The following is a 72089-nucleotide window of genomic DNA, read 5'->3' as shown; positions in this document are numbered from 1 at the left end:
ATTACTATTGAACATTTTTAGTTTCCTGCCTTCTGAATTCTTCAAGGCCCAAACTATATTTAGTTCATGGTGAGAGAACTAATACATATTTACTTTCATGGCTACTTCTGGGAATTCAGAAAACCCATCTGGTAATTGTTATTTCAAAAGTGACCTTTAACGACGCTGAATTTATTCCACGCATGTGTCAAGGTAAAAGCTAACAATTAAATAACCCAGGTCATTCTTACTTGCAAAGCTGCAACAGGTATTAATACCAACTCTAAATATCACATTCAACTGAAAGGAATTCAGGTTATCCAAACTCAGGATTCCCCAAAGGTGAAACTTTACATCAAAAGAAATTCTTTCCACACCTATACTGAAAAGGTACAACTGGTGTATCAAGTTCATCAATTTGTCATTACACATCAGGAATATTCTAGAAAGAACACAGTGATAACATTATCCACTTGTTCACCAGCCTAACTGGGAAACAAGGAGGTGAAAGTGAAGTGAGAAGGACAAGGTAATAACATTCTTATGGAATAAAACTACTAGACAGAGAGCATGTAATTCTTTTCACATGGAAGTTCCCAACAGCTAAAATTTCCAGTTCCTTTGTTCTAGTTGGACTTATTTAAAACAGAAACCCAGTGTTATTAAAGCAGGAAAATGGAAGTCTTAAAAGTAAAATACCAGGAGGCAGTTTTTAAAAAATGGCAACATAAAATGCCAATAGTATTCAGCATAAAGTATACCATGATGGGAATACCTTTGTATAAAGTTTAAACTAAAAATATACTCTTTATAAGTACACACACACACACACACACACACACACACACCACACATGCTGGGTCACTCAATAAGTAGTTTATCAATCTATAGGAATATTAACAATCTATAAGGAATATTCCATAAATAAAAAAGAGCATGGATTTACCTCTTTTTTCAAGTGCCTTCAGTATTGAAAGTAAATTTATAATGTTAGAAGTATCCCATCGTATCTCTTCAGAAAACAGTGATGCTGGGAACAGTTTATGTCACTAATGCTATAAAATGGAGGACAAGCAGGCTACTTCAAATTCACAATGTATGTTGTGAGAAAAATCATACCAGTTAAGGCAAAGTTAACGAGAATAATTATCAGGATTCCCACAACCTACAAACTTGGCCATTTTGAATAATCATGTTGTCTAATCCAGATAGTTTATTATTTTTTATTTTTATATATTTTTTAAGGTTTATTTATTTTTGAGAGACAGAAAGAGAGAGAGACACAGAGTGTGAATGGAGGAGGGGCAGAGAGAGGGAGACATGGAATCTAAAGCAGGTTCGAGGCTCTGAGCTGTCAGCACAGAGCCTGATGTGGGGCTCAAACTCACGAACCGAACTGTGAGATCATGACCTGAGCCGAAGTTGGACTCTTAATCGACTGAGCCATCCAGGCTTCCCCAATTAATTTATTTTTTAATGAATTTTCCCCCTTACTAGGTCTTTCATATTTTGGCAAGTGTCAGTTTTTTTTTCTCATTATGTAGGTGGTGGTCACAGTTTTATAAGCACTATGTAGCTGTCTCATTTTTCTGTTCACTAATATAAAAAGATCTGTTGACCAGATGTCTCTGCCTGGGTGACAAAGGTGTATGCTAGTCTTCAGAATGAGCCTAGTAAAATTAAGTTTAAGCAACCAAATCCTCCAACAAGACACTCCCCAAGTTATGGTGGCAGAACCCAGTGTAAAATACATTAAACGTTTCACTGTGTTTATAGCAGGGTGGACAAAGGGTGATAGATTAGGGTAGGAAAGAAAAACAATAGTTATAAATAAAAAAGGTAAATAAATATATAGGGGCACCTGGGTGGCTCAGTTGCTTAAGTATCCAACTTCAGCTCAGGCCATGATCTCACAGTTCTTGAGATCAAGCCCTGCATCAGGATCTCTGCTGTCAGCACAGAGCCTGCTTCAGACCCTCTGTCCTCTTCTCTCTGCCCCTCCCCTACTGGTGTGTGTGTTCTCTCTCTGTCTCTCAAAAATAAACATTTAAAAAATAAAATCAAATAAAGGTAAATATATGTACGTGTGTGGATCTCAAAATGATAAATTATAGAAATGTGTGCAGACATAGGAAACACATAATATTATCTTTGTTCTAAACATAGAGTTTCTGCCTGTGAATAAAGTGATACATTGATCCATTCTATATGGTCAGTCTTTGCACCTTAGCAAGACCCCTGCTGCCCTTGAGTATGTGTTCAGGTTTTGAGAGGTACCTGAGCTCACAAGGATGATCTCTTAAAACGAAAGTCAAAACAGAAATTTGCCTCATAAACAAGTGGACTTCATTGCCTTTGGATGTTTGCTAACCGAGGTCGTTAGAATTAAAATGAATATGATTTCCATGGGACAGCTGCAACTCTATCAACCGGACAAGGAGCAAAGAATGGAGGAGTGGTAAAAAGAGAAGGAAGCAATCAAGTATGATTTTTAATTTTGAAAAACCATCACCTGATCAGAGAAGGCAGCTACTACATATATGGAATCCAGTACAAAGTAAAAATGCAGAACTCCTTATTCAAAAGTTAAGAACTCAGGACAGCAGAGCAAAGAACTAAAGCAAGTGTGGGACCCTTCTAAGTGCAAGACCCAGTGCAACCATACATGCATGAAGCCTTAGCAGAAAGCATCCTAGGTGAAGAGGAACGGTGTTTGTAAAGGCTCAGAATCCTAAAGGAGTAAATGCCAAAAAAGAAGAAACCCAGTATTGGGGGAGAACCCCAACCTCATAGAGAATGGCAAAAGAACAACAGATTCCAAAGGAGATGACTAAGCACAAAAGCAGGTTGGCTTGCCATAACTCTGTAGTTGCCAAAAGTACACAACGAAACAGTGGATCAGAGCAAGACAGTTTATAACTCACAGCACAACAGACAAGCAGGAGCATCAGTATGTTAGCACTATGCCCTTGCCCCCATGTCCCACAGAATGATATGAAGTCCTATACTTCAGTTACACTTGCATTGGGCTAACTCAGGACTAAAGGCTCTGCAACTTTTATAGCAAGTAGTAAACAAGCCAGTCCCCATTCACCAAGGAGAGAGTTGTCATATTATAGCCATGGCATTGAGGACGCCTTAAATGTCTACCCAACTAGCTACAAAATGGCTCAAGATTAGAGCACATTAGGCCTTAGGTATTTTAACATAACACTCTAGCTCCCATCAACATCATTACAAATGGCGAGATTTCATTCTTTACGATCGACAAGTACTATTCCACTATATATATGCCACATCTTCTTTATCCATTTGCCAGTCAATGGACATTTGGGCTCTTTCCATAATTTAACTATTGTTGATAATGCTGCTATAAACATCAGGGTACATGTGCCCTTTTGAACTTACATTTTTCTATCCTTTGGGCAAATACCTACTAGTGCAATTGCTGGATCATGTAGTAGTCATATTTTTAACTTTTTGAGGAACCTCCAGACCATTTACCACAGTGGCTGCACCAGTTTGCATTCCCACAGTGTAAAAGGATTCCCCCTTCTCCACATCCTCACCAACATCTATTGTTTCCTGTGTTGTTAATTTTAGCCATTCTGACCAGTGTGAGGTGGTATCTCATCATGGTTTTGATTTGTATTTCCCTGATGATGAGTGATGTTGAGCATCTTTTCGTATGTCTGTTGGCCATCTGTATATCTTCTTTGGGAAAATGTCTATTTTATGTCTTTTTCCCACTTCTTCACTGAATTATTTGTTTTCGGAGTGTCGAGTCTGATAAGTTCTTTATAGATTTTGGACACTAACCCTTCATCTGATATGTCAGTTGCAAGTATCTTCTCCCATTCCATAGGCTGCCTTTTAGTTTTGTTGATTATTTCCTTCACTGTGGAGAAGCTTTTTATCCTGATGAAGCCCCAATAGTTCATGTTTGCTTTTGTTTCCCTTACCTCCAGAGATGTGTCCAGTAAGAAGTTGCTCAAGCCAAGATCAGAGAAGTTGATGCCAGTTTTCTCTTCTCAGACTTTCATAGTTTCCTAACATTTAGGTATTTCATACATTTTGAATTTATTTTTGTGTCTCGTGTAAGAAAGTGGTCCAGGTTCATTCTTCTGCACGTTGCTGTCCAGTTTTACCAGCACCATTTGCTGAAGAGACTATCTTTTTTTTCCACTGGATATCCTTTAATATTCTGTTGAAGATTAGTTGACCATATAGTTGTGGGTCCACTTCTGGGTCCTCTATTCTGTTCCATTGATCTATGTGTCTGTTCTTGTGCCAGTACCATACTGTCTTGACCACTACATCTTTGTAATATAGCTTGAAGTCTAGAATTATGATGCCTCCAGCTTTGTTTTTCTTTTTCAATACTGCTTTGGCTATTCAGGGTCTTTTATGGTTCCATACAAGTTTTAGGATTGTTTGTTCTAGCTCTGTGAAAAATGCAGGTGGTATTTTGATAGGGATTGCGTTAAATGTATAGATTGCTTTGGGTAGTGTAGACATTTTAACAATATTTGTACTTCCAATTCATGAGCATGGAATGTTTTTCCATTTCTTTGTGTCATCCTCAAGTTCTTTCATAAGTGTTCTACAGTTTTCAGAATACAGATCTTTTATCTCTGGTTAGGTTTATTCCTAGGTATCTTATGGTTTTTGGTGCAATTGTAAATAGGATCGATTCCTTGATTTCTCTTTCTGCTGCTTCATTATTGGTGTATGGAAATGCAACAGATTTCTGTACATTGATTTTATATCCTGCAACTTTGCTGAATTTGTGTATCGGTTCGGCAATTTTCTGGTGGAGTCTTTCAGGTTTTCTACATAGAGTATCATGTTGTTGTAAATAGTGAAAGTTTTACTTCTTTCTTGCTGATCTGGATGCCTTTTATTTTGTTTTATTGTCTAGTTGCTGACTCTAGGACTTCCAGTGCTATGTTCAATAACAATAGTGAGAGTGGACATCCCTGTCTTATTCCTGATCATAGAGGAAAAGCTCTCAGTTTCTCCCCATTGAGGATGATATTAGCTATGGGTCTTTTGCTATGGCCTTTATGATACTGAGGAATGTTCCCTCTATTCCTACTCTGTTGAGGATTTTTATCAAGAATGGATGCCGTATTTTGTCAAATCCTTTTTCTGCATCTATTGAGAGGATCATGTGGTTCTTATCCTTTCTTTTATTAATCTGTTGTATCATATTGATTGACTTGCAAATATTAAACCACTTTTGCAGCCCATGAATAAATCCCACTTGATTGTGGTGAATAATTCTTTTAATGTACCATCTGATTTGCTTTTCTAGTATCTTGTTGAGAATTTTTACATCCATTTTCATCAGGAATACTGGCCTGTAATTCTCCTTTTTAGTGGGGTCTTTGTCTGGTTTTGGAATTAAGGTAACGCTGGCCTCAGAATGAGTTTGGAAGTTTCCCTTCCATTTCTATTGTTTGGAACAGTTTGAGAAGAATAGGTATTAATTCTTTAAATGTTTGGTATAACTCCCCTGGGAAGCCATATGGCCCTGGACTTTTGTTTGTTGGGAGATTTTTGATTACTGATTCAATTTCTTTGCTGGTTATAGGTCTATTCAAATTTTCTATTTCTTTCTGTTTCAATTTTGGTAGTTTACATGTTTCTAAGAATTTATCCATTTCTTCCAGATCACCCAATTTGTTGGCATATAATTTTTCATAATATTCTAATTGGGTTTTTTTTTTTCCCCTGTGGTGTTGGTTGTAATTTCTCCTCTCTCATTCACCATTTTTTTTGAGTCATTTCTCTTTTCTTTTTTGATAAGTTTGGCTGGGGTGCAGTAGAACTTGTAAATGATGGTTCAGAAGATAAGATTTGGGACTTTTTTAAGTTGATTATATCTGGATGAGATTTTGGAGCTAGAGTTAATAATGGAATGAGTTAAGACTTTGGGGATATAGGAATGAGATGAATATATTTTGCATGTTAGAAGAACATAAAGTTGGGGGTAGGGGGTGCCAGAGGATGGACTGTTGTGGGTTGAATGTGTCTCCCCAAAACATATGTTCAGTATGAATGTGACCTTATTTGGAAATAAAGTCTTTGCAGATGTAATCAAGTTAAGATGATGTCATACTAATTAGTATCCCTATGAGAGGGATATTCAGACACAGACATGAAGAGAATGCTATGTGGTGGCAGCAGACAACACTGGTGTGGTGAATCTACAAGCCAAGGAACACCAAGGGTCGCTCACAACTGCCAAAGCTGGGAGAATGGCATGGAACAGGTTCTCCCTCAGTGCCTCCAGAGGGAACCAATCCTACTGACACTTTTATTTCAGACTTCTAACCTTAAGAACAGATACAATAAATTTCTGTTGTATTAAGCCATGCTGTATGTATCACTTTGTTACTGTAGCCATAAGAAATACCATTTTCTTTGGTATAATGAGAAAAGACAGTAACAATGCCTCTACTATATTGAGATAGAGAATCTGAAATCAAGCTTCCTAGTTGTGAAATTCTTACAGACCGAACCTGGGTGTTCATTACAATTCAGTTTGCATATTTACTTTGGGATACCCTGGCCTTAATTGGAAGTATCTTTACACCCTATTACTTGAATGTCTGAAGAGAAATTTGAAGCTGTTGCCAACATCTCTTCATAGCAAAATGACAGGAGGGTGAAAACAACTGAGCATCCTTGACTTGTTAGGCGTACTCTCTAAAGCAAAGGAAACTCATCAGATTAGTGACCTTCTCTGAAATAAATAAGTTAAAATGCACCAAGAATCAGAACACTAAATTGTATTTAAAGTACACACTTCAAGCAGCAAGCCTGTTTATCCCACATTTTCTTTTCAGTAAACCACTACTGACAGCCTCAGATAATATGGTTGCACCCTGATGCCATGTTGCTATCACATTTTGCCAACCCTGACGACACTGGATGAAGCTAAGGTTCAGACCTCTGGCCTATGGGCTGAGACATATTCTCTCTTTCTCAGGATTTTAAACTAAGACATAAACTGGGAAACAGTTAGAAATGGCCTCTAGATCCAGATGTTCTCGTAAACACAGAAGCTGGGGCAACCATTCTCAAACAATGTATACTGATGACCAACAAGGCTGCATCTGTAGCAAAGGGCAGAGACAAGAGATGTATCAAAGTAGAGGGTTAATGGAAGGGAAGTTTCTTGGGTTTTGCTGAAACTTCTGCTCTCAGGTCTGATTTTTCTTGATGCTCAGTTGTACATCCTTTGTTTCTGTTACACTATTTTGAATGGAATTTCTATTTCTTCTAATCAGATATCTAATCTCCTTGACATGCTCCCTTAATACAACTCAAAAGTGTTAGGAATGATTTTGTTTTTAAGGAATGATTCCTCAAAAGAAGTGCCATTACAAATAACCTTGTAGTGAGTAGAGAGAACCACTCAGAGCTGGCCAAGAGTAAAGAGACTACAGTATCAGTTAGGAGGCTACCAGGAGACCTACTGCTAAAGGAAAAAGGCTCCATTTAGCTGCTAAGCCTTATGAGAACTACAGTCAACGAGAGATGCCATGAACAACACTGATTCCTTACAGCCTAGAGCTTCTCATTAGGTACATCACAGTATTTGTAACTTTTCCACCTCAGGGTGAGGAAGTCTAGAGGGAGAGTGGGGACATACCATTATCAATTTCTCCAAATCAAAGCCATCATCCAAATAACCATCCAAGTAATGGACTAACCAGTCCATTTTAAGAATAAAAAGAGGCTTTAGGAGTAACTTACAAACTTCATATTAAGTATTCAATTTATAAAATTAAAGATAAAAATAAAATTACCTACCAAAAATACTTTGATTTTTTAGGACAAAAAAGATGAATTACAGGTAGTAAAGATAGAATATTTGGTCTTTTACATTTTTTTCCTAATGCATCAAATTAATGCATCTTTCAAATTAAGTCTGTGAGTTCCATTCTTTAACTCTTGTTCTGAAAACATAAATCCTGCTGAAATGGAATAAAAGTAGGTTAGAAAATCTCCGTTGTTCACTGATGAAAAAAAATAGCAAGGGAATACAAATGAAACTCAACAATCCATTATTCTTAATGCCGCATAACATTTAAAGTTTAATCCCCAAATAGCTTTGAGAGTCACCAGACCTAATTATATTGGAATGATCGCACCTGATCTTAAGTTAAAATGCATTACTAAAACCCTGATAGTTCAAGAAGAAAAAAAAAAAAGAATTGATGTTTACCCCTTACAGTGCAGACAAAACTCATAATAATCACGTAGGTATGTGAAATTAAAACATCCCTGAAGAATTGTCTTTAGTAGTTTAGTTTGGATTTCAGTGATCTTGATATGCATATATATCAGCCACAAGCAAATGTTATGTTCCATCAAATGCTCATTCCAGATTCTTAATCTATTTTAAGAAGTCAATTTTTAAAAATGCAGTCTCATTTTTGTTAAATTAAGCCTTCTAAATGGGAATGGCAACTCTCTATACATATGTCATCTTCTTTATTCTCTGTGAAATCTACAGAATAAAGTTAATTCCATTTCCACAGTGGGTAAACATCAAATGAGACTTTCTGTTGTTCCCTTTTAATAAAGAATTTTAATCTTTCCTGTAGGCCTTTATCATGAAAGAATAGGCCTCTGTTAGGTCTTTTCTGCAGTCAGACAGAGTAAAGAGACAAGCTAGGAAGACGGAGAACTCAGGAAGTCTGTTGCAATGGTATTTCCATTAGGGATACAGCAGCCATCTGCCTACTTCTTTCATTGCTACCCCTGAAGGCTTAGTGACAGCAATCTTGGGAACGAGTTCTTAATTCCCCTCACCCATTTGCAGAATAAATCATGCCAGCAACTTATGCCCAGGATAGTTACTTTTTAAATTTTTTTAAAAATATTTATTTATTTTTTGAAGAGAGAGAGACAGAGTGTGAGCAGGGGAGGGGCAGAGAGAGAGGGAGACACAGAAGCTGAGGCAGGCTCCAGGCTCTGAGCTGTCCACACAGAGCCCGACGCAGGGCTCAAATCCATGAACCATGAGATCATGGCATGAGCTGAAGTCAGCTGCTTAACTGACTGAGCCACCCAGGTGCCCCAGGATAGTCACTTTCACTGAAGAAGCCTATGCCTTACTGAAGGCATACTTAATGTTTAAAATTAGACAACTCCAATTCATACAACAGACTTAAACCTCACCTTCAAAAAGAGTTCTTACTGACATAACCTAAAGATTTAGAAAATTACTATTGCCATCAGGTCCCGAATATCTTAACAAAGAACTGTGAGTCTTAACAGTAATAAGATCTTTATTTGGGGTCCCTAATTCAAGTGCACTTGCCTGGGATTTTCTGGGAGCGAGTCTAGACCAACATGATATGGATACCAAAAGTGGGATCTAAACCACTTAGAAACTGGGTGTATACATGTACAATCTTACTTTGCGGGAACACTGACCAGTGTTCCTATTCAGGGAGAGGGAAAACAAACTTGAAATCTTCTATTTACATAATTTGTAGGTTGCTCCCATTCACAAATCGTTAATAACTAAGGAAAGAATATGAATTGCTTATCTATGAATATAATGTTAGTTCAAACCTCACTTCTGACTGTTTTCCATTTCTGTGTTTTTATATCCACAACTCATTTATTTAATTATGTATTAAGCACCTCACTATGGGCCAGGCAGCATTATAAGCAGTAGTGATGCAGCAGCAAACAACACAAGACAAGTCCCATACTATTATGGAGCTTACTTTCTGCAAAGGGACATTTATAATAAACAAGTTAAAACATAGGTAATATTATTTCAGAAAGTACTCAGTGCTGTGAAGTAAATAAAACACAGGGATGTGCTGGAGAGTAGATTAGCCTGGGAGTCAGAAACAGCTCTCAAAGGAAATGACATTGAACTAAGATTGAACAACAGGAAGGAGGAGCTCATGGATTCAATATTGTAGGCAGAGAAAACAGGAAGTATCATCCTAAGGTGGAATGAATCTGATACATTCATGGAACAGAAAGACGCTCTGAGTGAGTTGATTTAGTGAGAGAGGAGGAGAACAGTTAGGGATGATAACAGAAAAATAACCAGGAACAGACTAAGTAGGGTCTTGTAAGCCATCGTAAAGAGTTGGATTTTACTCTCCTTGTAGGGAGTCAGGAATACAATGAAAAGCCACTGAAAGAATTTAACCAAGGGAATCACATGACCTGATTTACATTTAAAATTTCCTTCCAGCATCTGAGACCAGACTGCTGGTTCACACCAGGCTATCTGTTCCAATGGACTGAAAGCTCAGGGGAACTGGAACTTTTCTGGACTGCAGTGACCTAAGACTTCCTGATTCCGAATGGACCAGATGAGGATACTTTATTCAGTACCTATACACTAGCTACAGCTTGCTCTGCAGACATGAGGAGAGGCCTCAGGTCACTCTTCCTGCCACTTAAAGCCATTTTATTTCATGAAATGAAGTACCAACAATACAAGAAAATCCACCACCTGGACAGGCTGTAGCTGGACTACAATTGAAGTTAGACTGCAACAGTCATCTATAAAATGCTAAAGAAACCCAGTGTGCAGAGAGCAGGAAGATAATAAATCCTGGTTTGTAGCATTCAGTGATTGCACTAAGAAGTAGCAAGTCTATTTGTACTGAATGTAAATGTAAAACATAACGGATTGTTGCCTAGCAAAGGGGAAAAATGCTTTGTCACATACAATATTTCTGATGGTTGTTTGGTTAGAACATGAAGTGATTGATATTTCCTAATGCATATTGTTTAAAAGGCACATTTTATGGGCTGTGGTCCTGTAAATGATCTTTTTTAATGGTCATGAATTCTCAACAAGCTGAAGCAGTAAAGGAAAAACAAATCTCCAAGGTGAAATAAGCTTACAGAGGCCAACCTCAGAAGGGGAAAAGGAAAACAGTAATCATTACGTGTAAGGCACTTCTGATATATTATTTCACTCATACAAAACCCTACCAGTGAAGGGTACTATCCCGTTACTAGATATGGGAAAACTGAAGCTCACATATGTTATAGAGCTTGCCCATCATCATAAAATGAGTAAGCATCAGAGCTGTCTCTGTAGTCACAGCTATACCTGAGTACAGACGCCGAGTTTCTTCCAAGAAACCAAGAAGGTCAAAGCCAACAATAAAGAAATTAGATGTTACATTCCACAGGAGTGAAGCAGATGAATCTCTGGAGAACCTATATACAAAATGAGCCCATGTGCCCTTCCAATCAACCTTCCATTTCCACCACTGTTGACCTTTCCTGCTACCAACGTCTCAGGACAGGACTACAATGTAAAGAGGCAATTTATGCATGATCCCTCGCCCTCTTTTTTGGATCCTTTTCCTACCCAGCAATGACTTCATGTTTTCTTCGCTTTCATGTTTCCTTGGCCCATACAATTACCAGCCTCTGCTCTCATATTCTTCATTCATGTTACAATTGAAACAACTTATACCAAGAAGACAAATCTAAAAGACATTCATTTTATGATAATGAGATTTAAACTATTAAAATTAATCTCCACATTTTTCAGAAATCAGTCCACAGACAGGGGTAACTTATAGAGAACCAGGACATGTCTCAGGTCTTGAAATTAATCTGCACAGATGGTACCTATGGCATGAATTAAAGTAGACTCTGGTGCAGTAATTGCCCCATCAAAGCTTAGCTGCCATGTCTCCCACTTCTCTCCCCTCTGGTCACCCCTTCCGAACATACATTGTCCTTTTCCATTTCTGTATTTTGTCTACTACCATGCATCCCACCCGAAATTCTCTCCTTTCTCTTCTTTACCCAAATCCTATTCATCTTCACAGCTCTTGTTCAGGACCAATATTTTTTTTAAATAATAAATTTTATTAGCATTAAATACATGTTCAGTATTAAAACTTTTAGGGATGCCTGGGTGGCTTAGGCAGTTGAGCATCTGACTTTGGCTCAGGTCATGATCTCACAGTCTGTGAGTTCAAGCCCTGTGTTGGGCTCTGTGCTGACAGCTCAGAGCCTGGAGCCTGCTTCAGATTCTGTGTCTATCTCTCTGTCTCTCTGTCTCTCTCTCTGTCTCTCTCTCTCCCTACCTCACTCATGCTCTCTCTCTCTCAAATATAAATAAACATTAAAAAATTATTTTAAAAACTTTTAAAATACAAACATATATAAAGAAGGAAATTTTTAAATCAATGTTATTCTATTGCCAAAGTAACCATTTTTAATAAGCTTTACCTGTCCTTAAGCCTTTTCTGATCATTCCACTGCTCTCTCAACCTCAATCTCTTTCTCAGCCTGTCTCTCTCTCTCTTCTTTGAACTCCTTCAGTTTACTGATACAGTTGCTTATACATTTATTCAATTACTTCTTTAAAAACTGTTATGAGGTCCACCTATTCTATATCAGACATTATTTAGATTCAGGGTGGTAAACAGGACAGATACGGTTTCTGCCTGGATGAAATTTACAATCTAGTGCCTATAATTATGACTTATCACTTAACATATCCAACTTACTAATTTAACAATCTGCATTTTATAAGTGAATATTATCTCCTAAGTCAACTGAAACTCCTTGGGGTCAGAAAGTACATAATGTCATTATGTTCCATGCTTTTTATTATAATGCTCACACAATACAAAAAGGCAGAAAGCTGGCCTTTTCTTCGTATCAAAATCAGCTTCAATTACATGTGACAAAAGCCCTAACAACGAACACACTGTTGATTTATAAACATTCTGTTATATTCTATTCCATTCCACACTAGATCATATTAATTAAAAATATTTAACAGTAAAATCTTAATTGAGGATTACAGTTTATAGCCTGCCCAGGCAGAAATGAAGTCTGCTCTATATTAACATGGTTTCTGAGCAGGATAAATTAAACAACTATTATCTGATCAGACACAATAAAAATATGGGAAATTCTAGTGAAACAGGTAACATGTGTTTATCGTGCATGACATAATAACTGTCACTTGGACGGTATCTGGCACAGAATGGATGCTCCAAACTATTTGCTAGATGAAATGGTGTTGAGAGTTTTTGGGTAAGAAGAGCAGGGGCATGATATAAGGAGAATTAGACTCTGGGTTAGGTGACCTGGGTTCTAATCCTGATCTTGCCTCTTCCTGATCTTGCCTGTTCCTGATCTTGCCTCCTTTACCTTCATGGGCCTTAATTTCACATACAAAGAGGGGTCAGGTTACCCACGCTCAGTTCTTTTTTTTTTCCATATTCTTTCTTTTCTATTCATTGCCTTATTGCCTGAAACATAAAGAGCAGTAGGAAAAGAAAGGCTATACAGTAGACGTTATTTTCTTGCAGTCAATAGCATTTATTTACTTACTTATTTCTTTTAATTGGAGTATAGCTGACACACAATGTTACATTAGTTTCAGGTGTACATTAGTGACATGACAGCTCTATACATTATGCTATGTTCACAAGTATAGCTACCATCTGTCACAATACAAAGCTATTACAATACTACTGACTATTGATGTATTCATTCCATAACTAGAAGACTTTTCACCTACTTTGCCCTCACTCCTCTTCACCCATTTTGCCCAGCCCCCCCCCCTCCCCTCCTCTGGCAACCATTAGTTTGTTGTCTGTATATATGGGGCTGCTCCTGCTGTTTTTGTTTGTTCATTTGTTTTGGTTGTTAGATTCCACATATAAATGAATCTACACTCAGTTCTTGAATAGTAAATGCAAAGCAAGTACCACAAGTAATATATTTGGTGTGACATATTTTGCTAAACTTCTCCTAACAACTCAACACAGATGAATTCTTTATGTGCCTTTCAAATACAACTCTTAATTGCAATAGTATACATGAATCAACTCATATTGTATAGAATACACCACATTCTATAGCACTATTATGCACAAATTAGAGCAACTTCTGGGGAAATGTTTTATTATATTACAATCTTCTTTGTTAATCTAAAGTTATCAATTTATTTCATAGACTAAAAAATAAATTGTATGCTTCAATCATAGAGAATATTCCTTCCTTATGGTTTTCAGGAGGACCTCCTTTTTCCTATGATGATCCTTTAGTTTTTATTTTCTCTTTATTTCATCTCCCCCATGATCATCCACTCCCAACCTCCTACAACTCTTTATTATAGACTACCAGGGAGATAGAAATTAAAACTAGGCATACCCTTGCCATTTGGCTTGTCTACATGTACTAGTGAACAAATATTAAGGAGACTTTCCTACAGAAAAGCAGATATCAGGCCACAGAAGAAATCATTCACCTTTTATTCTTTTGTTTTAAAAAAAAATCAATTCCTCTCAATTAGCAGGCTTACTCCCACCCCAGAGCACACCCAGTCTTGTCTTTTACCACCTCATGTACAGTAAGCTCAAGCCATACTGAACTGCAGTTCTCTGCACTGCCCATGCACATTCTTGTTTCAGTCCCTAGCCCCATGCATAGTAACCCTTCTATAAAAATTCCCTCTCAGGCTGGCCCCTCACATTTATATTGCTCCTGCTCATTCTTCAAACTCAACTGAAGCATCATGTCCTCTGAGGAATAGTTCTTAACACCATCTCTCCTCCCACTCCACCTGCCCAAACAGACATTAAGATCTCCTTCTCCTCCCACAGCCCAGATAACAAACTTCTGTTACCTCCTGCCTTCCTTCATACTTTTCACATTAAACTATTAGCTCTTGGGAGAAAGAATCACCTCTTATTCAACTCCCTTATCCCAACAAAAAGGCACACTATAGGTGCACAAGAAATGCTCACTGCTGAGTGAATAATGAGTAAAAAAAAAAAAAGTATGTATCAGATATATGAAAAAGGAACTCAAATGAATAAACCAAACACCGGGTTTTAGGACTTTTCTTTCCTCAGAGCATGGTCTCCAAAGAGTCGTGGATTTTCTTCAACACGTCCATTACACCACATGCTTCCTGAGATCAGAAAACAAATCTTTTGCTTTGTAATTTCTTCTGATGGCACAGAAGAAAGAGCTTTAAAAATGTTTTTTTGATGAAAATTATATGTTCCTTTCTATCTATGGATATTTAAAATTCCTCACAGTTTGAACCAAGAACATAAAGCTACCTAAATGTTAACTTGCCTTAGAGTCCAAGATACTAATTTACCAAATACTTCACGCATTTTTGATGCAAGTGATCCTAGACCACACTTGTAAAAATGCAAACATAGATCTTTAGAATGGATGGACTCTCAAAGAGCTCTGAGTCCAACCTCTTCATTTCACTAACAAGGCCAGTGAGTTATAGGGTTGGAATGTGTTGTTTGAAGCTATGTAGCTAATTACTCAAGGGCTCAAGTGATGGTAGCCCTACAGGATTAGAAGCTTTCTCCACTTTACTTACGAACAGGCCCTTCAAGATATCTCAAGTTAAGAACCTTGATTACCTCTAATTCCCCTATTTGGTATTTATTCAATGATTTCTTAACAAATGCTTGTTTTCCTCCCAATATTTTTCAAGTTAAACATTCAGGAAGGAAGAGGAATTAATAATGATAATTTAGATGAAGATTGGGTCTTAAGTATCAAGACCTTTAGATGGTACTTGAATTGATGAGTTGTTTGGCAATATTACGTGGTATATATGAGAAGTGTTTGCAGAGAGTCTCTAGGAGTACTTGAGGAGGTTTAATAGCACCTGCCATTCTTAGAATGACCACAGAAAACAAAACAAGAGTCAAATGCCTGAAGTTTCTTTAATATGAGAATTAAAGTGATACCAAGGTACTACTGTATTAGTTGCTCCCTCAATAATGCTAATTAACAACTCACCCCCAAACTCAGCAGAATATAACAATAAGCATTTGTTCTCATGCTCAGGAGTCTTCAGGTTGGCCACCAATGGACTGATCTTGGCTAGGCACAATTGAGAGGATGCAGTTGGGCTTGAATCTCTAGTGCAGATTGGGTTCAGATCTATAATTAATGTATATACACATTCTAGGGTGTTCACACACACACACACACACACACACACACACACACACACACATTCTGGGACCTAAGTTGAAAAGGAAGCAGTTACCTGGAGAAAGCTCTTCTCATGACAATGGCAAAAGAACAAGCTCCACCACTAAGCCTTTCTTTTATGTCTACTTTATGTCTACTAACACTGCACTGACCAAAGCTAGTCACATGGCTGAGCCCAAAATCAAAAAAAGGAGTATACTCTACCACAGAAAGATGTGGACGGAAGTGAATATTTGCTGAAAAGAAAAGAAGCTATACCATCACAACTACAAAGCTGGCTTAAAATTTGAATCCTTCTGACCAAAATTGGGAAAGAAGTGTATTGTTTAACATAAGCCCCATGTGAACATATTTAAATATCACTTGCCTTCTCATTCTGTTCAAAGCTATAAGGGGAGAAAGGAAGGTGACAGCAAAAAGAGCTCATTAGGAACACAAATGATCCATTCAATTAATAATGATAAGATGCCTATTGACACAAAAGGACAGGACTTAGCCCAATTCACTCCATACAGGTCATCCTTAAATTTAATCTGGGTAGAGCTTTGGAAAAAATGCTATTTATTACATGTAACAAGGGGATTTGGAGATAGAGATAAGTTTCATCCTAATATGTTCTGGTTCTAGCAAGCCACTAGTAGAAAAGTCTTTCCCTCTTCCTATTTTAGTCCAATCTTATCTCAATATACCTCTCAGCACTCCACCAGGTCTCCTGCTTCTCACTTCAGACAATGCATATCTCTGACTATGGGAATATATATAGGACTATTGTATGCTATCATTAAAACTGATTCTTCACAAATAAATTTAATACTGAACTATCAACAGTATCACTGATTTTCAGTTGTAATATTTAAGTTATATAATCAAATTAAATGTTTGGGGCAATCCCAATGTATACTTGATGTCCCAACATTAAGTGTTAATAGTGCCACCTTCCATGCTCAAAATTATCCTGATTTGTTTAAAACACTATATGTAAACCCTAATTATAAAAAACCACATGATGATCTATAGACCATCACATTGGCCAATTACCCCCATCTAAGCTTTGGTGAAAATAAACTACCAGTTGATTTCAGAACTATTTGGTAATGTCACCAAAATTTCATTTTGGTAATCATGCTAATTACCATTAATATCTTTCCAATTCTAGTAACTTCTTTCCCAGTATCCTATATACATATTTAATGCTCTTTTGACAGAAGCTTCTATAATATACCATGTTTACTGCAATTGGTTTCTTGGGCAATTGCAAGTTTGTTGAGCTTGTTGAAATGCCGAGTAGGTTAAAATGAAAAACAATAATTTCTCAAGTGGTTTAGACTTCTAATTGGCAAATTAGAGGATAAAATCTTGAAATCAGGATTATTTCTCAAGAGACAGTGCCTTTCTTTGTTAACCATCCTAGTCTTAGAATTTTTTAATTCATAGATTTACTGGTCAGGAATACTTTGACATTGTTTCCTATACTGCAAATTCTATATGCAAAATCTTCTTCAATGTTTCTGGACAAATATAGTGACAGATATTCAGGTCAATTCTATATAAAATTCTCCACCCATCCCCACCACCCAAAGCTGATCTGGTTACTTTGGATAACATGGTCAGTTCATGAGCAATCAATTAATACATCTGGGCTATCAATCAGATCCAATCAATAATCAGGCAAATCCTCTAAACATAATAGATTATATGACAAAGCGTAGACTCAACACAGATACTATAGAAACAAGTCAAACTATCTAAGATAAATATTATTTTTAAAATACCTTCTTTTGAAAAATATAACTGTTCAATGAAAACAGTTTTCATCTCTCTGTTGGCCTTTCAACAATAAAGATTGCTTCTATCCATTCTCTGTTGGAATTTCCAGATTTTCTCTTTCATTTCCAAACCATTTTTTATCAGAGGCCACACTTTAGCTTTAAATTTGACCACAGCAAATTGCATTTGGTACTGTTTTGTTTTTTTTTTTTTTTTTTTTTTAAAGAGAGACAGAGCATGAGCAGGGGAAGAGCAGAGAGAGAGGGAGACACAGAATCCGAAGCAGGCTCCAGGCTCTGAGCTGTCAGCACAGAGCCTGATGCGGACTCAAACGCATGAACTGTGAGATCATGACCTGCGGCGAAGTTGGATGCTCAACCGGCTGAGCCACCTAGGCACCCTGCATCTCTGAAACCATGTTTTGTCTGGTCATTTGAATTGCTTACGGAACACCAGTTCAACCACTGAAAAAGTAGCCGCTATGGTATCACAGGGGAAACCATGCTAAGTTGTTAATGGCTAAATGACAAAAGATAGCTAAATGGCAAAACAAATTATCTTGTCACTGAATACGTAAACAATCTACCTGTTTGACCAAAGGAAACATCAGTCATACCAATTTGTGGTTGCATGACAGAAAAAAATTAATTTAACCTTGTCCTTTGCAGCTGGTTCTGATGATTAGGAAACTGCTGTAAAAAAAAACTCAATTAGACTCCAGGAGAACTCATTTTCAGATACCGCCTGTAAGGTTAGAAGCTGATGCTTACAATTAACAGACTAGCCCTCCTCATTTTCAGTTAAATTCTCAGTTTGCCATAGCACACATGACAGGGTCATGCATAGAGTCAATGCTCAACTGGGTATTAATTGAGGACCAAAATTAGGCTACATAGAAACTAGTAGTGCTTACAATGGCCATTTTCCTCCATTCCACAAAATAGTAAGTACCCAGTGTGCTTTGCAGAAGTTTATTAGATTACTCCTTTTCTGAGCAATCATGGTCATAATAAAATATCCCAGAAAAAAAATTCTTTTGTAGCTGTTAAGCTTTTTTATAATATCACATTTAAACAAGACTGTTAGGTCCTACACACTTGTTTGAATCACAAAGTACTGTAGAGTCCCAGATTGCAGCAGAAAAGGAGACAAACAGTATTCTGTGATGTCTTAAAATGAGGAACTTTACATAACCAGCTATTCTGATTAATCAAATGTCATTTATGTATATATACACAAACGTATATGCATATGTATGTATTTTATACTTGAATGTAACACTAAACATATATTGAACATGGTCAATTTTTCTTCCACTATAAAACACATCAAAATCTTCTAAACTCTTAGGATTATCATTGTGAAGACAACCTTTCTTGTTTTAATTGTGGAAGATTAACAGATTCACAGAAATGCTAGGTAACGTACAATGGGAGAGCTAGATATGACAGCTTTTACCGTAAGTGGTGCTAAGCGACCTTTGTTTTTATCCTAGCCGTTATCCTCTTACATGAAAAACTCTCTGCTACTTCCTGGATTAAGTGAAATTTTAGACGGGAAAGAGTCTAAGGGGTACAGGATTTCTTGTGAAGGGGATGAAAATGTTCCAGAATTAGATCATGGTGACACTTGCACAATCTTGTGGATATACTAAAAACCACTAATTGTATACTTCAAAAGGATGAATTTTATGATGTGTGACTTACAGCTCAATAAATTAAAAAACTAGACATTCTTATCCCTTAAGAAACAATCTGACTTCTTTAATATATTACATAAACGCAACACAACTAATACAATGCTTACAACTTATATATAATTTTATATTATATAATCATACATATAATCACATATAATTTTAAAATCTTACTTCACGGTTAACAGCAAGGAAGCCAGGAATAGGGCAAGGGTTGGGCAAAGGAAATAGGGTTCCCACCAAGTTTAGGGACTAATTTCTTGCAAGTGGGTACGTGTAGGATTCCTCAGCTGAAGAATATATCTAAATCATCATCACTCTAAATATACTAAGAAATCAGGAAAAAAAATTCACCATGAAACTTCAGCAAAAGTACACTGAGACTACAGGAAATTACTCAAAAGCAGGCTTCAGGAACAGAAAGCAGATAAAATCACACTTTTGTGATGGAAGCTGCCAAACCAATTCAATACTTTCCATTTTAATTTTAAAACCCTGACAGTCTCTGTAAGGGAAACCATTCGGAATGGTAGCTGCACTGGACTTCCTTGAAGATGGTTGACCCCACATCATGTAAAATAAATATTTCAGGAATAGAGAAATAATAAGCAAATGCTACCAATCACTTTATGTCTATTTATCTGCCAATATAACTGAATATCGTCTCCTCTTCCTCATAACAGTAGGACCTGGACAAACCTCACTGATGTTGTCTGGAGCTTGTTCACTTAGTTCATTTATGATTCATTTAATTTTGCCTTGATTTACTTAGAGTGGAGATGTCATTTAAAAATTACAGGATATCTATGTTCTCTAAAATAAAAAGCATTTCAACGTTCTACGTAGCTTTCCATTTACTCTGTCAGCATAATATGATCCTCCCTATGGACATTTGAATGGCACATATAACAATAACCGCGATGATTCAGAATGCCCTAGGAAAATGGTTTCTTTATTAATTATGTTTTCCTGGTCAATTTAGAATATTTTAATTCCCAAGCCTTATAGTAAAAATCTTTCTCAAAATGTATGTGTGTACTTACCAGCCTTATCAGATAGAGTCACCATAACTGAATAGTTCTCTCATAATCAGAGGTAATAATAAGCATATACTACATTAGAAATTAAGGTAGAGGCGCCTGGGTGGCTCAGTCGGTTGAGCGTCCGACTTCAGCTCTGGTCATGATCTCACAGTCTGTGAGTTCGAGCCCCATGTCAGGCTCTGTGCTGACAGCTCAGAGCCTGGGAGCCTGCTTTGGATTCTATGTCTCCCTCTCTCTCTGCCTCTCTCCCGTTCATGCTCTGTCTCTCTCTCTGTCAAAAATAAATAAACGTTAAAAAAAAAGAAAGAAAGAAAGGTAAATTATAATAAATTCAGAATAATTTTTGAAGTTTTTTTTTTAATTTTTATTCTTTATTTTTTTGGAGATTTTTTTTTATTTTTTTTAACGTTTTATTTTTTTTAATTTTTTTTTTATGAAATTTATTGACAAATTGGTTTCCATACAACATCCAGTGCTCATCCCAAAAGGTGCCCTCCTCAATACCCATCACCCACCCTCTCCTCCTTCCCACCCCCCGTCAACCCTCAGTTTGTTCTCAGTTTTTAACAGTCTCTTATGCTTTGGCTCTCTCCCATTCTAACCTCTTTTTTTTTTTTTCCTTCCCCTCCCCCATGGGTTCCTGTTAAGTTTCTCAGGATCCACATAAGAGTGAAACCATATGGTATCTGTCTTTCTCTGTATGGCTTATTTCACTTAGCATCACACTCTCCAGTTCCATCCACGTTGCTACAAAAGGCCATATTTCATTTTTTCTCATTGCCACGTAATATTCCATTGTGTATATAAACCACAATTTCTTTATCCATTCATCAGTTGATGGACATTTAGGCTCTTTCCATAATTTGGCTATTGTTGAGAGTGCTGCTATGAACATTGGGGTACAAGTGGCCCTATGCATCAGTACTCCTGTATCCCTTGGATAAATTCCTAGCAGTGCTATTGCTGGGTCATAGGGTAGGTCTATTTTTAATTTTCTGAGGAACCTCCACACTGCTTTCCAGTGGAGAAGATTTTTTTTAAACAAATGAAACCCAATGGCTTTCTTGATTTCTTGTTATTTTAATCTATTTTCAATGTTATATGCAAAAAAAAGAAAAAGAAAAATGAAAAGAACTCAATTATAAGGAGTTAAAAGTCATAGAATAAGAAATCAGTTATAAAAAATAAGTATTTTATTTTACTTGTGTTCTAGTTAATAAAAATAAAATAAAACGACTAGAAACTCCCATCTTTCCTATAATTTAATTCAGTGGTGTTCAACCTTAAATACACAAGAAGATCACCTGAGGAACTTTTTAAAACTTTCTGGAACCCCTCCCATAGATTGTGTTTTAGGTGGTCTAAAGACAAACCTAGTCATTGATAATTTTTTTAAAGTCCCCCAGATGATTCTGTTGATGAGAATTGAGAACCACCATTCCTAAATCTTACTCCCCACACGGCTCAAACTTTACCCTCTCTTTTAAGCTTCTCTGTATAGTTCTGCTTAAAGTAAGGTTTTTCTCCCCCAAACTATCTATATGGAACCTGTGTCTATAACCACCTGGATCTTACCTGTTACAGCTTCTTGATCTACCTGGTACTTATTCCACTTCCATGGATATATCTTTTACTCAACTACATCTGTGACCCTGGAGCTGACATTTGTTTGCACATATTAAGTCCTCAATACCTATTTACTATAAGAATGAATGAATGAATGAATGAACGAACGAACGAAAATAAGTGCAACTGCTTGGCCATATTCCTAATACTTGGTCTCATGCCCCATTCTACTCCCTTACTAATCTGCCACCTTGTTTCCCCTTCGCCACAAACCAATAGTCAGTTTAGGGCCCCAATCTTTTTATGCAGCTGTTCAACTTAAAATACACAAAGAGGACCAGACTTTGGGGAAATATAGAGGGCTATATTCCTAACATACTCAGCAAAATTAGAAACGCAAAAAACTAACTTACCTTCAGGTGACTAAGACTGCCACTTCCTGGAGTTTACTCCAAACCTATATTTTGTCTTTTAATAAATAGGGAGCCACTCGCCACTGGATTGTCTTCCACTTTGCACAGTGTGCACTATTCTGATCCAAGATTTATTTAATGTCTATGTCTTATTTTATATAATGCTGTGACACCACACGGAAGCTAAATTCTAAGTGTCATGTTTCAGTTTTGAAAACGCCACTTTCAATCTAGACAAGTTAATGTTTCAAACTGTAACTATTTAGAATAATGGTAAGCTTCCTTTCATGACAGGTCATTTCTCACTTGTCTAAATTCAGATATTCTTGATTTGTCATTGGATGAAATCAATGCATAACTTTGGTCTAATGGATAATTAAGTTGGGTGACGTCTTTAAAATCCTGTAGGAGAATAAACTAAGGGTTGATGGGGGTGGGAAGGAGGGGAGGATGGGTGATGGGCACTGAGGAGGGCACCTGTTGGGATGAGCACTGGGTGTTGTATGGAAACCAATTTGACAATCAATTTCACATTAAAAATAATAATAAAAGAAAATCCTGCAGGAATACAGAGAGCCATTTCTTGAAGGATGCAAATGAATCAGTTTAAAGAAAGAGCCATCCAATTATTAAGAGCCTGTAGGATGAGTAGACAGTCAGTCATTGGTGATCTTGTACCTCTCTAAGGACCCTTTGTCAATCACCTTCCTCTTTTCACCCTCAATGTCTATTCCCCAAAACTTCTAGTCCCACTGTTCATCTCTTCCCCTTCTACAGACTCTCCCCCAAAGAGATTGACTCTTTTTTTTCCCACTGACAAACATTCCAAAATATGAATCTAATCATTCTTGATCCTGAGCTTCTGATATGTAATCCAACCAGACGTCAAACATGACATGACCAGATAAACTTGTTATCTCATTCCTAATCAAAATCCTTTCCCTCCATCCCCTCTCTCAGTGAACAGCAAGCTGTCTGCCCACACATAGCTCCAGAGAGGAATTTGGGGGAATCTTCACACGTCTCCACCTCTTCACTCACCGCCTTCCATCAGGCAATATATGTAGGCAATAAATTCTCTCCTTAGTGTCCCTACAACCTGACTGATTCTTCCTCCATCCTTCTTACTGCTACTCTCATCACTTTTCCCCTAGTCACTACTGAATTATATATTGAAAAAAAGATCTAATCACATCATTCCCTGCTTAAAAGCCCTCCCAGGCCAACTATTTTTTTTTTTATGACAAGTAAACATAATACGGCATACAAATATCTCTGCCTCCTTGTCACAATCATCTCAAGCATTAACTACCTTCTCAGGAAGTTTCCCCTGACTCATCAATCTGGATTAAGAACCCTGCCTGGGATCCTAAAAAATGCTGTGCTTTGGGGATCAGACCATGTATTGCCATGTATTATGTAATTAATGGTTTACTTGACTATCCTGCTGTCTAAAGAGTGAACTCCTTAAGGGCAGGGACTATATCCTCGTTAAATTTTAAATTCCCAGCACTTAGTAACATAACTGGTGGAGAGTAAGCAACTAAGAAATGTTTGGTGAACAGAGGAAGTGAAGAAATGAAAATGACATGGCATTTTTCTTACGTAAAGCAAACAAGTATTGGGGATGCGGGTACAAGGAAAATATAATAGGAAAAGCAAAAGAGAGACTTCTAAAATGAAGAGGACTAAAGGACTGGAAAAAGACCAACTTTCTCTTCCAGTCTACAGATGGCTTCCATTGCCACAGTGCTTAGTAGGAAACCTTTACGTTCATAATCCCTTTTGTCCTTTCTCCTGAATCTCAGATGGTTGAGCACAGCATAGCATTCTCTTTAAATCCTGAGCCTGGTAGCAGAATGAATTAGAAGTATGAAATCTTTTTTCTCTCCTTCAACACTGAGAATTGTTTGCATTATGCTGAAGAAAGAGCTATCTTGCAGCTCTATTCTTCATCAATTATGTTCCTTACAGACTTGCTGAACACAGCAAAATTAAAACATCTCTTTTTCACTGGATTTCTCCAAAGAAGAAAGAAAGCAAAATTTAAAAAGCATTTTTAATAATCACAGAAATCCTTGGCATGAAAAAAAAAAGCAATGTATCAGAAAGTATGCATGAAACTAAATTCAGTCCAAGGCCTGAGATTAAAAAGTTGTCAGGGCTACCTTTCTCATAGGCATGTAAGTGATAAATTAGGACATCTTATGAACTTTGAGCCAAGAGATCTTGATTTCAAGTCTTTGTTTTGGATAAGTCAAATTCGCTTGGCTCCAGATCCACATTGTAAAACAGGACTACCTCTCCAGCCTGCCTTATAAGATTATTTTAAGAATCAAATTCATGCATTCTAAAATGTATTTTAACAAACACTTTTTGAATGTCAGTGTTCTAGACATCATTTGTACAGCCCTCCTAGAACTCACATTCTAGTAAGAAAGACAGATAGGGACACCTGGGTGGCTCAGTCAGTTGAGCATCTAACGGTTGATTTCGGTTCATGTCATGATCTCAAGGTTCATGAGATCGAGCCCCAAACAGGCTCCATGTGCTAACAGTGCAGAGCCTGCCTGGGATTCTCCCTCTCCCTCTCTCTCTCTGCTCCTCCCCTACTCACTCATCCTCTCTCTCAAAATAAATAAACAAACATTTAAAAAAGAAAGAGCGAAAGACAGAAATCAAATAAGTAGATGGATGTATATCTTCCAGGAATAATGAGTGCTTTATAAGGAAAGCATACCAGAGTAAGGGGACAGAGAATGACAGGGCAGGGACACATTGGTTGGGGGAAGGGAGGCTAGTTCTCTCTGAGGAACTGGTTTCTGAGAGGAGATCTGAGTGAAGTGAGAGAGTAAACTGTGTTAACATCTACAAGAACAACATTCCAGGCAGAGGTGTTGCAAGAGAAAGGCCTTGAGGTAGGCACATGCCTAGGATTCACCCCAAATGGCATAAAAGGCTGGCATCATTCTTCATAAATTTTAAATGGTTTGTATTTATCACTTTGGACCTTGAAAGAGCGTCACTCTTTGATGGATTACTTTATCAACTGAGCTAACTTTGCCACACACGTGCACACACGCACAGTGCCCAGCTTGTCTCCACCCTCTATGTCCTGCGGTTGAACAGTCCGGGATTTCTCATTTTCCTTAGACATTAACAGTGAAGCGGTAAGAGCAAACAGTACCACAGAGACCTCCAAAGTCATGACTTTTGTTGATTTTAAAGCACTAGCCAGGCCCTTGTTAAAACTGTAGCCTAACCTTGGTTCTACCATTAGAAAAGAAGACAGAAAACTTAGAGATGAGTAAACACAAAAATGACAAACGTCAATCAAAGGATTTATACAGGAAAAGTAAAGAAACAAATAAATGAGTTAGGACACACATGGAGATTATAAAGACAAACCATAAAGAGAAAGAGGACAGACCAAGTTTTATTTGTTAAATGACAGCTGAGGTTGGACCACTAGAGTAGATAATGATATAACCAGATCCCTAGAGAACATTTGGTTCTATAGGGATCTCAAAAATATTCAGCCCACAGAGAGCTTAAAAATAACAGGAACTTCAACATAGTGAAATCCGCAGCTACAGTTTTAGAATTCCTTTTCCCTGACCCTCTCCTTTGCTACTTACATCTGCCCCTCAAGCAGACTCATCTGCCACCTCAAACCCGGTCCTTCCATAGTCTGCTTCTTATCTCTCAAACATTGCTCCCAATGCTTGCTCTCTATGTTTAATGCCCACCTGATTTTTTGTTAGACATCTCTCGTGGTATGTCTTTCCGTGCTAGTTTCTCAATGTATCCGTGAACAAACTAATCTTCCCTCTCCCCCAAATTAGTTTTCCTTCATGACTCCACAATTTCAGTTCTGCGCACCAACATTCTTGGTAACTCAGGCTCGAATCCTCAGAGACATCTTTGAGGCCTCTCCTCTCACCTTCTCCAAAGTTCAATTATTAAGCTCCAATAATTCCCCCCTGAATGTCACTTGTCCCCTTCCCTCTGTTGGCCCTACCCCTCTCTTGTCTACAGAATATTGAGTGTCTCTGCAGCATACCTCTTCCTCTGGCATCTCTCCCTTTAACATATTTAATACAATGCCACCAGGGGATCTTCCAAAGTATACCCCAATCAGGCCACTGCCCTCCTCAAAAAATCCATAGCTCAAAAACTAAAACACATGCCCCTATGCCTCGAGTTCAAGGTTCTCCATAGTGAAATCTAAGCCCATCTTTCCAGCCCTTTTTATCGTCCCCTTCTTACCCTCTCCCACATACTCACTCCAGCCTGTGAAGTGGCCCATTGTCCTCTAAACAGCTCCCAGTATTTTTCCTACTACTCTTGATTTGCACAATATTCTAACCCAGATTTCCCTCCCTATCCGCCTTCTAATATCCTATTTCTATTTTCAAAGCTGACCCAAAACACCACCCTAAGAATTGGTTCCCCAAAATAGATGTGATCTCTCTGGCTTCTGATTCCTGGTGGTACACTAATCATGCATGCATCAGTTCACTCCTCCAGCGAGTATTTGGTAAGTACCTACTATGCATTTTACCTCACATTATGGTTAATTATGTCTCTTTCTGTTCCTTCACTTCCCACTTTCCTCTCACCCTACTAAACTGACAGCTCACAATCGTAAGCGCACACAGTTGGAAGCTCACCAAAGATACCTGAATACAAGTATCTTTCAGTTTTATATCCCCTTTAGGACCTACCACAATGGCAGACATCTAGGAAACTAAATGCATTTGATCTGAATGGAGAAGTGTTGGACTGTTGTGCCCTAAAGGGGAGGCAGTATCTCAGCTCTCGTGAAAAAGAGAGAAATGGAGCGCACTCATCCCACACCTCACCCCCATCTTAGAATTCTCTTCCCTTGAAATCCCATAGCCTATAGAAAGTTTGCGGGCTCCATCACATTGGTTCTTGCTCCCTTCCACTGGGGTCTATTACAGTGTGGTTAGACAAGAACATGGGCCTATAATGCTCTTATATCCAGTCTGCAGGTCTTGTCTTAGAACGAAGCCAAGCTAAGGGAACACAGAACACATTCCAGGCACCTAGTAGACTTAGACGTCACAAGGCAAGCTGAATGAAAATCTCTGGCTTTGAGCTCATCAGCAGTAGAGGCTCATCCACTTTAAGGTCAATGAGGTCCTGGGGAAGCCATGCCTGAAAACCCAAGTCCTGGCTCTATTTGACTTCGGACTCCTGACAAGATATATGAGATCTGTCAGAACAAAAGAAAACACACCGAGAGAGAGAGACAATATAAAAATAAAATAAGGAGATGTTAAAAAAAACAAAACAAACAAAGTTCACTTGGGGGTTGAAGAAGTTATATGACCATTTTGAGAAAATGTCAATTTGTTCTAAAAGTGCCTCTAAAACTACCCCAATCACATATCCAAGGGGATTAGTTATAAAAAATACCAAAAGATAAGTTTGTAAAGGAATGTGGACAAAATTAGAAATCAGTACCTGTATAAGTTTGCAGAGTAGATCATACATCACTCTAATACTCTATCACCTAAATTCTATGAAAAACCCAAATTTGAATAATTCTTGGTCTCCAGATTTAGGAAAATTTGATCTTGAAGAATACACAAATATTTTCCTTCTACAATTCAACATGTTCCAAATACTCTGCATTGACAGTTCCTGCTATAACAGAAGGTTATTTCTGTTTTTGTTGATGTTCTCTGACTTTAGGTAAGAAGTATAATGGCATTTCATTTAGAATTTCATGTGCATTCCACTGATGTCAGTAGACTGGCATTAATTATCCTGGAAAGGAATATTTGATGTATCTAAAAAAAAATCAGTCATGTGGAACAGTACACAGCCTCAGGTTTTAGGTATGAATTCTGAATCTTAATTCAGAAAGCCTGATACTCATATAACCCCCACTGTGTAAACTCTCTGACCTTCAGATAAAGCCTCGGTAATGTTTTACATTTATTCCATAAAGCACTAGAATGAGAGACAGTGTATGCTTTCTTCCCTGAAGCTTTCATCATTCTCCAGTGTTTTATGGCAAAATTTGTTTCAATTTCTGAGCTGCAGAGTCACAATGCTATGACCAAAATCTATGGGTCATATTTTCTTTATATTACAGAAGATCTGGATTGATCATCTTTTTGTGTGCAGTATATATCCGAGTAGCAAGGCATGTTTCTCCATTGTATAAAACTTCTCTCAACAAACACCCCCAGCAATATATTTTTTAACACCTAACCCAAATGCAACTCCCACAGATAATTTCTTTCAGCGTCTAACAATCCATAAAGCTCAAAGTGTTCTAGAACTTTTCAGAACTATAGTCTGATACTATAATTCATGCTGCATGCCTACACATGCATGCAGGCACACACACATTTTAAGCAGTCTTTCAGCCACTTCACCAAGGTATCTCACGGGTACATTCTAAGAACCAAGATGGACAAGTGGAGGCAGGATAAATTTGTGGTTGTGAAATGAGGAGCAAAGGAGACCCACAGAGACCATTCTAGAATAGCAGTAATCTGTGAACCAAAGAAGCTATTCAAAGAAACATCCAAGACAAGGGAGACCAGGTAAAAAACCATGTCCCCAGAAAAGACCTTCAAGTCTGGGAGGGTGAAGAGAAGGCTCAGGCTTGAATTCCCTGAAGCACCAATATGTAAAGCAGGACCACACTGCACAGAAGATTGGGCTTTGCTTGTAGGTAAAGAGGGTACTCTTATAGCCAGGATGGCTATTCACATACAAGGTGTTTGTTTTTTTTTTCAGGCTAAATGTCCACTCTGAAAAATATGGTTATGAAATTGTCATAGACTCAAAAGACTGGTATGCAATTATTAAACATGATGTTAGTAAAAAGGTTCTGATTACATGGGGGAAAGCATATATTTTAATAATAAATAAAAAGAAGATAGCAAACTAAGTAGATGCAATAGAACTGCTAAAAACCAAATTATGTATAAAAAAGAAGGCTGATAGAACTGGTGCAGCCACTCTGGAGAACAGTATGGAGAGTCCTCAAGAAGCTAAAAGTAGAACTACCCTACCAACCAGCAAATGCACTACTAGGTACTTACCCAAAGGATACAAAAATATAGGTTTGAAGGGGTACATGCACCACAATGTTTATAGCAGCTTTATCAACAACAGCCAAACCACAGAGAGAACCCAAATGTCCATTGACTGATGAATGAAGATGTAATGTGTGTGTATGCAAGTATGTGTGTGTGTGTGTGTGTATATATACACATACACATATGTACATATATACATATGTATACATATGTATATATGTACATATATATCATGGAATATTACTCAGCCATAAAAAAGAATGAATTCTTGCCATTTGCAATGATGTGGGTGGAGCTAGAATGTATTATGCTAAGCTAAATAAGTCAATCAGAGAAAGCCAAATACCGTATGATTTCACTCATGTGGAATTTAAGAAACAAAACAGATGAACATAGGGGATGGGAGTGGAGAGAAGAGAGGGAAACAAACCACAAGAGACCCTTAATGATAGAGAACAAACTGTGGGTTGACAAGGGGAAGTGGGTGGGAGATGGGCTAGATGGGTGATGGGTATTAGGGAGGGTACTTTTGATGAGCACTGGATGTTGTATGTAAGTGATGAATTCCTGAACTCTACTCCTGAAGCAAATATCGCACTGTATGTTAACTAAAATTTAAATTTAAAAGAGAAAAAAAAGAGGGCTGACAGACTGCACCAAAATTTTAATTAAGATGTTATAAATGATTGTAATGTTTTTCTTTTTCATCATTATTTTGTTTTATTGTTGCTCCATTTTCTGCATCTGTGCATTTTTTAAATTTTTTTTTTTTACTGCACATGAATTATTTTAATAATAAGAAAAGTACTAATAAGTCTTGTTTATTTTTTAGGTCAAAACACCCAGAATTGTGCTGTCACAAAAAGAGCTCAGAGGTGGGAATCAGAGGTCCTGAGTTTGAGAACAAACCTGATGCTGTCTGATGGTGTGGATTTGAATAAGCCACCTAATCTCTGTAATAATAACCATCATCTTCTGACCTAGTGAACATGTACTCTTTGCCCATGGCATCTCACGAAATATTCACATCAGTGAAGTAGAGAGGTCTTGTTCCACCATTACATACATGATGAAACTGAGACATGAGGATTCAAATAACTGCCCAAGATCAAAGACCTAGCAAATGGCAGAACTAGGAACAGAACTCAGACCTGCCTGTCTCCTGACCTTTTCAACTGTAAAATAAGGATATGCTGTGAGTCTCGAACTTGTCTACTTCTGCGTTCCCATGAAGGCAGGACTCCCTTAGTTTTGCTCACTGATATATCTCGAGCACTTAGACCACTGTTTAGCACATAGTAGGTACTCAGTAAACATTTGTTAAAGTATCTGCAAAGGATATTGAAAGCATGGTTTTAAGAGCTCTGGAACAGCTCTCAAAAGTCACCTTCTACAAGCTGAAACTTCTTCCAAGGTTCATAGTTTAACTTAAAACTTTATGTGGACTTTGTGTTCTACTTCATAATATCGCATACGTGGTTTAATAACAACATCACAGTATGTAGTTTAACCTAAATATCATTTTTTTCAAACTATTCAACTCATAAGTAACTTTAATCCCCTTTCCCTCACCAAATAAGTAGTCCTGGTACTCCTGGTAGATTCAATATATTTATCATACGGTTTCTAGTACGCCTGGCACAACTCACGTACCACCATAGTTGGGCTCAGGGGCTTGGACCTAAGTGGCCTCAAATGTTCTCACCAGCTCAAAAATGCTATGCCTTTGGAACAGAGTACAATCCACCAGAGAAAAGTGACCTGGTGACACATACAGCGGGACATTGTTGTTCTGGACGTAAAGATGTTATGTATCCCATCTAAGACTACATTAGGTTCTCTTGGAGAGCTGAAATTAAAATTAGTGCATGTTAAGCTTATAATGAACCAAACCCCTAGATCTTTCTTACAGGGACTGTTGGAAGTCAGCTACTCCTCTTCTACTGGCACATTTTTATTTTGGGGGCATGCGTGCAAGATTGTACATTTCCTCCCTAATGAGATTGGTCATTAGGTTCAGGTCATCACTCCAGTTATGAGCTTTATTGAACCCAGTGGTGTCATCTATCACAGTATTCACCGGACAGAAAATTGTCAGATATGCCTTTCACATCTTCATCCAAAGCATTCACAAAATAAATACATAAATAAAAATTAGGGCTTGCCACTAGACACCTTCACCTAGGTCAAAGATAGTCATGACCAAGAGGAAACACACGCCTTACAAGGACATATCAAAATCCTAGTGTGGGCATGAGATATTTTTATATTTTTCAAAAGAACAAGAATTTTCTTTAAAGGAGTAGGCAAACTGAACTAGGATGACAAAGAATAATTCATCAACGTTCTAGGTACTGTTGATCAATTACCTGTGAATCTGCCCATCTGCACTTTCATCTGTTTATGTCTACAGGATATAAAAAAAAAAAAAAAAAAAAAGTTGACCGCATGCGCTTCCAAATCAGGATCTCTGATGATCCATTCTAGTAGTATGTTTTTTAATGAGGCTAATTTGGCATTATTTAGTTTCATTGCTTTTTCTCTGAGAGTTCAAAAACAGTAGGCATTTTCTTCTGGAAGTTAAGATACATTTTGCTGGTATAAAGATTCTGGAATTTTCCTTTTATCCATCACTTTTAACATCACTTTTATCTATCTGGAGCAGATGTTTACAGAACGCCACTTACACCCCCTCAGTCTTCCCTGAAGGTCACTGCGCACTTTCTTCCTCCATTCTCTGCCAATGGAGCCTGCTGAATCCATGAGCAGGGCGCTGTGTCCCCCTGGGAGAGACAGTTCTGAGGCATGTCTCACAGTCAGTGTCTCAGAAGGACCTAAGACAGCACAAGTAAAATTCCCAACCGGAATAATTCGCTACAATGTACCTCTGCTTGCTTTCCTCCCTTCTCTCACTTTCCCAATCCCATTCTGTTTCCTGGGATCACTTCCCAAAAACCTACTTGTACCCAAATCCTTATCTCTGAGTATGCTCTGGGGAAAATCAAAACTAAGGCACAATCTCCAACCTCACACTGTTCCATCTGTGTGATTTTTCTAAAGTTACTGAAGGTGTTTTCCCAATCACATCAAATGTTGTTTCACTACCCACAGCTACAGTGTGCATTTGTGCATACAGACTAGAAATCATTGAAAACCTATGTATGGGTGCTTTCCTTCCACTGTTCCATCCTTTTGTGCTTCAGTGGCCCTTAGTCATGTTTATTTTACATTTTACAACATAAAAGTCATTCTTCTTGCTAGAGAAGAGGAAAACAAAATAGCAGTTAAGCAGTATTCTCTCTCTCTCTCTCTCTCTCTCTCGCGTGCGCGCACAAGATACCTCAAGGTCATATTGAAAGTCTTCAAAAAAAAGAGCCCAAGGTTAAATATATAAATATATTTCTAAAACTAAGCAATACCCAAATATACATTTGAAAAGTTAAACTAACCATTTATAAAATAGTTAGCACCTACCTGTAAGTTACTACGAGACTAAGCAGTTTGGCAAGTGGGAATATTGTTTTTGTTATCTAAGGGTCTAAATCCCAAACTAGGGTTCTATTATTCTTTGAAACAAACACTTCTTTAGTTCCCAAGATGTCAGGCACTGTGCTAGAAAATGGGGAGCTACATCTAGGAACAAGATATGCCCCCTGACAATAAGGACTTAACACTTGAGTGGACAGTGTTGACGGTGGGTATGGAGAGAAGCAATTCATTTGACCATTCCACATCAATTCCTACAGCCATTCAAGTAGAACCCTGAATTTCTATGCTAAATTGATACTTAATTCATACCCTAAAGCTTCTGAGTCCTTTTTAAAAAACTGGCATATTCTTCCTCCTTCACCTTTTTACCCAGATGATAACACAGAATATTCCTCACAGCTCCCAAAATTCTTTGTGATGTTCTATTCCCTCTTAATTCTCTTCCACTGGGACGTTTCATTTGGCTGAAAGTAAACGGTACCTTATTAAAGGTCCGAGAAGATGATGCCATAGGCAGAGGCACTGAGGGGAATATGCTGAGTCTATGTAAGATGATTGGCATGGGAAGCCTGCCAAATTAGCACATTATGTCCAAAATGACCACCTTGTGGTCAAGAACATCAGCCTTAAAAAACAGAATACCAAGGGTGCCTTCTCTGAAACTGCCACAAAGCAGATCTATTCCAAATGTGCCTTGCACTGAACTCCATTAAATCCTGGTAAGAAACTGAGGTCCCACAACACTGGTTTCATGCAGTAACTCAGCAGATTTAGGAATATGTCACTTCAGATACTGCCTGTCTTTGCAAGAAGCCTTTTCAGGCTGAACACAAAAAGTTCACTACAGACATACTGCATGTGATTTTGTACACCGTTTATAATGACCTTTTTCAGAAAATGCACTGTTGATATGATTCATTCTTTTTTTAGACTAGCATAGCAGTCACTTTTAGAAAACTCAGCTATTGAAATACCTGAGTTTAAAAGAAGAAAATCCGCTTCCTATTATGTTTCTTTCATTAAAGTGAGTCAGATGTATCATTGCTATTTAAGTAGAATTATTCAACAGATTTGTTCTGGAAGAAAAACACTTCAGGAAACACAGTAAGAGGTTTTCAAGCCCTTGCTATGGAAAAAGTATCTTAACTAATGTCCTATTTCCCTTCCTCCAACTGAAGAAGCCTGATATCCACTGGCTAATGAGATGATACATTACAGAGACAGAGACATTTTGGTTTTCTGCTCCTTTAACTAGTTTTGTGGCCTTAAGAGAGTCACTTAATCTTCCTGAAACTCAGTTTCCTCTTTTTCAAAATAGACTCTTTAAGGATTAAAAGAGATGATATACTTACAATACCTGGCATAGAACTGGTACTCAGTAGACTGACTGATGGCAATGGAGTTAATAATTGCAGTAGAAGCAGCTATTCCCTAAGACAACTTGCAACTCAGGCCGCTGCTCTGGTGCTCGTACAAGCTGCATGCTCCCTGGTTCTGGGAGTCCACAGCTTTGGGAGATTTCCTATTAATTTTCACTCCTAGTATCTTAGACAACTGAAATTTTCATGCACACCCAGTGAATCAGGATCAAGGACGATACCAACTTAATCCAGTTCGTGAGGCTGTCATCCCAATGACTCCAGCATGCCTACATGCAATTTATCATTCATAGAGATTTTTCTCTCCTTATGATAGAGGGTAAGGACAAGTCCTCATCCATCCCAGAATGGTCTCTTTTAGGACCTGTCCAGCACCTGTCCAGCAAATACTGTTTACATAAATCAACTCTTACTTATTAAATCTTATTATTTAATCATATTCTTATTTAAATGTGAGTTACTCTGAATGTTAACTCATCTGATATGGATATTTTCTAACAACATTAAATGCTAAAGAATAAAAAACCTATCCTGTCCAACATACAAAATGTTTGATATACATACAGGTCAATGCCAAGACATGTGACACTTCTAGACTAAACACTCAGTGTTTGTCAGATTGTTTTACTCGTCAGCCATATTACTCTATAGTAAAATATAGTGTCAAAAAGCATTTATTTGAAAGGGCATTTCTTTTGTTGGTTTGCCTGCCTCTGCTGTAAGACTAATTAGCCATGACAATTAGCATAGTTGCAGATCTGAAAAGAAATACGATTAGCTGAAACGAAACCATGCTACAGGCAAGTCATTGTAAGAAAAATGAAGCATGAGACCTAACACAGGCAAAAATGCTGTACTTCCTCAGGCTCACAGGCACCAAATACATCCTTTTTGACACTTGGTGGAATGATAAACATTTTACAGTCTGGTAGGTACTTTTTAAAGAGAGCTTGCACAAATGGCATTTTAATACCGAAGATAATCCAAATGTATAAATGTTATACATTTCAAGGAAAACATTCAGACAATATGAAAGAATTCAGAGACAAAAAAAAACTCTACGTAAAATTCAAAATTTACAAGAAAATCAATATGAAACCTTATTTTTGGACATGTGGGTATTGCTGTCCCACATTTAAAACAGGTCAGAATTCTTCATTGATAGTTCCAAAATATGAACTCTAAACAGAGTTTAGAAGCAGAAGCTTTTTTGTAGCAGAAGCATTTCCACACACCGGTTTCTATGGTTTATTCTATGCATAGGTATTCCAATAGACGAGTAAAGCACATGAAATAAGTTAACAATTTGTCATCTGGTGGCACCTTGGACCTCTGCAATTCTTTAAAGGGCTTTCATTGTTTCATTTTGGGGGCTCATTGGGGCCTATAGTTTCCTCAGATTATGGATTTCTTTTCAGAACAGTAAATAAGCACACTATATTTTTTAAAGGGAATAAACAACAAAGATGAAATTTCACTTGCTGTGAAGGTCATGACCACCACCATGAGAATAAGTTTCTTCTTTTTAGGTGAGAATTGGAATGAGTTTATGATGACCTCAGTGTAGAATGTCATATCTCACAGATGAGGTTAAGCCAGAGAAAGATATTAATGCTCAAGGTAGGGCCATTTTACCAATTCTCCACAACCCACCTTGGTATTTTATACTCAGGTAAATTATTTTCCTCTTGGTTAAAAAAAAAAATCTATTGCTCTGTGCTCTATGGGTTTTTTTAAAGCTACATAAAAAAAAGAAATTTAGTCTTGCTGTTTGCCTCTGAAGCAGGACAGATGTTTAAAAAATTACAGTTAGCTTCAATATATGCAAATCTTATTTTTCCTAAAGGGAAAAAATTGCTAATGATGTTCTTGCAACTACAAAGTTCTCTTCACCTGAGGAGGTCATTTTAAGAGTTATTTGTTATGCAAAGTGAATACAGAATTAATGCAGAACCGTCTAAATTGTTTCCTGGGCATGTTATCCTAATGATGGCTAAATCTGAGGAAAATTATCTAGAAATGTTCATTCCAGGGATTCCAATCATCAGTTTTACTGAGTCATCAATTCCTTAATTACTCAATAATATACTTGCTACTTTACCCCATTTCTATTGGGAATAATCTCTGTCACCAACTGGGTGAGTGCTTTCATCATTTTTAAACAGAGAAAAATAGGAACATTTATAGAAACTATTACAGTTCAGAGAGACTTATATCAGTTTCAAAGAGAGAAGACACAGTTTAGGGAGAAAAAAAAAAACAATCTACAGAATAGGCATAAATTTAAGACCATCAGTCCATTCCTTTCATTGTCTGCATGTTTGAAAAATTTGAATGATACTTGAAAGACTTGAAAGTGCTTTGTTTTGTTTTTTCATTCAATAGTCAGTTGAGAAAAACCTGGTCCATTAAGTGAAGAAAATCTCTTCACTTCAATCTCTCTCTCCCTAGGCCCCAAAGGAGCCTAGATGAGACGGAGACCTCATCTTACTCTTTATTTCCTCCCAAATTCTTTTTTTTTTTAATATATGAAATTTATTGTCAGATTGGTTTCCATACAACACCCAGTGCTCATCCCAAAAGATGTCCTCTACAATACCCATCACCCACCCTCCCCTCCCTCCCACCCCCCATCAACCCTCAGTTTGTTCTCAGTTTTTAAGGGTCTCTTATGCTTTGGCTCTCTCCCACTCTAACCTCTTCCTCCCAAATTCTTAGCACAATGCCTGGCATTGGGAAGTGACTCTGTGTATTTTATCCCTGGAACACACCGTGATGAAATCTGACACCTGACAAACTCTACTCGAGACTTTTTTTTTTTTTATGCCATTGAAAATATAAGGAGAAAGAAAAAGTAAAATCCTACTGCATACTATAAACGTAAGCACCTTATGGAAAGTAACAATTTGGGCTAATGTCAGTGGAAGTATGTTAACAAATAAGGAGCTAGTTCTTTAGGGCTGGTTTGCCTGGGCTTCCCAGATAGACTCAGATTCATTGACAATCATCTAAAGGTGCTCTATCATCTAAATTTTTAAAGAGAATTTTCTAATCTAAAATTCTGCAGTAACGGGAATTAAACTTAAGGAAAAGTGGTGAAGTGTTGGGCTGGGTGAAAATACTATGAATCAGAATTGTGAACTGTGTCTCTCTGTACATGACTGCCAAGGTTATCATCAACAAGCAGGCCACTTCTGAGACCCAAGAGTGAATCAAAGAGGCAGCTGATTTGTCACTTTAGTTATCTCAGCTTAATTTCCTTATTTATAAAATAATATATCACATGCCTGACTATAGGATTATTGAAAAGATTAAATGCCCTAGTGTGTATAAAACCAATGCATAAGCTATTTATTGTATATGGCTATGGAATACAATTGTTCGTTATAGGGATTGCTTCAATAATTCTTCTAATCTGGCCTCCATGGTTTGGGTGGAAGTTCATGGTGGAGAGGGAATATACCAATGCATGGAAACCAGATGCCTTCTAGCAGTCCTTGTTCCTACCCTTTCTAACTGGGTAGCTTCAGTCAGTATCTTAACCTCCCTGTTTTGGTTTCTCACTGGGGAAGAAAAAAAAAGAACTATACTGTGTTTACATAGCTGAGGTATTTAAAATAATCAAATGGAAAAATGGTTGTGAAATGCTATGCAAAACCAAGAGCTTTCAGCTAAGAGGAGCACATTTGTGTCTTGAAAAGTGAGTGACAGAAAGGTAAAATGACTCATGCCAGGATGTTCAGCTGACTGTTGTATATGGGAAGAAACTAGGCTAGAGACTAGTTTCAAGCTCCTTCTACTCTACTACTTATTTGAATCAGTAACCAGGTACATAAAATACTGGTCAAGAAATATATAACACTAGGGGCGCCTGGGTGGCACAGTCGGTTAAGCGTCCGACTTCAGCCAGGTCACGATCTCGCCGTCCGTGAGTTCGAGCCCCGCGTCAGGCTCTGGGCTGATGGCTCGGAGCCTGGAGCCTGTTTCCGATTCTGTGTCTCCCTCTCTCTCTGCCCCTCCCCCGTTCATGCTCTGTCTCTCTCTGTCCCAAAAATAAATAAAAAACGTTGAAAAAAAAATTGTAAAAAAAGAAATATATAACACTATATGAATTTTCTAATATAAAAGAAGAAAGCAAAAACTATATGCATAAATAGGTTAAAGTAATATTCAGACATCAAGGCATTACTGTTCAGTTACATTTTTTATAAAGCAAAACACATTTACTGTATATATTTGACCATGACTTCACGGACTAGTTCTCTAGTTACTACTGGTTTCCAGCCTCTCATCTACTTTCCATCAAAATTAAAAGCTCTTTATTTCCAAGTCTGTTTGGGTATAGCTGCTGTTTGTCCTGCTTGTACAACAAAGGATTGATTTAAAAATTGATCTCAGTCTTGCCCAAAATGTTCTTGAGCATTAACTAACTGGAAAAATAACCTGACTTTCTTGCAATCAAAGTTTCTAATGAACTTGATCTATTAAGGAATAATGAGTTGCAATTGCTTGTTTATTTTTTGTTTTGATGTGTTTTATTTTTTAAATTATACCAACTTACTACATACAGAACACCTTTCCTGGCATTGTTGCAAGTTTCTACTGAGTTCAGATTAAAAAAAGAAAGATTTTTAAAAATTCTGTTAATACTTTGAGAGAACAATGCGAAAATGACTTTTTCACATGCTGGTTAACTGCAAAATGTTATATTGTGCCTCTTTTGTATTCACTTCTCTCTCGAGGGATAATCTTTATGCCTTATTCAAATTTACTATTACGACACCAAAAAATGGCTCCAAAATTGCTGATGCTTGTTTGCACACACAAAGGGATTTGAAATATATGAATCTTCACATTAGCATAGTTTGCGAAATGTCATTCCATTATGTGATACCTTCCCGTTCCATAACTTGGGTCAACATCTGAAAGAAATCACTCTATTATTATAAAATACTACAAAAGTACCCTCTTTCCAACAAAAATTTACCTTTTACCAGATTTGAGACAAAAATCTCAGAAACTCTGCCTTGCTCCTTCCTTTAAAGCTCTTAACTACTGCCCTACTAAGCTGTAGCTATTTGTTCACATTTTCCTCCGACACTGGGTCATAAACTCCCTTGGCAGGGCCCATGCATAAACCATCTTTATAATCCAAAGAGCTTAGCACCCAGGAGGTGTACCAAAAGTGTTTGCAGAGTTGAGTTTACATAACAAGTGATGTAAGCTACACTTTTATAACTTCATCCTCTGTTTTTTAACCTCCTGTGGAGACAGAGAAGATAGCCCAAAGAGCATGCCCTTCACCAGCCATAAACACCTGCTTAGCCTGACTCCTTCTGGAGACCAGGATATACCTGCTATTCCTTATCCTCACACCAGCACAACTATCTAAAGACATGGCAGAAAGAACCAACACATTCAAGGGATCAGTAGCTACCATGACCATATATCCCAATTTTCCAGGGATAGACCCTATTAACGTGCATTGTCCTGGCATCCAGTTTGGCCTAGTGAATCCCTTTTGCCCTCAAAAACGTTGTCTTTGGGCTGATTACTTATATGGTCCTCTTATTAATAATCATGCTTCAACTGTGTCCTTTTTTTCTCTACTTGTACACCTTGAAGGGAGGTTCTGGAAACATCAATGATAGGCTAAATTGTGCAGGGATCAAAGGGTAACTGGAGGTTGAGTGGGACATTTTCTGTTGCCCCTTAATTACCTAAAACCCAAAACTGATAGTAACAGACATAGAGGAAGTTGTGTTTGAAACAGAATGGCCATTATCAAGAGTTAGAAGCCTACGTCAAAGCTCATTAGGAAGAGACAAACCTGCCCCAATATTGTCAAATCATCAATCCAGCCCCATCCAAATCCCTGGCCCTAGCACTCCGTTTAGCATATAAACTGAAGTGGACAGAAGAAAGAAACACGGGAGTCCTGAGTTACTGGCCTAAAGGGGGGACCAGAAACCTAAGTGGAATTTAAACACATCCCCAGTGATGGGGGAGGCTCCCAGGGGATCATTCAGAGAGAAGAGGGCAATCTGAGAAGAGACCATGATCTCATTTCCTGAAGGATGTCTGCTTATTCAGAAAACTTTGAGATCCTCCCCACTGCACCTTCAGAACCAGGAGAAGAAAAGTGACAAGAGAAAGAAGGACAGAGAGAAGAGGAAACTGTGGAGGGCCTAAACATGCTCTACTTGGAATGGCAAAAAGTGTGTCTTCCTCCAGGGTCATATGGACACAACAGAGAGAAGCTAGGCTTAAGCTGTCTTGCCAGTACAAGACCCAGAGAGGCTGGCTGCCAGGAAAGGCGCACTCAAAGCTAAGTCTAAACCAGAGCCAGATTTTCTCCAACTGTGTGGTAAGGAGATACCATGCCCTTCACACACACTCTCCAGAAAGGATCATCCCAAATACACATGAACTTCCAGAGAGTCAGCCTTTGGACATCTGTCACACAGAGGCCATCAGTAGCTATTCAGTGTTGTCCAGACTGGCAGTAACAATGAAGAAGCCACGTGGGGCAAGTTAAGGAAAAGACACTAGTACCTTTCTCCTCCCCACTTACCAGTATTAGTATGTAAGAGGAACTAGAAAAAGGAGAAAGACACTGATGACGAACCTCAGGGACAACACAACCCTTCTCACTCCAGGTCATCTAGAGCTATAAGATGTAAGTTAGGCAGGAGTGGAATTCTAAACAGGATGGATTTTTTTTTGTTTGTTTGTTAACCTAGAAGTGACTGGGAGACTTCACATGTTTCCCAATATGTCACTTAGGAAGCCATTCAGAGATAAAAGTTGCAATCAAGAGTTGCAGGAAATAATGAGAGTGAAGTAAAATTTCAAATTTGTACTTTACCAAGATGAGGCTAGCTACAAGAACTCAAAATCAAGATTTTTTTTTTTTTTTTTTTTTTTACGTTTGAGCTCTGCAAATTAATCAAGTGCTCAGAGACAAGTGTTCAGGGTTTTTATGAGCCTGGAAAGGTACCCTGGCTTAGTGTCCAAGCAAGGACTGACTTCTAGTCTGCAGCCTATGTTTATGTCCTTGCATTAAATGGCTGCTCAGCTATTCACAAATTCGTATCAATGATTTAATTTAACAGCATCTGACCCATCGATCAGAACCTGGCTGTGGCCTCAAAGCCTTCCCTGTTTGTTTTCTCAACCACTTTCCAAGGTCATGTTTTTTCTGCTCCAAACCCCTGCCTAAGGCTTCAGAGGATTCCCAGCAAGAAGGACACAGTAGAGGGTGTCTTCTGCCTGGTAGTCTGACTCCCAGCTAGCAATACTTTCTGTCTTGATCTTCTGCATCTGTTTCCCCTATACTTCGGTGACTCAAGATTTGAGAAAAGGAGAACCTTCCTCAGAAAAATGCTGAGAACCACTCGGGAAAGGTAGTCTAAGGGCCATATTTGCTGCACTTTCAAAGGGTATTCTTCCGAAAACACTCTGAAATACTGTATTAGGTCTACAGGTTTCAGAAACTGCTCTGATAAAAATGGTTTAATCTTAGCATGAGTAATTTCAGTTAACAGTTTAATCTTAGCATTAATAAGTCTCCAACCCAGGCTCACTCAGGATCAGCTCCCACTAAGCCAGAGGAGTATAAAGACAGCTGAGCTCAGTCAAAAACTGGTTAAGTATTAACACTGTACCTATCTTACATGTGAGTGTCATGAACCTTTTTTTTTTTTTCCTGTCTTCCCCATAGCCTTGTCGCTGATGAGTTTCGTAGGAAGGTCTTCATATGATGGAAGTCAAATTAACGGTTGGCTAGGGTCACAGATCTCTTGGCTCCTGACTTTAAAAGGAACTTGGAACTAACCCCAATGTTTCCATGCCTTTCTTGGCTTTTGACTCAGCAACATTCAATTTAATGTACATCACTGTGCCAATCTTTTCGGTCCATGGCTACCCACAACTCCCATTCTGGGAGAAAGATTAACAATAACAAATCCCCACAAGTACTATAGTCTAAGTTTCAAGGAACACAAATTCTCTTCCCTACACTTTCAATACCTCTCAAATTACACGGGTGGCCCTAAACTCTACTTAGATGTACTGCCAACCCTTTAAGTTTCAGAAGATACGCTGTAACCTCAACCAGGTGTGTGAATGCACCGCCCCCCCCCGACACACACACACACATTTCACCATCACTATGACCACCACTACCACTGAGCCAAGTGTAAAATTTGGAAAACAAAGTACCAAACTCTGTTACTCACCAGACAGCTGAGAAATAGACTGGAAAGAAACTCATTGAGCAGAATAAACCACAATGAGCAAAACACATTCTAAAATGTTTGAATAGGGCTTTAACGATACAATCTGAACTAATACACTTAATTTTGGTTTTTGCAGTTGTATTTGTTCTATCTAAACCTCTGTGTTTTCTCATGCGTTGTTGGTGAGAAGGCAAACTGGCACAGCCACTGTGGAAAACAGTACGGACGTTGCTCAAAAAATTAAAAATAGAATTGCCATACGATCCACTAATTCTACTACTAAAATACTAACTCACAGTACTCTGGTTTCTCTTCAAATCGTATAAATCTTTCGCCTTTTAAAATACTAATTCACAGAGATTCATGCACTCCTATGTTTACTGCAACATTATTTACAACAGCCAAACTATGGAAGCAGCCCAAGTGTCCATCCATAGATGAACGGATAAAGAGGTGGTGGTGGGTATACATTGGAATACTACTGGGCCATAAAAAAAAGAATGAAACCTAGCCATTTGCAACAACACAGATGGACCTAGAGGGTATAATGCTATGTGAGATCAGTCAGAGACAGACAAATACCATACGATTTCACTCATATGTGGAATTTAAGAAACAAAACAAAGAACAAAAGAGACAACCCAAGAAACAGACTCTGAACCATAGAGAACAAACTAACTGCTACCAGAGGGAGGTGGGTGGGGAGATGGGGGAAACAGGTGACAGGGATTAAGAGTGCACTTAAGAATTGCTGAATCACTATATTGTCCACCTAAAACTAATATAACACTATATGCTAACTATACTAGAATTGAAATTAAAAAAAGAACACTGAAAAAAATCTATGGTGTTTTACGAGGCAGGAAAGAAAGCTACAAGTATTAGACTGCCCCACACGTACCCCCAATCTGGAATATTTAGAACAGAACCAACCTTCTTGCTAGCCCTCTTCCCCCGTCTTTAGCATCGTTTCACCACCCCACAGTCATATTCTCAAGAGGTTTTTCAGGAAGCCTCTAATATTCTTACAAAAATCACAGCATCCATCTGATGTGAAGGGAAACATGCTTACTGAAAGACAGGTTGCTTCATGTCCTGAAAAGAGCATGAGCTTTGTAGTAAAGGCAGACGTGGGGTTAGCTCCTGCCCTGAGCTATGACCATTTGGTCCTATTACTTCGCTAAGCCTCAGTTACTTTATCTGTAAGATACGGTAATGTGATCCCACCTCGGAGTGTTATACTGACTCTAAGTAATATAAGTGAAAGAGCTAGCACACAACACTTTTTTGATAAATGCTTTGCATATGAATTTGTAGCTCTTAAACTGAAACTGAGAAGCAGTTTCTGGACATTTTAATTATATAATACTTAATATCATTCAAATCTGCTATAAAAGTGCTTTGGTTCAGGAGATCTCATAAAATAGCTCCGTGAAACATCATCAGCTTTCTTTCAATTCACAGATTGTTATTTGCCCTCTAAAATCACCTGAGGAAGCCACAAGAAGATTTGTTTGTACACAGTTCAAAACATAATCAAGAATCTGATAATCTGCTGTGCTGCAACCCAAAGAGAACATAAGGGGGAAAGATGATGAATAAGGCATCGCTTCTTTGATCACATTTTCAATAAAAGAGCAAATTCAGTACCGTTTAGCAGCTTACAATGTTTAACATCTATACTCGTAATAGAAACAGAAAACTATTTCCAAGACCTCTTTTTTACTTTCTTTACACAAATTCTGCATTTCTAACCCCACCTCCATGGAAACAACATTTAGGCAAGGAGCAGTCAAAAAGGTTTAAAATCCCAAGTGGCTGCGATCACTGTGGCAGGGAGGAGGGCAGGAGAAAAATCTTTTTCAATTCCCCTCCTTGCATTCCTGCCCCCATTCTAGAGACAAACCTCTTACAGGCCAATTATAAATATAGACAGATACAAGCCTGGTTAAGACAAAGGCCCGTAAAGGAATGGATGAGCGTTATCTGCGTTTCACCACCCAAATAACGACTGCAAAGATCTGCTGACTTAGAAACTGAACTCTGATGACCCTCTAGTCTAGCCTCTCATACCATGCAGAAATTTCTACTGTAACATACCTAAATCCTCCCAGTGAGAGAACTGCATTAACTTCCTGCCAGGAAACCCATCCTATCCTGCTATAGCTTTGAAACTCAGGTCAAGCTCGGGAAAACTAGGAACTACAGACCTACTTCACTTCATAGACAGGGTCTTGAGACGAACTGCCAGAGCACAAAAAAGGAGGAAGCCAACTTCTGGAGCTCCACTGATTCCCAATTAGGTGTCTATTTGACAGGCCTAACATTGCAGCAATTGTAACATAAGCAAAAAGTGGTTCTCCAAAGATGATGTTCTCAGCAGACAAGCATGCCAAGGGTGAAGAAAAGTAAAGACTTCCATCAGCTCCAAGGGCTCTAAAGGGTGACTCAGCCTGGTGTTTGAGCCTGAACTTCAATGGAAAAGAAAGATCCCGACCCCCTTTGTTTTATCTTCCTTGGTCTAGTCAATACCCAATTACCAGATTGGCACCTAAAGTGTGTGGAGCCCAATCCTAGACCAACAGGGTGTGATCCCCCTCGATTACCCCTCTTTCCTCTGTCGAAGGAAGACCTACTCAGGTGACTTCTTCCTCTCTGACAGAGGACTAATTGGGGAAGCCTGTAGAGTGAAACTGGCTTTATTGCCTGCTGGCTTGGTAATTAAGATGACTGGATGTTAAACAGAATTACTGGGATCACTTTGCAAAATATACAAATATAAAATTATTACACTGTCCACCTGCAACTAACATAATGTTATATATGTCAATTATATATCAATAAAAAGAAAATGGCCTTACATTTTGACTTCTCACGTGAATTCATGAATTTTCTAATGCAAAATTTACCTCCAACATCCAAAACACCAAGAAAACTGGGCTTTACCAACAAGTTACAGTGCCCGTGTCTAATTTATCTTTGTACCCACAATGTCCAGAGCAGTGCCAAGCACACAGCATGCACTTGGCAAACATTAGCTGCCCTAAGCAAAGGACTGAAATGTGTTCAAATACTAACCTTCAAAAGCATTTCTTCTTGCTGGAGATGATTAGAATCATAGGGTTCTCCATGCAGTTTCTCCATATCTGCAAATAAGGTTTTCGTACTCAACAATTTGCAGAAGGAAAACCTGAAGAGAGTCCTGACCTAAGAGATTCAAAAATAGGGGTGCCTTGGTCGGTTAAGTGTTCTACTTCAGCTCAGGTCATGATCTCACGGTTCGTGGGTTCGAGCCCTGCATCAGGCTCTGTGCTGACAGCTCAGAGCCTGAAGCCTGCTTCTGATTCTGTGTCTCCCTCTCCTTCTCTCTCTCTCTCTCTCTGCCACCCCCACTCGTGCTCTCTCTCTGTCTCTGAAAAATAAATAAATGTTAAAAACAAAACAAAAAATTCTTTGGCATTTGTTCACTTGATCTATGTGCAATAGAACTTTTTCTTATTTATATATTCAGGATATTGCTCAAATAGGATCTTACTAAAGCTCCACGTGGACAGTTGTCGAAGTTGGCTAAAACTTACCTCTCATTTTGGACTTTTCTTAAGCCAAGTTGCAACAGCATGGCTTAAAAAAACAAGGGAGCTCTTTATGCAGGTGACTTTGACAGTAAGATGTAGAAAGCAGAATGACAGCTTCTTAGAGATCATTCTGCCACCCGCCAAAGGGGGTATATCAGAAATATCTCAAAAGCATGTGAGAGAGAGAGAGAGAGACAGAGAGAGAGAAAGAAATAGCCTTCAGGGATTCTTTTAAGATAAAACATAAAACTCTATGCCTATAGGTGGTGTTAGACCACATCTCCAAGGCCTTCCTTGTGCTAACAACTGAAGAGATTTGGCACCTGTAATAACGATGACATCTATTTTAATGTGATCTTTCTAAACTTAGATATGAGGTCACTCCCCTGCTCAGGGTCCAGGGAGAGGGATGCGAAAGATTCAACCCTTCAGGACGCTGAGCTGAGATGCCCTGTTGGCTGCATTGCCTGCTGTACACACTCTGTCAGACGGCACAAATGTCAGCAACTTCCCCCAGTTTACAGGGAAGGCCCCCATCCTAAGCCCACCCTGGGACGTGTGGCCTGTCATCGACACAGAGGAGCAGGTGGCGTTCAGGGACTTTGACGTTGGCAGGGGGAACTGCTAGCCCTCTCCCCCACCCCTGCCCTGACTGTTTCGTGGGTTTTTAAAAGGCCTTTAGGGTTTGCCCCATCCAGGCAAAAATAAATGAATAAAATTTTGTAGGGTTTCTCACCAGCATGAGCTCAGCAGGTGGCTCCTAAGGGACGTAGGATTACTAAACACTTTCCCACATGCCTTACATTCATTGCGTTTCTCTCTTGTGGAATTTCTCTTGGGCATAATATGGTTAGATTTGCTTCAGATGGCTTGTCCACATCGGTAACATGCATAGGGTTTCTCTCCAGGTTGAGTAGATGCCTGCCGATTAAGGGATACGTGGTAATTGAAGGCTACGTGGTAATTGAAGGCTTTCTCGCTTTCATTGCGCTCAAAGGGATTCTCCCCCATAGAAAACCTGCGCCTTTTCCTGCCAGTAGATGGTTTTTCCCAAATTTCATTCTGCTTTGCGGTGGTCTCTGGGGTTCTTGGTTGAGCCTTCTGGTCTGCACACGTGTGCTTGAGAAGTTCCTCCCGGGTCCGCAGCTCTTCCTGCTCCTCCAGCGCCAGCAGGCTTGGGCTTTCCGAGATGAGACCGCACTGAGGCCAGCCGGGTTCCTAAAGTTCTATGGTGTCGCGTCTCTGTACAGGATTTTCCAAGCAGACTCCAGCAATGCCCGCTCTTCCTGGGATAAGTGCACCGCCACTTCCTCGAGGGTCCCCGCGTCCTGTGACCAGACGGTCGTCAACCTTGGAGCCATGGCTTCCTGCTCCACGTTCCCCTCCTGCAGGCAGGTGGGGTCTTGCACAGACACCGTGACAAAAAAGCGGGCAGTCTCTCCTTTTTAAAAGACAAGGACAGCAGCTATCACACCTCAAGTGGTGGTGGCGCTGGAGGTCCCCACCAGGCCAGGAAAGCCAGACTTGCTCGCGGTCACGCGTGGGTGGGGGGCGGCCCTGGCGGCGGCCGTGCTTCCACTCCCTTCCGGTCTGGGGGCGGGGAGCTGAGGAAGGCCCTGTGGGCGGGCCCAGAAGCGCCTGAGGCGGTGGAGGCTGGAGACTGAAGGGTGGAGGCTGGAGGGTGGAGGCTGGAGGGTGGAGGGAGGCGGGCGGGAGGGGAGGGGGGGGTCCCATCGCTTAAAAGATAAACCGGTCATTCCCGTACCAGAGCCTAAAGTCCTTCTGCCTAGCCACTGCTTTCCCTTCTGGCCCTCGTTCCATTCACCCCCCACCACCCTGCGCTCAGCATGCCATTCGCCAGCTTCACCCAGGCCACACTGAGCCTCAATTTCCACAATTTTGCAGTACTGAGCCTCTCACGTACAGGCGAACTGACAGCACATTCCTCTGGAGGACCACCTCCAACAAGGGATAACGATGCATTAAGTTTGTCAACCAGCTCATTTCTAAAACAATCAAAAGGCATTACTCTTCACATCTCTTGAGGACAGATGGATAGAGCATGTTTCAAAATAGGAGACCAGACTAGGTGAACCTAGATCTCATTTTTTCCTTCCATGTGCAAATAGAGGTTCATTATTAAGGGGCTATATAACACAAGGACCTATCCAGTAAGTATCGGTGACAATGGCCTCTTTGAGGAGACAGATGAAATATAACCCTGTTATATTTATGAGATTTATTATATATATGGTCACTGTCTTTTAAAATTCTAATTTACTCATAATCCATTTCAGCATCCAGTTAGACTAAATTAACGTGAGTCCTGGATAAGCCTCATGTATTTTGCCATTACACAGCAGTTTCAAAATTTGGTGTGCTTGTTTGTTGTGTTATTGTTTGCTTGCTTGCTTGCTTATATGGGGCTTCATTAAGGAAAATGTGCATATTAAACAATTTTTAAAGTTCTCTAGAGGTCAAACTTTATCATAATCAATGTTTACATCTCTTGAGAGCTAACCGAGCATCCAGGAACTGTTCCAACGGGAACTGACTCCTGATATTGACAAGTGTGCAAATTGCCATAAAGATGAGGATCTTGTGATGGGTGGTTTTCCATTTTCTTGCTGTAAGACGCTTTTCTGCATTTTTGTGCATAGTACTCAATGTCTCCCAATGTAAGATCTGGGCAAGAAGAGTTGTGGGACAAAGAGGAAGCGATAGATTCTCCCCTACAGCATTTTTAGACAGCAGCAATTAATTTCCTTCATAGTTTTCATGCCATACTCTGATTCAGTCGCAATATTGCTATTGGACTTATTGATCCAAGGGGCATTCAATTTTAGCTGTGGAATGAAGAAAACAGCTGTAACGTATTTTTTTTGTTAACCTAAATGATACTTAGTGATTGTCTGAATGAGACACTTATTTTTAAGAGTCTTTAAACTCTGTGATGTTAATCATTTGACCAAAGTTCTTAGGCACTAACTAGCAGGTAATCTCTGACTTTTTTTGCAAAGAAAAGAATGTGGCCAAAGTAGTTCTCCACATCTCTGAGTTGTGCAGGTATGCATACTCTATTTTATGTACTCATTTTAAATGGTGACCTGTTTTTTAATCCTTTTCTTGACTTGAGAGCTGGGAATCGATAAGTGTGTAATTAGAAAACATTAAAGATACAGGTACTAGAGCTGAAATGGCTGCTATCAGGAAATCCAAAAATAATCAAACTAGTGTCTTGGTTCTTTAATTCATACGCAACCTTTACTCACTGCTCTTTGATTAAAATGCTCCTTTGAAACTTAATTTATTTTTGCCCTCTTTGCAAGATGATTGATGATTAGGATTTTATCTGCCGTCTGCCAAAATTATCCATTTACATACCACTGACCACCCTCTGCGACAGTGACACTTTTATTGATGAAGTTCAATTTTCTATTAAGAACTAAGAGTGAAATATTATGTGTATGTAAGTCCGTAAACAAAAGAAATAAGTGACTTTGATGGAATATTCTAAAGCAAAAACAATATTTTAAGAGATGAAGCAGGAAGATAGAGCATCCGCTTCTCAGTCCTGTATGATGAAGCCAGCTCCCAGCCACCAAACAGGACAAGGAGTTCATAAAAACCTATCACATTTGCCTTTTGTTCCCCAAATTTATGCAGGTTAGTTGCCACTTCCCTGTGTAACTACCTCTTACTCTGAGCTTTTCTAGCACCTCAGTTCCCCCAAGGTCTCCCACCCCTACACACACTCTTATATATCTCCCACTTTTTTGACTCCACACCTCGGGCTTAATTTCCCACCCAAACCTTTTCAGCAACTATCCAGTTGAGGCTCATTGCTTGGACTCTTAGAGGATACAACTTTCATCTCTTCTGGGGCCTGGAGTCTTGCCACAAGTAAAAGAGTGTTTGTTTCGCTGGCCCCAGAAAATGCACAGGCTGCATCATCCCACCCTACTCACTCAAGTTAGTGAGGAGTTGAGTTAGGGGGAGTTGAGTTAGGAGGAGTTGAGTTAGGGGGAGTTGATAGTTGCCTATTTACACATGTAAGGGGCCAAAATCACAAAAACCAGGATGAACGACCCAAGAAAGAAGAAATATGAGCTTAGGAAAAGGAAAAATAATTTATCAACACGTACTATTTGGTACTGATAAACCCATAATGATAGGTCTAATTTTTACTGCAAACAAAAAAGACATTAAGAACTTAGAGAAGATGCAAAGCCCCAGATGTTTAAAAATTTTTAACACTTTCTGAGTCTGTATTATATTTGGAAAAAGAGACATTATCTGATTAATATATCTGATTTTTTTATTCCATAACTTCCCAGACCCTCTCCAGGAAAAATCATATAAGGATTCTGAAAGTCCTGTTTCTCTTTGTTCAATCTTATTTATATCATTTTATGTCATATTATATGGTTTATAGTGATTATTGGATATAGTGATTATTGAATAAGTATAGTGATTATTGAATAAGTATAGTGATTATTGAAATATTGAATAAGAATACTTACATGCAGAATTTATAATGAATACTCATGCTGCCAGCTGATCCTAGCTTAAAAGATAAAACACTTTTATCTTTTATCGTCAAAAACAATCTTGATGCTCCTGTGTGCTCCCACATGATGTACTCCTCTGCTGTGGTCTACGCAACCTTGCTCCCAATAATTCTGTGTGTGTTAATCCCATACTTCTCTTTGTGGTTTTATCACCTATGGTTGTATCTCAACAATGCAGTATTTAGTTTTGCATTATTTGAACTTTATACAAATGGCATAATTCTTCTGAAAATCATCTACTTGTTTCAAACCTGGTTCATGCAGGTTGACTCATAGAGCTGAAATTCATTAATTCTCAGTCTTGCATTTTGTTCTACTGTATGAATATACCCACTTTCAGTTCAGTTGGACTTTTGGTTTCTAAAATTTTTGCAACTACAATCATTGCAGATACAAACATTCTTGGTTCATATATACAAGTTTTCTCCTAAACATGTGCCTAGGAGAGGAAGTTCTGGGGTATGTGATTAACACAAATATTTAAATTTACAAAATAATGTTAAATAGTTTTCCAAAGTGATTTTATCAACATATTCTATCTCTGAATTACTGTGACAGGTATCTGTTAAAATATTCTGCTATGTTGGTAAATTTGATAAATTCTACTTATAGTTTTGGGGGGGTGTTTATGGCCTTGTGATTAAGTTCATAGAAGTTCTAAACTATTACAACTTCCTAGTGGATTGAAACTCATTGCTAAGTAGTAATTTTTTATGTCTCTAGCAGTGCATTATTTGAATTTTATGTCTGAAAGTTGATTTGGTGTGATATTAATATAGCTTCTTTATCATTCTTGTAGTATTAGCCTCCTCTATCATTTTTTTCAAACTTTTACTTCTAACGTTTCATGGCCTTATGTTTCAGGTGTGTATCTTGTAAACATCCTGCATCTATATGCTTTTATATAATCTGAAATATTTTCTTTTCAACTTTAGTCAATGTATAATTACCATTATTTCCTCCTTTCCAATCTTTATTCCTTTAGTTTATTTTAAAAATATTTTCGTATGCTATTTATTTATGCCTTCCCTTTTTTTTACCTCCCTCAACTTTGCCAAATGTTTTTCTTATTTTCAATTTTATTTCTTGATTATTTCTATTGTGTCTTTGTTTTCTGTTCCATCGATTTTTTTGCTCTTATGTTATTTCCTTCCTCCTATTTTCTTTAGGTTAATATTGTTATCCTTTTGTTAATATCTCGTTGTATACTTAGCTCATTAATTTTCAACTTTTATTTTTCTCTAATGTAAGAATTTAAGGTTAAAAATATTTCTCAAACATTACTTTTATTGCCTCCTACAAGTTTTGTCTGAACTCTTTTCTTTCAGTTCTTAGCACTTTTTAATATTCATTGTGAATTTTTCCATGAGTTTTCAGTAATTTAGAAAATTATTTTAATTTCCAAATATTAAGAAAATTATTTCTCTTTGCTCTTAAGCTCTGATTTAATTGCGTTGTGGTTAGGGGTTTTCCCAGAGCAGTAACTTCGAAATTTAATGGAAACTTGCTTCATTGCCCAATACATAATCAATTTCATAAATACCCCATTTATAAAAGCTTGACAAGAATGTATATTGTCTAATGTTGAACACAAAATTCCATATATGTCCATTAAATCAAGTTTGCATCTATATGTTCTAATTCTGTAAAAAATTGGCTTAATTTTTTTTGCAGTTTTTCCTACCAATAATAGAGAGAAGTACAGAATCTCCCATTATGATGGTGGTGGGTTTGTCAGTTCACATATACTTTGAGGTTATTTTAATTAGTTGCACACATTTTTAGATTTGTTATATTTTCCTCAGGGAACCAATTTTTTCTCATTGCGTTACAACTTTCTGCATGCATTAGACTTTTGCCTTACAATCTTTTTTGTGTGTGATATTAATATAGTACACCAGGTTTCCTTCATTAGGAATTTCCCGACAAACCTTTCTCTACCCTTTCACTTTCAACTGTTATGTGTCCTTACACTTCAGATGCATCTTTTGTAAATGACATTTATCTGTCATATTTATCAATTTGCAATCTCTGTCATTCAACTGGTGAGTTAAGTTTATTTACATTTATTATAATTATCAACATGTGAAATTATTTCTACTATATATTTCTTTTGTTTCTCTCACTTCTTTCCTGTTTTCTTGCTTTTTCTTATTGAGTTTTTGTTTCTTTTCTTCATTAACACACTGTTTTTCCCATATACTGACTTGGAATTTATACTCTTTCTATTTATATAATGATTACCTGTAACATTTTACCATGCTTGTTTAACTTAACAAAGTCTAACATTAACCCATCCCTGAACTTTAAAACGGAGTAGCCTTGATCATCTCCTCCTTTCCCAATTTACATACTATTTGACACTAACATCATTATTTTATTCAGACAATGCTTATCTGGACTGTTCAACAGGTTTTTTTCTTTTGTGATTGTTTCGGCTTTGTCTTTAAAATAGTCTTTAGATTTTGGAGGTTTCATGAGAATAGATTTCTTGGTAGTAGGCTCCTGTTTCTTGTTTGTTTGTTTTTTAACCTTCAAATGTCTTTTTAGAGTATATTTTACACTCAAAAATAAATAAAATGTTTAAAAAAATGTTTTAAAAAGAATATATTTTACATCATTTGCATCATTTTTAACTATAAAAATCATTTACATCATTTTTCATTGCTTTCAGCAGAAGTATTATTTAGGGAAACTAGTCTTTAATTTCTGCAGATAGAAGAGCAACTCACAAAAATCTTTAAATATTTATAAAATAGGACCCAAAGAAGTAAATTGGGGAAAAATGACTTTTTTATAGTAAGAATTGCCATCTTTCGTGTAAAGAGATAATCCACCATTAGTTGAGCTTGTGTTTTGAATTAGAATGATCTGCACAGCTCTAGCCTTATTGCATGCTCTGTTTCCCAGGTGGCCACTGGCACACATTCCTAAGTTGGCAGAGGAAAATTCTACCCTGGCCTTGAAACAGAGCCTGGATAATTGGTCCATATGAACACTGTAGCCATGGCCTTGGCTCCTTAGCAGCATGTGCTGACCAACTAAGCCATCCCACTAAACTGACCACCCTCTTTGATTACTCCCAACAAAGGAAAAGGGCTCATTTTTATCCTTAACTTCAACTATAATAATGATGCATACACAGAAATATACCTGATAAATGTAGATAAAAGGACTAAACCAGAAAAACATCATTTCCATCACCAATGGAATAGCTGACCCAGACAAGGATCGATCATTACTGGGTGCCAAAGCCACCAAAATTCACACAGTCTCTCAATCATCCTACAGATTACATATCAAATGCAAAGAGGAAACTACATTTTACAATGGGGAGATCTCACATTCAAAAACCCACTGCTGTGGGACAACTGGATGTCAGGTGATACAATAAGAAATACCAACATTATCTGTGTGGTATCTTGCCCCAAACATTTAGCCTGATTCTAATCACGAGGAAAAAAAGTTTTAAGTTCAGAATATAGGCCAGTCTACAAAACAATAAGTCAATGCTCTTCAAGAAAAAGTCAATGTCATTAAAAATAAACAAGTAAAAGGCAAGCAGAATGCTCTGGATTAAGAGACTAAAGTCACATAACAACCAAATGTAATGCAAGAACTTTGACTGGATCTTGGATTCTTAAAAGACATTTCCTCAGTTGAATATGGACAGCACATCAGGCAATGTTACTGAATTAACATTTTAGGTGGGAGACTGGCATTGTAGTTATGCAAGAGAATGTCCTTGTTCTTAGGTTTTACAAGCTGAAGTGGTTAAGTGTGAAGTGTCAGGATGATTGAAACTTAGAAGAAGATAAAGAGGGAGAGGGGTGCCTGGATGGCTCAGTCAGTTGCATGTCTGACTCTTGCTTTCAGCTCAGGTCATGATCTCACAGGTGAGACGGCACCCTGTGTGGAGCCCCCCCATCAGGCTCTGTGCTGATAGTGTGGAGCCTGCTTAGGATTCTTTCTCTCCCTCTCTCTCTGCCCCTCCTTCATGCTGGTGCTCTCTCTCTCTTTCTCTCACTCTCTCTCTCAAAATAAATAAACATTTTTTTTTTAGAAAAGATAGAGAGAGAGAGAGATTAGGGGAGTCAGAGAGAAAGAAAGAAGAAGGGGCAAATGTTTACAATTGAATGAGGGATATATAAGTGCCCATTTTCTTAAGTAGACAGATATCTTAAGATAGATATCTTCTTCAAGTTCTTCAAAATAAAAAGTTGGGGAAATAATGTGTGATGACCCATTCGCTTCCCTTACCTCACTAAACAAGAAATCTAATCTTGAAATGGAGCCTAAGAGATTCAGGTAGATAGAATACATTTCAGAGTGAAGGTTGATAAACGGGGAAACAAATGTCTAAACAAGTTATGGCACCTCCTTATGGATCTTAAGACGTTGGGTGCATGATTGTGGGTGACTTGATATTACAATCACTCAAGCTAAATGTCTGGTTTAAAGCTGATACCTCAATGTTCCCTCCTGCTGAGGAATTTCTGATTAATTCCTAATTAATTTACATTAAAGACATTATCTTATAATTAGTTAAGAATTCAAAAGAACAATACAACAGAATAATGCATTATGGAGGTCTTTGAAACTATATTGAGGCTTCAAAATGTGGGTCAGCACACTGATGCAATAGACTCCCAGTAGTTAGCTTGCGTTAATATTCAGTATCTCCCAGCATAGTTTAAAATGGAATCCAATTCTAACACCAATGGATTAGGGAAATAAAATTTTCCCCTCAAGCCTAAATTCTGGCCAGTCTGCATTGTTGAACCATTTTATCCTAAAGCCATTATTAACTAAGAATGTATATTTTAGGGGCACCTAGCTGGCTCCTTTGGTAGAGTATGCATGCTACTCTTGATGGCAGGGTCACGAGTTTGAGTCCCACTTTGGGAATAGAGATTATTACTTACAAGAAAAGAAAAACTAAATAAAAAATAAAAAGAATGGGTGTTTTAGTTTGTACATTGTGCCCTCTTGGAAGAACTTGAGAATGTTAAGATTGATGTTGGCAATATGTTAGGGACAATAAAAGCCACTGGAGCAAATATATATTTTACAAGAATACCATACTGTGAAAAAGTAAAGCAATTACAAGGTAAATTATGAAACATAATGCAAATTTAAATAAATGCCAATTTCTAATTCTATAAATTCTTCCTTATTTGCACTAAATACCAATGTTAATAAATCATTCCTATAACTACCAAAAATGGCTGTACTGGTTAAAACAGTTAAAGCTTTGGGCACCTGGCTGGCTCAGTCAGTTAAGCGGCTGACTTCAGCTCAGGTCAAGATCTCATGGTTTGTGAGTCCTAGCCCCGTGTCAGGCTCTGGGTTGACAGCTCAGAGCCTGGAGCCTGCTTCGGATTCTTTTTCTCCCTCTCTCTGCCCCTCCCCTGCTTGTGTTCTGTTTCTCTCTCGAAAAAATAAGTAAACATTAGAAAAAAATTTTTAAACAGTTAATGCTTTAAACAAAATATCTACAAAAAGCATACCACTAGGGTATACAGCTTGAAAATATGAAATCTTAAACATCTTGCCTAGATATTGAATCATTTACATGATAAAGAAAATAATTATTTTACCAAGTGACAATTTATCTGTGACACTTCTTAAATAGTCTACGGAGACTCAAGACTCAAAAAGAGCTTTTTACCCAGAAAATGCCTAAATCACCTAAGGAACTTCTGATTTTGTTTTTAGAGATTTCCAGGGTTGAAGATTTGTCTTGTTCATGAACATTTTTATCATCAAGAGCTTCTTCTTTCTCTTACCACAAGTTATCCCTTGTAATGTTTGTTTAAGTTAAGCTGGTCAAAGTTATGCGCTGATACGGTATAGTCATAGCAATCAACTGAAAGTTATTTCAACTTGCTCTAAAAGGACTCTCTTGGATTCTGTTTTCCTGCTTCTCTGTATCTCTCTTGCAATGGAATGACTGGCTGGTAGAGCTGGAAGGAACTTTTAGACTATATTGTTCAGTGGTTTTCAATATGGGCGCTGAGAAGTCTTCATGGTTTTCACAGATAGATCTTCTCTGTCTCCCAACCAGCAACCAGAGTTTCCCAGAAAGCTGACATTTATAGTGAAAACTTGAGGTCTACATTTGAGACTCCTGTTCTTGGTTATTCACTTTTACTTAGTTCTTAATCTTTTCAATTTTTTTTTCTTCTGTGGACCATGCCAAATTTCTGAAAAACCCATCAATTTTAAAGACTATAAAATCGGACATACGGAGAGTCCAAAAAAAACTTATAGTTTTCAAGTGAAGTGCCGACCAAAAAGTAATTACAGTAAAATTTATTTGTAATTTACATCCCAGATGTTATACTTTGGTCATTTAGAATGCCTTGAGTAAAAAGAACAAGAATAAAGAGAAAGAATATTAAAAACAAGAAAATTACAGCTATATTGCTTATGAAAAAGATTTCACAAGAGTAATAATTCATTTTTAAATATAAAAAAAGTCTAATTGTCTTTACTTTTAAATTAGTTTTGAAGAAATAACATAGTCACAAATTTCAAAAATTAAAAAAAAAAAATTCTGAACATGTCCACAGTGACAGCATCCTTCCTAGCCTGGTCCTCTGTCCATCAAGTCCTCCTCCCCTTCCTCAACTTCAAACAGGGTAACTGTCATTATTGTGTCTGTGTATTCTTCCAAAAACATGTATACACAAAAATATCAAATACAATATGTATTTATCTATCCCCCTCAATTTTGCATGAATGTAAATATTCTATACATGCTACTCAGAAACTTTCTTTTTTCAATTAATGTACCTTGAAATATTTATTGAACCTGGCATCTGTTATGTGCCTGGCACCCTTACAGGAAGCTATAAGAGAATTACACAAATATGCTACTTCTAATTCTCATCACAGTATTCTCCTAGAAGTCGTCATAAACTAAGTTGTCATTAATTGTACCATATTTCTTCATGTGAACATTATAATTGGGGGATTGCATCCATAACCCAACAACCAAATCAAATAAATTATAGTTAGGACCCAAAATATATTAAATCAAAAATAGAAAAGAAATCTTTAAATTATTGTTAGACAGTTAATATAATTATTTCTCAAATACCACAATTATATACATATAAATACAAATTTCCAAATGATTATATATCAATGCCCCAATGCCTGCAAACAAACTTCTAACATAAATTTTACCTATCTAAAAATATATTCACCACACACACATTTGATGATATTTTTCTTGACTTCTTAGAATTTTTAAGGTTTTGTCTTTTGGTTTTGGGGTTTTTTTTTGCATGATTCTAAGGCCTCAAATCTCCTTTTTTGCAGTCATATGCTTTCTTCTCTTGGTAAATAAATGTTTTATGCAGAAGATTGAAAATCATTTCACTGATACCATTCTTTTGAAAAATAATCATTTTGAACATATACATATTTGAAGTCTTTTCAATGAGGGCTTGTTTTAAGAGTTTATTTTAAAACTCTCTTAAGTTGATCCTTTTGTTATTGTCCTTTGTCTTAACCTTATAAATAGTATCAATGAGAGCTTTAAAGGGAAAACAGAATTACATGAGAGTCTTTTGGGCAGAAGATGTGAAAGCTGTAGGGCGAGGCTCATGATCACTCACTTTGGCCAAGAGTAGAGAGAGGGGAGCAAGTGGAAGGGGAGCTTTGATCTCCATGGTGGAAGATGGTGTTCAACTTTTTTTAACTGCCTACATCACTGTGTAGCATATTGACCTAGGAGGAAACCCTCAAATAAATGGACAAATATGGATGAGCGATAAAGAAAAGTCTGACGGCAAAATGGAATCAGTGAGTTGTAATCAGCAGGAATTGCCTGTTTTAAATCTGATTCTCAGCAACAAATTACTTATGGTTCTTAATTTTTTATGTCATTTCTGCTTTTAAAAACCCAAAATACAATCTCTAATCTAAAGACGTGGCAACATGAATTTTCACTCAAGGATAACTATTTTGATTTAATGATTTTAAATGTGCCATGAGGTGGCTGTTAGTGTGGTGTAGATGTTCATCACAACAGGTGTCTTAAGAAAATGTTTTCTTTTGATGTTCTCCTATCTCCCTTTCTGCTCCTCTTACTCATCAGCCCTCAGACTCTGTTCCCCAAAAGGCTGATTATCTTCACACTGCTTCGGGCCCTCTCTAGCTCTTTACTCAGGACCACTCTCTTCCTGAAAGTTAAGAGCCTCCAAAATGGCCAGCCCATTCCCCAATATCCAATCATATACCCCCTTCTCCTGGGAAACCTCATGATTTGGGAGCAATGAGTATTGATTGGAGAACTCAGAGCTGTTGGAAATGCGGAACATGAAGAACAAGTGGACGAGCCAAAAGAAAGAATGCCAATAGGATTACATCTGTATTATTTCTACAATTATATGCTACCACTGATTGTAAAACATACCGGTGAACTTGGTGGTAAGGTTGAATTCCTGACACAGAAGTTGAATGAGTGTCGATGGCCACAATCATGGCAGTAAACTTGAGTTCCTGGCACTTCATATTTATTGGGACAGAACAAAAGCATTCTCTTCAATATGAAGGTTCTACAGGTAAGTGTTGAATATTGTTTCTAGATGCATAGCCTTGAATGTGATCCTCAGCCCCCTCAAAGATTTGAATACCTTTTTATATGTCTGTGGTTTTAGTCAACTATCCAAGGTGAATTCTGTTGTTTGCAACTAAAAGCTCTAATAAACTCTACTTCACAGAGTTGTGAGGCTCCAATGATATACTGTAAATTAATTAATGTAGGTTGGTAGTATGAAAAGTTTTTAAATTTGTGTTCAAAAGAAAGGATAACATTCAGTTGTGCTAAACACAGTTGACTCTGTAGTTTATTTTCCTTGTATTGTATGTCCTTTCTCAACAGCCCTTTATATAATTTGGACCATTTGGGAATAGTGAACAGCAGTTAAATATATATTAACAATATTGGTTTTACTATAATGATCCTTACTTAAAATTTATTTAAAACTCTTCACTAAAGTAATTTTTTAATGTTTATTTATTTTGAGAGAGAGGGAGAGAGAGAGAGAGAGACAGAGAGAGAGGCAGAGAGATAGCAAGTGAAGGAGGGGCACAGAGAGAGGGAGAGAGAGAGAATCCCAAGCAGGCTCTATGCTGTCAGCACAGAGACTGATGCAAGGCTTGGTCCCACGAACCGTGAGATCCTGACCTGAACCAATATTAAGAGTCGGACACTTAACCCACTGAGCCACCCAGGCACCTCACTAAAGCAAATTTTTAATCAAAGTAATTTTCATTATAGATTTATTTGTACTCAGCAATTCTTGCATTGTTACCCATCTGAGTCTCTGAGACACAAGACTATGAGGACTTTATGGGCAAGCACAATGCATCATTCATGATTATACCAGCACTGGGCCTGACATATAATAGATACTCAATAAATGTTCATTCAAATAAACTAAATTATAACCAGAAGGGCAATAACCTGAACACTCTATCAATTTCATTTGCTTTTAGTAGAGGCATTCCATGCATGTGTGGAAAAGTTTGCACTAGTCAGTTGGTGCTTCACTCTACTTCCTTGTAGATATTTTTATTAAAAATTTTTTAAATATTTATTTATTTTTAAGAGAGAGACAGAATGTGAGTGGGGGAGGGACAGAGAGAGGGAGACACAGAACTGAAGTAGGCTCCAGGCTCGGAGCTGTCAGCACAGAGCCCGACACAAGGCTCAGACTCACAAACCGTGAGATTATAACCTGAGCCAAAGTCGGACGCTTAACAGACTGAGCCACCCAGGCGCCCCTATTGTAGACATTTTTTAAGTTCCAAATTGATGAGTAACCTCTTGAATTTCTATATAAGTGATAGATAAAATAGCTGTATTATTTTACTGAAAAACAATTATTTTAAGCCAAACAAAGCCTAAACTCTCATCTCTCTCCCTTTGGGCTAATTAAGAGGTAATTATACACATGTAAAATGTGCAGCAACTAAAAAACAAGGTCTTCATGTGTGGACCTTATTGTTTGCATCTACCTGGACAGACCAACAAGAAGCAGAAATGCCCTTGAGATCGTTGCTGAGAAATCAAGTTTATTTCTCCTGGGTTGTTTCATGGTGAATCAAGGGACAGATCTGACAAAGGAGGAGGAGAGAGAGGAATGCTGATTCATCTGTGAAATGACCGTCCCTTACATAATCATCCTTGTTCCAAGGGCCCTTCTGTACAAATTTTACAGAAGTGCATTTGGATGAAATTCTAACGAGATGTTCCCTGATGATCTCAACCATGAAACCACCAAGTCATTCCGTTGGAATGTATTATGATTCTCTCTTCCTTGATGCTCTCATTTCATTATAGAAACTGATGCAAAAGTAATGAGCCATCCTATATAGATTTTGGTTAAATGCCTTACTTTAAAGATTATTTGGTCTGATCATAAAAAAAAGAAAGCTTAACTTTATTCCAAACAATTACCTTTGCAATTTTTTTCCAAGCAGAATTATAGTTACTAGCTTGCATCTAGTACTGTATACGTAAACACTCAACTATCTTTAACATCTCAAATAACAGGAGACTTCTGGTGTTTACTTCCATAAGGTAGCCATCAGGATGCAGAATACTTCTGACTAAACTCATCAAAGAATGGAATACTTTATACAGAAGTACAGATTAAAGATTAGGAACTTTCCCTTTGAAAAGATAAAGGCTAAAAGGAAGCTTGTTTGAAATTAATAAAATCATGTATGTGAACATAGATCAGGTTTCCAAACAATACTAACTGCTGTAAATTCAGTGTGTCCCTCCTAAAGTTCACTTGTTGAAACTTAACCCCCAATGTAATAGTATCTGGAGGTGGGGCCTCTGGGAGGTCAGTAGATAACAAAGACAGAGCTATCAAGAATGACCCCAGAGAGCTCCTTGTTCCTTCCTGTAGCCATGCGAGGAAACAGGGGAAAGAAGGTCATCTGTGAAGCAGGAAACAGGCCCTTATCAGACACAGAGTCTGCCAGCACCTTGATCTTGGACTTCCCAGCCTCCAGAACTTCTATCTTGATAAATCACCCAATCTATGGTATTTTGTCATAGCAGCCCCAAATGACTAATTCAAATTTGGGGGGACAAATAGAGGGATACATAACTTTAACATAGTTAAGAGATGAACAAAATCTCTGGTGAGAACGCCTTCCTTAATTATCACTCCTTTACCTATTCTATTAAAAACTGATTGGAGTTGGCAGGCTTCTTTTTAAAACCAGAGCCAGTCCCAGGAAAGGATCAAAACCACTAAATATTCACACTATAGTGCAAGCTACCATATTTTCTTTATCCTAAACATTTATAACTTATACATTCTTTTAGTAAGTAGTATCTCCTCCAATAACCAGATGCTTCAACTGCCAGCCCCACCAGCTAAATAAAATCAAGCACCAAACTCTTCCTTACCATTGCTCATAACTAAAATATAGGCTCCCATGATATCTTTGACTTGTGAAGCCCAGGTATATCCTAGGTGCAAGGGAGGTTGGTAGGAATTTCAGTTCTGACTTCTATAACAATAAAACTATCCTCATAAGTTGGTGATTTTCAATATAGAAAGACTTAAAAAATATGATGGGTAAGCACAAATATAAGTGTCCAATAAAAGGCAATAAGATAGGACCCACTGTCCTCATTGTTCAGAGAGACTATGCATAGTAACTAAAATCACAACCCGGATATGGCAGACTTCCACTGATATTCTTTTCCTGACTGAATGTCAAAGTATCCCAAATCAATACTTCTGTTAGCAACAAATGCACCTCGGATAAACCTCATCGGCTATGATACTGCCCTTGTGCAAAGCTCCAAATTAATACTTATAAAAAAAAATAACCACACACTAGATTACCAATGGACAGATTTTAACACCTATAGGCAAATTGTTTTCAGATCCAGTAACTGCGTTAACCCAAAGACAGAAAAATATGTCTGAAGATGCTGTCACAATTACATGTCGACATCAATCGAATCGACATCTGCCTCTATTGAAACCTCCAAAATAGGGAGTCTAAGGAGTTGGATAAAGAAGTTGAACTGCAGTCCTTTGGATGTTTCAGAAGGCTCGCAGCATAATTGTAGACAACCAGAACCTTGTTATTCATGTGTGTGGGAATTTTATGTGCTGTATTTAAGACGTGAGTGGCAAATGAAGAGAAATCCCATGTTCACACCACTCCAGTGGGTGCTGGCTACAGTTTTGCCTTGGCAGAGAAGAAAAAAGAAAGCCTCGCTCAGCTGCCATTGATTCTACTCTCTGTCCTTTTTTCTCTATGTCCCAGTTTGCAGGTGTGTTTTTGCAAAAATATTTTTAAAACTGACAACAACAACAAAGCATGCCAATGACTGATATGCCAAAACAGGATTTCCATATGGCTGGAGGCTTTGTTTATGCCCTGACACATGCAGGACAGACACCTCTTGTGTATGAGCGCTGAATCATAGGATCTCAGAGGTAAAACAGCCCTCAAAGCAATGGAAATCAGTTATATTCGGTCATGAGTAAGGCTGAGAAAATATTAAAGTAGATTTTGAGTCTCTACTTTTCATTAAATGTGGCTACCATTATTTTCTAAATGACTTGAATAGCAAATGCATCTTTTATCCACACCAGGGACCTAGAATACAAAATACAAATTAAATCTTTAAAATTTATGTCCAATAAATATTGGTAAAACTAGGAAAGCGTACTTTGGCTCTGTCGGTTAAGCATTCAACTTTGGCTCAGGTCATGATTGCACCATTCGTGAGTTCGAGCCCAGCGTCAGGCTCTGTGCTGACAGCTCAGAGCCTGGAGTCTGTCTTGGATTCTGTGTCTCCCTCTCTCTCTGCCCCTCCCCTGCTCATGTTCCGTCTGTCTCTGTCTCTCAAAAATAAATGAACATTAAAAATAATTGTAAAAAAGGTAAGGTGTACTTTGGGGGCATATATTAGGGGGCACAGTGACTTCAAAGGACTTTAACACTGTAGTTCTAAATACAGACATATGGATATCTAAGTCAAAATCCTTCTTCATACTATAATGGAGAGAATGGTCCATATTATGTAGAATAGCTGTTTTGTTCTATATGTGCTGTGCTTTATTGCAGTACAATTATAAAGAAACTAAACTGGGGTCTAAGAAACAATCATTCAGATAACTATGTGTGACTATCAATGTCAAATCCCCTGCAAAAGCTACTCCTCTTTGTATTAGCAGGTGCATCTAAAAGTATAAAACTTGTGGAGTGAGCAAACACTAAAAATCCTAAGAAAGAAAAGCATCCAATTATCTGTGATTTAAGTGACTAGTAGTTACCTTAAACACTATTAGTTTTTTTTTTAATCTAACAGACTTTTTTTTAAAAAAACACAAAACTAATAGAATTCAACATGTTTCGTATCAATTTAAAAACTAAATTGAATTTGCATCAAGGCAAATTAAATTTGACCTCTTTATTCTGACTCCATGAAAAACAGTTCTGGGTTAAACTAGAATATTAAATTTGCCACTAAGAAGTTAGTGCTCTTAGACATCACTCTGTATCTTGAAAAGTCTGTTTCCTTTTTGCCCTCCAATTCTGTCATTTTTTACTCTACCTTAGATTTCTGTTTCATTATAGGCACCCTACCCAGAAGTGGCAAGGATTTACTGAAAATTATATGAAGTTCCAACTTGAAGTAAAAAAGTAGATGAGAAGGGAAAGTGCTATCCCTTCTACCAATTGGTCATTTAACTTCTGTTTTATTTTTCTGTTTATTCGTTTGTTTGTTTGTTTGTTTGTTTTCCAACAGAAAGGGTGCTAGATGCCTGGGCAAAGTCCATAAAATGTCTTTAAAATCTGTGAGTGGAATTCACCAGTAATCCATTGCAGCCTTTCCATGACTCCTAAAATCTGAGGTGGCACAAACTGATCTTTTGCTATTACTGCCTTTAAATTCACTGGCAAATGAGTGAATTGTAAATGCCTTGAGGTTAAGGAACCCTTTTTATTATCATTTTTTTCTTCTGGTTAAAAAAAAATAATCCCACACAAAGAATTCAAGGATAGGGACTTGGGCTGGAGAAAGAGCATAGATTATGTCCATTATTACCGACTTATTAAAGTGGAATAACATTGAGGGCAAAGCCAACAATGCAAAGAATTCCCAACCACCCCTGATTTTTCTTTTTCCAACAGAGTTTCTAATATTCTTACTTTTCATTTTTGTGTCCTTATTTTACTTTTTGGTCATTAAAAATATTGGGCTAAACCCCACTGGTAAACCACAGTCTAGGCTTTGTGCCACTTAATGATTAAATGGAAAGAAAATGTCTTGGGGCGCCTGGTTGGCTCAGTCAGCTAAGTGTCTGACTCTTGATATCGGCTCAGGTCCTAATCTTGCAATCCTGAGATCCAACCCCAAGTCGGGCTCTATGCTCAGCCAGTCTCTCTCTCCCTCTCTCTCTGCCTCTCCCCCCCTCATGCACGCACTCACACTCTCTCTCAAAATAAATAAATAAACGTTTTTTTAAAAGGAAAAAAAAAGAAAATACCTTACTCATAGTAGAAAAGAAAACCCTTATTTATTTATTTCTATGGAAATATTGCTATGAGTTGTAAACATTTTATAACCAAAGAAAAACAAATAATTGCACTAGATGGAATTGAGAACACAAATAGCAGAAGAACATACAACCAAAGAGTTAAATGTGATTATCTCTGGATGGAAAGAATATGTAATTTTACTCCTTTTTTTTAGTAGTAATTTCTAATATTTCAACAAAAGGCATATATTGCTTTTGTAAAAAGAATAAACGATAAAAGTCATGTTTGATTTTAAAAATACACAGCCAGAACTTAGTCCACAACACAATTGCAGAGGTCTCTATTCTATTCAATCCTATGGCCTTGCCGGATGATAAGGATGAAGGAGAGATTCTTCACAAATCTGGAAGCAAATACAGTGCAGTGGTTAAAGGCACGGGTTTTGAAGTCAGACAGACGTATTTTGGAACTGTAGCCCTGCCTCTTGCTCTGTGTGTTTAGCCAAGCTTCCTAAGCTCTCTCAACCTTGGTCTCCGCCATTGTAAAACGGGACTAACGATACCCAAGTACAAAGTTCAAACTCACTGTGAGGATTAAGAAAGGATTAAGTCTTTTAAGGCTACCATTTTTGCTAGTAGCCTTTTGCTAGTAGAATGATAATAATTTGTTTTACTGATGTGTTCATAAGAATTATTTTGGATAACATGTATAGTATTTTAGAAGCTCAGAAGGTTAAAAATCTTCTGGCTCTAAATTTTATGTTAATTGAAACATACTTCAAAGGCTATCAATGAGGGGTAATAAAAGGGAAGTTAATTGAAAAGCCTGAAGCTGTGATTGATCCCCTAGAGCGTTTGTTGTTTCGAAAGCATTTGGGACTGGGGTTTGTCCTAATTAAGGAAACGAGCATTCTAGGAGCTATTCCGTGGCCCCTCCATATGGCATGGTGGGAGACCAACATTATTTTAGCCTTGGTCCCCTAAACAATGTTTTCTTCTGTCTGGAGTCCCAGAATGCTTCGACAGCCTTCATGGTGTTTCCTCTTATAAGAGACATAACAAAAAAGATGGATAACAAGCCCTCCAGAAAAATCTGTTTTTCTTGAGGATAAATGACAATGTTCTACTGTCCTTAGAATTTTCACTTTCCCTTTTCTAAGAACAAATAACCGTAAGTGTAATATTCTAAATCACCATCACTCAAATTCTTGTGAAACATTAAGGAAAACTATCCTATCACATTAAGAAAAACCTAAGTGAAGGGCGCCTGATTGGCTCTGTCAGTAAGCGTCTGACTTCAGCTCAGGTCATGGTCTCGTGGTTTGTGGGTTCGAGCCCCACGCTGGGCTCTGTGCTGGCAGCTTAAAGACTGGAGCCTGCTTCAGATTCTGTGTCTCCCTCTCTCTCTCTCCCCTTCCCTCGCTCATGCTCTCTCTCTCTCTCAAAAATGAATAAACATTAAAAAAAGTGTTTAAGTAAAAATAAAAAAAAAAGAAAAACCTAAGTGAGATACTTTATACTTTGATACAGAAAGTTGGCTTATTTTCCTTGTTCCATAAGGACAATAGTCATCCTTTATATCAAGTGGGTGCATTTATCTACTACTGCTTCTCCCTATAACACAGAGCCTAATTTCAAGTTTTCTGGGAGTATATATAATTTATTTACAAGAGCCTCAAGACTGCTTGTATCCACATCAGAGAGCAGCATAATGATGATAACCACTTATGGCAAGAGGTTCTTTTTTAAATTGCAAAACATTAATGATTTAATTTACTCTCTCAGAATCTAGATGGGGACTGAAACCATAAGCTTATTCTATCCTCTGGGTAAACTTCATGCTGATTTATAAGGTGTGGAACTTTTCATCAGTTCTGTTCTTTAGGATGTTATTAATCAAACTCTAGAAGGAGATGGCTTTTAGACTGAGGCCAGAATGCCTGGATTCTAGCTGTAAGTCTGCCACTTCCAAGGTCATTAGCCTTGGATAAGTTTACATTTCTGAGCCTCAGTGTTCTCAACTGCAAAATAAAAAGTTGAAACAGATGATTTTCCATGGGCCATTTCCAGTTCTAAAATTCTAGGGTTTCTAAGAGATGCTTAGTTTTATGTACTGTAGTTCATAAAATGAGAACATTGGAAAGACACCCTGACTCATCAAAGGCATGTAAACTTTAAATTTTAACTGTTTAAAACACATTATCGCACATTATCGGTAATGATTATTTATTTTCTTCGTGCCTATTTCCCGATGAACATTGCCTAGAAAATATTTCCTGTACATTTAAAATGTATTATTCAGATGGACACACATCAAAAATTGTAGTTACGGTGTATAAGTTGTAAAAGGAAACCATTCTTAGCCTCTGCTTTCACCAATCTTTCCTTTTTAATTAATCAGGTACTCATTCATTCAATTAACATCCAGTAAGCATGTTTGGAGCATGTATGTATCAAGTGATATAAACAGACATTCCACTGTTTACATTATTCATTTAGTTTTTCCAGAAATCCTGAGGGTTAGAGAACAGGGTATTAGAGAAGTTACATACGACAAAGAATTGATAAGTAATGGGGCAAGAATTTGACCCCGGATTTGTTGGATCTGTCCCAAATATTTTTGTTTGCTTTTCAGACCCATTCATCCTCCATTCATTTCCACTCTGCCTCCAACCAGGATGGCTGACCTGTATGATTACATCAGTGTGCCAATAGGGACACCCAGAAAGAGATACTAGGGAAAATAGGGAGTGAGGACAGATGGGAAGTTTATGTCCTTGCCTCCTTCCCTGCTGGCTGAGTCCCTTCACTAGAGCTCAGGGTTCCACTGAAGTTGGCCTGCGCTACAACAGTTCTCCCTTCCAAGTTATGCTCACATTTTTTAGGCTAGCGGGTCTAGTCACGGTAACAGGTCTGCAGTACTACACTTGACATGATTTCCTAAATTCTGCCCTTGCCTTGAGAAATAGTCCCTTTTGAAGCCCTTCTCAGATTATCTTAATTAGAATATACTTCTCTTTCTTGTAGGGATCCTGACTAACATAGTCACCAAATTTCTTTCTACCATGCCATGCCATTTCACAAGGTAGCGAATATATATATTCACTATATATATATATATATATATATATATATATATATATAGCAACCTTATATAATATAGTGACCAACTGATTTGATCAAGTATTTGAGAACAGATATCTTCCAATAGTGACAACAAATGCTAATAGTTGAAAGACATTATCATTGTTCTGCTCCTATATTTCTCTCAATTAAAACTAAATTTCTCCCAATTAAATCAGCAAAGTATAGGATTGAAGCATGACCAAAATTCTGTTATTGCCTCAGTATGTTTTGTATCATAACAATTCAAACAAATCTAACCCACAGTGGTACTGAGTAAATGACCTATTATCAGCTCCTTCCATTACAGGGAAACACCCACGACATGCTATCCCTTCAACTACCCATACTTCAAGACAGGGCCTAGGGTTAAGTTTGAAAGAGATTTCCAATATAGGAAGGTTTATGTGACATCAAAAAAGAAGTACACCAACTCTTCATGTTGTTATTTCTATTGCCTGGAGTCTGACATGAACTCTAATTTTTTGTCTCCTCTATTTGAACAAAAAGTAGTGGTAGGAATTTCTGCTGATTCTACCAAATCGGCAGAATTCTAGGACTACTGGTGTTCTTATATCCTAGCTGAGGAAGATATCTAAATACCAACCTCTTTGTTTGAGTCAATTAGATAATGAAGCATGAAGGACGAGAATTTCTTGGCCTAAAGCAAGCAAGGACTGATTAATCTAAATGTTGTTGCAGTAATGGAAAAGACATGTTTGCTTGTTTGTTTGTTTGTTTGTTTGTTTGTTTTTGAGAGACAGTGAGTGAGAGTGGGTGAGGGGCAGCAAGAAAGGGAGAGAGAATCTTAAGCAGGCTCCATACCAGTGGGAAGCCCATACAGGGCTTGATCTAACAACCATGAGATCATGACCTGAGCCCAAATCAAGAGTTGGATGCTTAACGGACTGTGCCACCCAGGCACCCCAGGAGAAAACATGTTTTAAGCATTGAAAAAGAAGTCTCTAAACCGTGCATCCTTAGCCTGGAGACTTTTAACCTGGGATTTTAAGTCTTGGGTTTGGGGGAGTCTTTGAAACTACTGAAATATATGAGGGGCACCTGGGTGGCTCAGTCAGTTAAGCGTCCGACTTTGGCTCAGGTCATGATCTTGTGGTTCGTGAGTTCAAGCCCCACATCGGGCTCTGTGCTGACAGTTCAGAGCCTGGAGCCTGCTTCCGATTCTGTGACTCCCTCTCTCTGCCCCTCCCATGCTCGCATTCTGTCTCTCTCTCTCTCTCTCAAAAATAAAATAAATTAAACATTAAAAAAAATTTTTTAAAGAAATATATGAAAAGGCTTGTGTGCATGTGCTTTTGACTGGTAAGAGATTCCATAGCATTAATTAGAGTCTCAAAGAGGCCTAAAAACCAAAGTTAATAGGGGGAAATGGGCAATATGTCTCTTTATTGGCAAGACCAGAGAACACAGATTAGTAGAAAAGATTACTTAGATATTATTCTGATTCCATATACTCATCAGGCAACCTTTTTGTTTTAATGTCCCATGTAGAGTTAAGTAAGATATATATCTTAACTTCAATTATTGCTTTAGCTAAAAATCAGTTTCATGAATTTGAAATAGGCCCTTTATGTCCTTTTTCTCAGGGCTTGAATTTCTCTGAATAAGTTAATTGCTGAATTTCCAGACATATTGAACTGGAGAACTGGACCCAGGAACAACAACAACCAAATAAGTCCCTGATGTCTTTGAGATCTTTTCTGACAACCAGCCATAAGCCCAAACCACACGGCCCCTCACTACCACAGGTTAAACCTGGAGTTTTAATATGCCAATATTGAATATCAAAAAAGCTCACATGTTCTAGTACTTTCCTTCCCTTATACGTTTATTACTTTTTTCTCACCAGGGAAGCAGCAGTGAGCAATTTAGTGACTGAAAATAATTTTTTTTCATTTGAAAAATAGACATCCTGAGGATATAATAAAGAATAACATTTGTTTAGAGGGAACAAGGTAATAATTGTTCCTTTCTATCCAGATCAGTAGACTTCAGTTTTTGTGCTACGTGGTAAGAGGTAATAATGTGTTTGGTCAGCTTTGTCCTCAAAGAGTTATTGACGTGATTTTTAAGAAGTTACATTTTTCTGTCATTATGTTCACATAAAGGAGTGCTCTCTTCAAAGGAAATATGCTAGAAAGAAATCCATTATGAGGCTGTAATGAGTGTCCTTCACCAAATTCAGGATAGAGAGTTAAAGCCATAACTTCCATGTTCTTATTCATGCTGGAAAAGATTTTGAATCTCCAGTTCAGATCACAGAATGCTCAGAAGAACTATCTTTTAACACCATTATATCCAAAAGAGGCACTGCTTCTGTAATTCCCTCTGTAGCCCCCAAAGTTTCTTTCAAACTCTCTCAAAATCATCACCCATGTCTCCCAAGGCATTGATCATTTATCTCTATCATGCTCAACTCAATGCCTTCTTGAGGCTATTCAGGAATGAACATCCTTTACCATTTGACACTAATCACTCCCTTCTTCAAAAACTCTATTTCCTTAGTCACTGTGTTTAACTGCTTGAGAATAGTTTTTCTTGGTCTCCTCATAGGTCTCCACTCATTCTCCCTCATCTCCATTACTGACCATTCAGTGCCTCAGCCCTCCTCTTAAATGCTGTGTTCTCCAGGATTCTACCCTTGGTAATTTTCTCATTGAGAAATCTTATCCACCATTTCTATGTGGCAACACCTACATATGTATCTTCATGCCAGGTCACTCTGCTGAATATCTAGATCCGTTGCACCTAAATACCAACCAGGCATCCCTATCCAGGTACTTCAGACTTGCCTGCCCCAAATGGAATCCATTATCTTCCCCAGCCACTCCCTAGGCAAACTAGCTCTCCCTTCTATAATCCTTTTTTAGCTTAATTTTGTCCCTTTTCACCCAGGCATTCAAGTCAGAGGTTATTAATACTCTGAGACCTTCATACAAGTGATAACATCTGAGCTTCGTCCTCATAAATAAATAGAAATGTGCCAGTTTGGCAAGAACACAGAAGAGCATTCCAAGAAAGAAACAAGAATTTCAAGAAGGCATTGAGTTGAGCCTTTTTCCTTATGTGTTCTTTCAAGCTCATAATAAAAGGAAAGGACAAAGATGGGGGGAAAGTTTGAGTCATAAACAGCATGATGTATTTAGAGAATGATAAGAAACTATATTGGGCTGGATTATAGAGGGTACAGTAGAAATTGGCAGGAGATGAAATAGAAGTAGATTGGGGTCAGATTGTAAAAGATCTTACGCCTCAAGCTAAGGCTTTGTACTTTATTCTATCAGCAATAGGAGGTCTCCTACAATCCTTTTTTTAGCAACACTTTGTGCCCTTCACACTGACTCTAGTCTCTTCCAAATTCTCATCAGATCTGTCCTGAGTCATTTTGAGGAAATGTATAACTCTCAGAGAGGCATTCGCTATTTGTTGCTCAAGGTTCATGGGGACTACAATAGCATAGTCTTCTTAGTAAAGACATTGTAGTGAACATTTATTATGTTAGATAACCATCATCCACTTCCCCATCTTTTGGAAACAGAAACTCAGTTTTCTCTTCCACTTAAGTTTGTGTGCTTCAAG

Source organism: Prionailurus bengalensis, chromosome A3, assembly GCF_016509475.1.
Source record: "Prionailurus bengalensis isolate Pbe53 chromosome A3, Fcat_Pben_1.1_paternal_pri, whole genome shotgun sequence".
Classification (NCBI taxonomy): domain Eukaryota; kingdom Metazoa; phylum Chordata; class Mammalia; order Carnivora; family Felidae; genus Prionailurus; species Prionailurus bengalensis.
Note: the sequence above shows the minus strand (reverse complement) of the source record.